This window comes from Tympanuchus pallidicinctus, unplaced genomic scaffold, assembly GCF_026119805.1.
Source record: "Tympanuchus pallidicinctus isolate F22 unplaced genomic scaffold, pur_lepc_1.0 scaffold5, whole genome shotgun sequence".
NCBI lineage: Eukaryota > Metazoa > Chordata > Aves > Galliformes > Phasianidae > Tympanuchus > Tympanuchus pallidicinctus.
Window position 1 is genome coordinate 26,971,013 of NW_026294769.1, and position 72,089 is coordinate 27,043,101.

Genomic DNA, 72,089 nt, shown 5'->3' on the forward strand with positions numbered 1-72,089 from the left:
TGGGGATGGATCAATGGTTGGGCTAGATGATTGTATGATTCTATAGGGAGAACAGATATCCCCATAAATGTCTGAGCAAGAATAGGACCCCATCTTGAAAGCTAAGTACATGCCACAGAAATCTGCACTGGGCTGGGCAAATGCCCAGTAAGGATTGCTGCTATCACATTTCACATTTATTTATATCAAATATTTTTTTTTCGTTTACTTCAGACTCTCTAATGGTTCTCACAGGAACACGCAGGCACCGACTGCCCTGCTTACTCTCATTCTCCTCTCCTATTCTTTTTATTTGCCTGTAATGTCCAATTGTTGTCTCTTATCGTAAATTAGTCATACACTCCCTGGTGGGGGAACGGTTTCATACATGCCTGTGTGGCTCTCAGCATAATAGCACGCTGGGGTGTTGGTTGAATAACACATATAATCAGACATAACACTTTTATAACAAATTTATTTTGGCAGTGCCAATACTCTTTGTCTGATTAATGCAGACATTTGATAACCAAGTCGTATTTGCACAAATAATTATGAAAAGTAGATGCTAAGCCTGACTGCCTAGATTAGGTATCACATGTTTTACAGAGTGCAAGGCACAGTTTGGCAGCACGGAGCTCCTGAGATTCCTTTCCAGGGCTGAAGCAGAAGAGAGTTTACAATTACTCTGAGAAGATCTGAAGAGGCTCAATCTAAATGTAAATGTGTCCCTCAGCCCGCCCAGCTTACAAAAAGCCAAAGCTGTCATTTTCTCCTATTTCAATTCCCATTTCAGGGTACCTCAATGACACCCTCGGAACAGCCAACTGGCTGGACTCGGAGCTGTGAGGGAATGCTGATGTTTATAGAACCAACACAAATAGGAAACAAAGACACAAACGCGTCCGTGCAGCCTGTATGTATGGATAACGCAGCATTCACCTGGCCGAGTCTGTCATTATTCCCCCTTCGTATATTGCGGATCACGAGCTGTAATTTCTTCTTGGCCACAGTGTGCTCTGTGATTATGCATCCCAGAGGAATCCTCACCAGGGCCAGCAGGTGCTACCGTAACACATTCACAACAAACCCGTGCATAGCTCTGACGTGTGACATTTAAACTTCACAATTATTATTATTATTATTTTTTTCAGTCTCTTCTCTCAACTGCTCTCTCTCCTTGGGGGATTCAAAGCCCTGAAGACTTTTTCTGAAGCTTTGTTCCTGGTCCCTAGAGTCACATTGCACTTGTGACTGCTTGTTCCCTACTTGCAGAACATCCTGCTAATAAAGGCCTTAGCTCTTTACTGTTAAAATATTACTGATTGCCAGAATTCAATGGGGAATGGAAATAGCTGCATGAGGAGCTCCTATAAGGGACTTCAGTACCAGAAAAAGGGCTTAGGCAGAATTTAAGCGCCTCCATCCAACACTGGTTCCCCTACAACCCATTGCCCAGCCCAGCTTCTAGCCTTGTTGGTCCATTTTGAACCATTTTGTTTGTAAAGCTCCAAGGACCACCACTGCTCTTCCCTCGTAGGGCCCACTCCTGGTCCCATGGATGAAGCCCTCTTACCAGGGACATCTCTGAATCGCAAGCGTGAATAAGCCCGTGTCCCATCTTACAAGAGCATATGGAGTTCAGAACTAAGGAAATGAAATGTGCACTTTTCACTCTTCACAGATGTGTGCTTTTTCCTTCTCACACACTGCCTGTGACCTCATCAAACATCCACACGGACACTTGAAAACTTGTCATCGACTCACCACTGCAGATACAAGCACCTAGGATCTGCACGGTTGGTAGCACAGCACTGCGTACCACTCATTTTCCAGCTTCTTAACTTTGAAAGAATGATTTATTGCATTTCATCAAGTGTCTTTTTAATTGGAGTCGACAGCTTCTGCTATTCCTGGTCAACCCTTAAATACTTTGCTGCTTATTGGGGTTTTTGATTTTGCTACCTGTATTAGATCAAGACTTTCAATACAGAGGAGTCATATGCTTGTTACTTACTGAAGATAAACGCTTTTCGTGGGTTCTGTTTGTTGCAACTGATACGCATTACTGCATATGCTGTTTGTTAGTTGTAGTCTGATATTGCCTCAACACCAGAAATATTTCACAGAACTATGAAACATATTTTAAAAGCTGAGTAGACAGACTAATAAGCCGACTATCGGTTGGCAATGTTATTAATTTGTATGTTCTGCAAGGAATGTGCCACCTTACAATGAGCGCATCATCATTCTTAGAAGATTATGAATTATACATCCTGACAGTACAACTGGCTAAAGAAGGCTGCAGAAAAGACCACGTTCTACACACACACACACACACACACACACACACACACACACACACACACACACACACACACACCTCTGATAACTAACCAATATCCAAATACAGCAAACATCCAATAGGATTAGCTTCCTAAGATATATCTGTGCTGAATTTAGCAATTAAAACATCAGTATTTTTCCACAGAGCTTTGCTTCCACTGTCTCATTTCCTCCTACTCCAAGCATATCATCAATTATTTCTTTTCTGAATTTCTGTTCTGTTCACAACAGAAGCAAAAAATAGATTTTTTTTCTATTGGCACTTTGATTCCTCCTAAGATGCTGTGGACAGATATGCTGCATTCTTTGTTTTGTCTCTTTGCAGTAATTCTAATTCATCCACCTACAATTGATCCTAAACCTTTAGGACCGCTGGCTGTAGTGTTAGTTCCTGCAAAGCAGTAGCCTTCTTTGGTTAATGAAATCTGCTTCCCTAGCAGGGCTTCCACACACCATTTCTATCCACCTAGTTCATCCAAGCTTGGGGCACTTCAGTGTGGGACAGCCAAGCTCTTGGCTGCATTGCACCTTTGAGGCAAGCACAAAGTTAGCTCCCACAGCTTACACTCATCTGAGCAGGCTCTGCAATGAGTTGTGCAGTCATTGAGTTTGAAAGAACATGCACACACTCATCCACCTGTCAGTGCCTAGGGATCAAAACCGAAAGGCCTGGAAGGTAGAGAAGGCAATGAGTAGGAATGCATTATCTTGATACAGAGAGAAGTATAAACAAGTTAAGCTGATTTCCACATGCCAGAGGGATGCTTGGAAGGTAGACTACTGACTGCAGGACAAGGTGGAGGCACAGTCAAAGTATAAAGACATGGAGAAGTCACCACAAGTGAATTAGAATCATAGAATTAGAATCGTAGAATGGCTTGGGTTGAAAGAGACCTCAATGATCATCTAGTTCCAGTCCCCTGCCATGGCAAGGGCTGCCAGGCCCCAAATCAGGCACTAGATCAGACTGCCCAGGGCTCCATCCAATCTGGCCTTCAACACCTCCAGAGATGGGCAAGTAGTGGTATGTTCAGAATTCCAAGCTCTTTTATCAAGTCAGCCATTTTCTTTAAATTGTGCATTTAAATAAATACTGCTAGCACCTCCTATTCAGATGTCAAAGACAAGCTTTGCTTTCCTTGTTAACACATCCCACGGTTCATTACAGTTTCTATCTGATCAGCAGCACAACCAAAGGTGTTCAGTTTTTCCTGCATCTGTAACAAACAGCTCAGCAATAATGTGTTTCACTGAAATAGGGTGTTGATATTCACTGACAATATTTTTGTACCAGCAAACACATTTTCACAGATAAATATAAATAAAATAAATAGATAATTCTTTAGATATAAGGAAAAAATCTTTTGCAGTGAAGGTGGTGAGGCACTACAACAGGTTGCCCAGAGATGTGGTGGATGCCCTGTCCCAGGAGACTTTCAAGGCAAGTCTGGATCAGGCTCTGAGCAACCTGATCTAGCTTTGGTGTCCCTGTTCACTGTAGGGGAGTTGGACTCGATGGCCTTCAGAGGTCCCTTCCAATTCTAAGGATTCTATGATTGTATAATGAAATACAAATAAACGCATTTTCAGATCAAAACCATACTTTTGGATCTGTAACATATCTGGAAAGAAGTGTCCTTAACATGGAATGATTAGAATTCAGAAAAAAGGCTTGAAAATCAGACCATGTTGTATCTCTGTTGTGGCTTCACGATGCTTTGGGGATCTTTCATTTTTTTCTGTTTTGAAGCAGTACTATATGTTGCTTAGTACAGAAACTGCCCACATTTTGTAGGTATAATCTGGTAACGAATTGAATTACTACATCTCAGTTTGGAGAGTTCAGCTCTGAATTATGCTGGAAAGTCAGTGCAGGAATAACAGGTGAGAAGAAGGAGTTTCCTGGTTGTCTCATCATATGAGAGCTTTTGGATTCTCTTCATGGCTTCTGAAGGAAGAAATACCTTTTCAATTCAATGTCTTGCTTGGTAATGGAAATAAAGCTCTAATATTCTGTGTCTAATAGCAATGCTAATATCTCAGTATCTTATGTTAAATGCATTTGAATACATTTACCTCTGTATAGTCCAATATTCATATGAAGATCTTTTTGCCTTAAAGACAAAACACGACAATACCTCAGATTCTTGGGCACGTAGCTCGGTCTGAGGGCACTTAGATGTTCATTCTCTCACCTTTCTTACACCAGCACTGCAGCTTCCTGAATTAACCCACCCTTACGCTCAGTTAGGAACAAGGACGTGTGAGGAACAGCAAGGAAATGGTGCAGGGCCATGATGGCTGTGGCAGGTGAGAGGATGATGCTCTCACCCCAGCCCCTCAGCTGGAGAAAGATGTCACCAGAATTCACTTTTCTGGCCTCTCTCCCAGCCTTATGGGGCTCTCTGACTCCAGGTTTCATGTAGCCCTGCCCACCAAGAGGCTGAGGAGCTGAGTGCTTTGCTCATACCTCCCTGCCTGGCGGTAGGAATGAGGTGGGGTGCAGGCTTGGAGCCCTGCGGTGCAGGGAGCAGAGCAGGAAGGCACATTCAGTGCCTGAGGCTGCCAGGATCAGACTGGAGGAGCAGCAGAAAGGATGAAGAGGAATATCTCTGCCAGGCAGAGACATCTGCACAGAGATGGAATCACACACCAGCTGCCATGCCTGGAGAGTGCGAAGGGTGATACAGCACTGGTGTAGGCATTCATTAAAAATAATAAAACGAATTTGGTGACACTTTCACAGAACAACCAACCTTCCTCTAAACACCAAGAGGTTATGAAATACACAGCAAACAGCAGCTGCAATTTACTGGCTATTTTCTGATGAGTTTTGATAAAATCTGTCTTTGGAGTTGTTGACAATTCACAGAATGAATCAAAGAACCACAGAATGGTTTGGGTTGGAAGGGACCTCAAAGCCCTTGGGCAGGGCTGTCCCCCACCAGTTCAACTGCCCAGGGCCCCATCCAACCTAGCCTTGAGGACCTCTAGGGCAAATTCATCTTGCAACGAGCTGAAAACTCACCACAAGGTGAGAAGTATGTGGGAATAACTGGCAAAATGGAAAGCGGTTGATTGCTGAATTTGTCAAGGCTATCACAACATAATTGGCATTTGCAAACTATTTATTAACAATTTAGAAGAGGAAGTGAATGTCCCCGTTCACCAAATTGGCTGATAGCAAAATGTTATTCTGGTGGCTCACAACTATGACAGGCTCTAGGAAGATCTTAATAAAATTAGGTAATAGACAATTTTGTGGTAAATTAAATTTAGACCCATGCAAGACTGGGGACTAGAGCTGAGTGGATAATTATCTATAAAATGTACTCAGCATATTTTGCGTCTGTATATGTTTGCAAACTGCCTTAGATCTGGTTATGATTTTCCAAAATTCATTATTTGTTTTGTTTACTCCTAACACAATGATTATAAGTAATTCTCAATTCACAAATTGCTTATGGCAAGTTCTGTCAATTTCATCTCAAAACACAAAGCCCTAACTCCTAAATCCAGGTCACTGGCATTTGGAAACAGCAACACAAACTGATTTCTATGCTCTCAACCCTAGAGCATCCTTCATTTATGCATTAATTAAATAGGATAAAGAGAGATTTGTAAAGATCCAGAGATAGTTGAATAAAGGAAAGTAAAAGAGAAATATGTGACTGAGTAGAACAAGTAATGACAAGACATAGAACATGGATCAGCCTTTCGTCTGCTGTTTTGTACAAGAGGGATCTCAACAGAATTTTTTAAATGTAAGGAAAGATCCAACCTCTGCACTGGATCTTAGCAGTTCTCAGGAAGACAAAATAACAAATACAAAACAAAGCTTAGAAAATTATACACGAGTAAATGTGGAATGGTGAGGAACTGATCCTAGCAAAAAAAGGGTGCTTTTGAAAGAAATTCATAGAAAGGCCGAAAAGAAGCCCCAAAATAGGCAGTCCTTTATCACTTCTTTAGAACTGCCATTTTATCAGGATGGCCAAGAAAGATTCCCGAAGATAAGAAGGTAACTTCAGTTTGCTTTGAAAAGGAACAATTCTGTGGGCTAAAAGAAAGGAAACAGCTGATCAGGAGCATCTTAAAAGCCGCCCATTGAGGCTAATGAGCATGTTAACTGAGAACAGTCTGAATAAGAGAACTTGCTCAACCTTTTCTCATTCCACTAGTAACATCAGTGTAGCTTTCCAGTGACTTGTATTCTCTCTCTACTTTTCCCAGTAGACTAAAAGGAGCCAGGAAGAGGGGAGGGAGGAGGAAGTAATGGCCCAAGACTTGAACATAGAAGTTCCATACAAACATGGAAGAACTTTACTGTAATGGTGACAGAGCACTGGAACAGGCTGCCCAGAGAGGTTGTGGAGTCTCCTTCTGTGCAGATAAAATTTAAGTCCCATCTGGACACCTACCTGTGTGACCTACTGTAGGGAACCAGCCTTAGCCAAGGTGTTGAACTTGATGATCTCTGGAGGTCCCTTCTAATGCCTATGATTCTGTGAGACGTGTGGCCATGTGTGATATCTGCTGCCTGCCTCAGGACAATGATCACACTGCCAAATCCACATCACATGGCCCAGGAGGCCCTTCTGCTTCCTGTGTTAACCGGTGAAGAAGCCACTCACCCCTTCAGGGGCAAGCAACATTGTTCGGAGAACTGACAGCCTCATGTGGGAGTTAATGAGCAGCACTGCAGTGCAGTTTCATTTCAACAGCAAGCTTATTCCTCTCATTTTTAATTCACTGTCACGGACACACAAATGTATCATTTGTATCATAAATAGAGCCTTCCCTGTAGTGGAACTGCAAAGGTCTGTTATTTTTATCTTCTTTTCAGTCTTAGTCACTTCTGCCTTTTCTACAGGGATCAGTGTTACTTCTCAATAAAAGCCATGTGTGATTATTCAGCCCAAGCGCTCATATTGAAAACTGGGGCCCTTCAGCAGCAGGCAGTGAACAATAATGCGTGGCACACCAGTATGACAGCCATCTCCGAGTGGAAACAATACACACCTGACTCATCCTTGCTATCCATCAGCAGCGATGTATTTGGATCTTGCAGTACTTCTGCCACACAATAGGTTGTATCTTCTTTTGGACTTTTGTTACTGGGAATATGCAGTGGCACGCTCCAGAGATGTGCATCAATTTTTATAACACGTCTCCTCTGAAGCAGGAAGAAGATCTTTAACATCTATTAAATTGGTACTTGTCACTAATTATTTTTAAGCTTATCATCATTTGTAACTTTACAGCTCTCTTTAGTTGCTTTAATTATAGATTCTGTACCCCATACTTTCTCCATTCAAGAAAAGCATTCATCACCTCAAACTAGGCACTGTTTTAACAAGTTCCAGAAGAGATTATAAAGATACGAATGGATCCTGCAGTCTAAGCAAACACCCACTGTGCTTACGTGACTGCATGGCAGAAACCTACACCCAGAGCACAGAAAGGCAGGCTCACTTCTGGCATTACATTTCTCTTTTACTACTCTTTCCCTTAAGCATACCTGTGCCTTTCTTCATCTTCTGCTCATCCAGAGCATCAAAATCATCTTTGCCCTTCGGGCGAGCTCACTGCTCTCTTGAAACAGAAAGAGAATAAGAAAGGAGGGGGGAAATGGTAATTATTGCTCGGTGCACTTGTTGCCCCATGTTGGGTGAAGCAAGGTATATGCCTTGGTATCCAGAGTGCCTGGACATGGGCTGGGCCCACCTCCTCCAGAGCAAGTCGCACCCACCTGCTGCATGATGAATATTCCGAATACAGGATAAATTCATAGCATTTAAATTGCCATTATGGGATCACAAAATCACAGAAAGGCTTGGGTTGAAAGGGACCCCCAAGGATCACCAAGTTCCAACCCCCCTGCCACCAACCTCCAGATCTGGTACCAGACCAGGCTGCCCAGGGCCCCATCCTACCTGATTATGAACACCTCCAGGGACGGAGCATTCAGAGCCTCTCTGGTCAGCCTGTTGACTTTGTTCTATATGGTTTCGTATTTTTGTGAATTTGCCCATAAAACTGTATTACTACATATTTAATCTAGTAAGATATTAAATGATGTGTTGTTTGTTTCTTTTTTCATTTTTTCTTAATCAGAGTTCTCTGTTTCTGAACTTTGTCTGGAATGAAGAAAATTATCCAAGCAAAACTGTCAAGTATAAAATCAAGAATTGAAATCTGTATTGTTATCTCAAGGCTACCACACACTTTTTAATGGATAACGCCTTTTAAAGACTGCTGTACAACACATTACAGATCTAAGCTTTTCAAAGCAGGATATACAGGATTAAGGCTACATTTAAATCTGAACATGATAAAAGGAAAAAAATAGACAAGCAAAACGTGACTGCTTTATATTGACGTTATGTAAGAACATGCACAGGAAATAATTCGTTCCTTATTTCCATCTTGTAATGATATTGGGAGGGAAAAAGATTAGAACATTAGATTTTAGAACATTAATCTCACCCTTTTATTTTTGGTGAGTCTTTATCTAATCTGATACCATAAATACTAAAACACTTTAAGCCAAACTGTATGGCTATTGTCACCACAGTGGTGAGCTCACTCCGTAAGCCTTGGTCACGTCTCTTCTGCTCTAGCATACTCACATTTCACTCTTGTATCACTTCAGCTCTAATATGCTGGGAGTTTATGGACACTGAAATACCTGCATGACGATTTTCAAGTAAACACAGCATTATCTGCACTACATTCTATGCTTAAGTTTGTGACAGACATCCTCAATACTGACTCAACCTTGAAGTTACTCATTTTCAGGCAAAAATGCTTAGGTTACATTATCCTTAGGGACTAAGTACACTGTCTACATAATATATGTCTATTTTGTAAGCAGCTTAGGATAGGGACCGTGTTTTTTATGAAACAGAGCTTATAACCAATGACCTTATTTAGCAATAAACCATGTTCTCAGCCCTTCTGCCTGCAGTGTCCAGCAGCAGACTGGGATTTATCTGAGAGAACAGCAGTGGCAGCACACTCAGTGTGGGAACAAGCACCAACCTCCTGTGCACTCAACAACTGATATCTACAAGAGGTTCCCAGGTGCTCCACTCAGTTGTCTGCCTTCCCAGGAAGAGATGCTTAGACAAAAAGGCAGCAGCATCTGTAGGAGGGTACCACTGTCCCCAGCACTTCCCAGGCTGCGAGGGAGATGTGCTGCTTTTGGAACCTACACGCCAGGATGTTGGTTTAAGATTTATGGTTCTTGATTCTTGCTGTGGTTCGCTTTGCTGCTTTGTTTACTTGGTAGGGAGAGAAAGAGAACTGGATTAGCATCCTTGACAAAAGGCAGAAAACTCCATCTTAGGCATTTAATAATCTACATATCCAGAGAATTACTATGCATGCCTGAGTTATCTCCAGAAAAGTCAGCATACTTTAAAACAGCAATTTGTAGCACTTGTGAAGCATTTTGTATCAAAATAGTTTTAAAATTAATGGGAGTTTTGTTCTGGTCTGGTGCCCACTGTGACCTACTATAAGCAAGGAGAAACCAAAACACCACCTGGATACGAAATCACTGTAACTAATAACCATGTAAAGTCCATGAAACTCTTCTTCTACCTATTTTACCTTAAACACCACAAATGTTACACAGCTAAGATCAATAATTGGATCCACTGTGACGGGAATCTTGTGAAAAAGAGAGAGACAATTCAGGATTTCAGTCAAGGGAGTCATTACCTTTCCACTTGCACAGACCCTTAAAGCAGAGAGCGCTCTGCAGTATGAATGCAGCATAAGGGAAAGCGATTGGGGTATTTTCTTGTAGCTAGTATTTCTATCAGAGAAAGTAAACCAGCTAGTCTTTTCCAATGACACTGGATAAATAGCACACAATGGATCCAAACTCTAATTTGCTTAATTGCATTAGTCCACTCCCCTCCTGTTTTGGGAATTCAAGCTTCAATGGCAAATCCAACCTCATAACGAGATTACTGTGACGCGCCCCATGTGAAGCTGTAGGACGGCCATGGGATGGGCAAGGGAGCCACTGTTCCCTTGGTGACCAGCCAAGTGGTTAACCCTGGTAAGGAAGGGTGTGGGGGGAAATCAGTTTGAGTGACAGCACTTCATCCTTTAAACTTCATCTCACTGCTGAACAAAGCAGAAATGGTGCCAAGCAACGACCATGGGGAAATTACCCTTGTTTTAATCTCCGTCTCTTCCAGCTGATGTCAGGAGAAGGGGACGAGACAAAAGGCCTCAAGCTGTGGTGAAGATCATTAAATCAGAAGAACATAAAGCCCTGGACATCACTGTGCCATCCACTACATATTCAGTTGAATGCAAACATTTTTGTTATGCAGTTTGATATTATTATTACTATTATACCATTAACCCATTTTGAGCAGCTTTATTCCTTTTCTGACCTCCTTTGTAATGCCTTGCAGTCAACTCCACCAGCTGAGCAAATCGCTTCCTCTTCGTTATTCACAGAGAGCTGCTGGAGCCCGAAGCCTAAGCTAACTGCGATATATGGTCCCTATTTAAATTCTGTGGAAGAGCTGAAATTATGCCAGAATCACAGCACAGATATATTATTTCTGCTGTCGTATCGAGAGCAGGTGATACGCTTCTGAATTAGGGATTATTTAATCACAAAGATGCCCAATTAGTAAGTAGTGATAAAACTTGCATGTGTGTTCATCATTCTTGGCCTTTACTGCAGACTGTAGTCTTTTTATGCCAATATCCAATATATCTAATATCAGCTTATGCAATAAATTGTTTTAAGAGAAATATAGGGCAACGTTAAAGACATGTCTGTGAATGGAGAATGAAAAGGGTTATTTTTATATATTTTTTTCCCACGACAAAGATATTTTGAGCCAGAGAACATTGCCCACATACACTGGAGCAGTCCATAACCCACATAACCCCCAAGGCTGCTTTAGTTCCCAGTACATCTGGAGGATTTCCACTGAAACCAGCCAAGTTAAAGCGCTGTGAAAGATGCTCGTAAAGACCAAGCAGTTCCCATTTCATAAGACCATGTAGGCAAGGAATGACAGGCCCATGGGTAAAAACAGGCCTAAAGGCTCCAGATGGTATATGAATGAAAAAGTGACAGAAAACTTACCCTGACCACCAGTGCCACAGGCAGGGAGACAGCAGCAGTGTCCTGCTGCAAGGACAAGAAGAAAAGGACACTTTGTTACTGGGTGACAAGAGAAGCAACCCCTAATTCCTCCGCGCTTTAATTTAGCTGAGAGTGTAATCAATTGCTGAAATTGTTTCACTATTTTTAAACCTAAGGGAGCAAATGGAAATCACATTGTGAAGACAGAAACTTAATTATGCTTTCTGAGAGCTAGCTATTTGCCAAAGCAGAAGCAGCCAGCACCACATTCCTTACCTCTGTCCTCATCAGAGGAGGTTTCTGATGCCTCCTGCCCACTCACCAAATGTGAGATTCCACCAGGCGATGCTTCCTTTACTACAGCTGAGGCTGCAGTGACTCCTGGAAAATGTTTTGACATAGCTGGTCATCAGGATTAAAACAGACTAATCAATGGGCTTTTCATTTTGTGTTTGTTTTTATTTTCCTCCGTGCTTTTAGGAATGCCTGTAATTTGTATAATCACATCCCGACCTCGGCTCTCGAGATCTTCTATTTTGCAAAATACCTATGCTGTAATCAAAGTTGCCATTATAGCACGGCTAGGTGTACTTGCTGGGGCTTTCATCTAGCTAGATACAGATTAAAGGTCTCTGTGACCTTTGGGTCGCTGAAGCCAGCAGCAAGGAAGCTCCATCAGCATAGGGTCCCTTACAAACCTGCTGGGAAGGGCCACAGGTGCAGCTGCTTTGCCCGTGACAGCACTGGCCTGCCTGGCTCTGCTGGAATCGTGCCTTTGCTCCATGAAATACACTGTTGGCTCCACAACCATTTAATTGCCTGTAGTTAGATCTTCAAAACCACACGTTCTTTGGTCCTTCAGCTCATTTATTAAATGCATGTATGGTTCCGTTCATAAAGGTCTCATAGTTCAGGTCAGGTGAGAGTTCAGGTCCCTTTTGGCTTTCTCAAAGTTCCTCTGTTGTTCATTGTTAGAGACCAATCAGCAGCATCAGTTTCTTTGCAGCTTAAGAAGTTGAAGACCGGGAAGAAGGAGAGATATTTGCAGCAACTTAAAAGGTATTTGATATATAATCAAATGCAAATATTATGATACATAAATTCGGAGCACAATTTCTCTTGACTTTCCTACCAGTGAAAGAGATGATGACTCCTGAGAATGATGCGGTGTAGAAACCTAATATAAGCATTCAGATTTAGATGATACAACAACTGCTTCTTACCCTTCTCATTTTTTGTCTGCTCACATACTGGAAATTTAGACATATGTTACTATTTTTTTTAACCACATGATGTGACCTCTTACTGCTAATGAGATTAACCTTTCAAAATGTGAGGAAAAAATTACAGTCTCTTCAAGACTAGAATCATGAGTGAATATAATCAGAGGTAGCTTTGGAAAGAGCTCTGGGTACACCAGAACCCTAGATCTGAAATTTGTGTCTATCACGAGAAAAAGAAAACCTTATTAAAAAGTTATGAAGCGGGTTCAAAATCACAATTCCAATCCATTCTGCTTTCGTCAAGAAGAGAGAACAGTTACCAAGGATGTGAACCTAGATCTCCACCCACAGCTTCAGTGGGTGTCAGCTGGCTCTTGGCTAATCAAGCAGCAACAAGCATTTGGATTCTCATGGAGAAGTCTAAGAACTAAAATGAGCTCTTAAAATGCAGCCCCAACACTGTTTGGAACTGAGTTTTGGGTGTGTCACATATACTCATGACAGTGTTTGGCTGTATTATGTTCTGGCCACAGCTGCAAGCACTCATGTAGTCATTCTCTTAGAAATGTCCATCTGGGCTATGGAAAGATTAACAATATTAACAAATAATAATAAAAGGGAACTTACAAACCGGAGGAAAACTGACCTTTTACATGGACAGCTAGTGATAACAAAAGGGGGAGTCGTTTTAACTAAAAGAGGGGAGATTTAGGTTAGATGTCAGGGGGAAATTGTTTACTTGGAGGGTAGTGAAGCTGTGGAAGAGGTTACCCAGGGCGGCTGAGGATCCGGTGCGTAGCAGCTCTGCTCACGATAGAGAGTTAGGATTGGATGGGCTTTAAGATCCCTTTCAACCCAAACCATTCTATGATTCTATGATTCTCTGAAAATAACTACTATTCGTTAAGAAAGAGCACCATCATCTGACTGAAGGAAAAGAATTGTGAAATATAAGCAATATTATTTGGAAATTAAGAAAGAAAAGGGGGGGGGGAAGAGCAAAGAAAAGCCAAGAGAGACCTTTTTTGTGTGTCTTGTAATACCATAACATACATATAAATGGGGTAAAATTTGAGGAATTCCTTATGTCTCTGCCAGAGATGAATGGTCAAGGACATGCCCTTCTGATTATCGTCATCATTTTCAAAGCATTTAACTTATATTTAGGTGTTTGTGTATCCAAAGGGGAGGAATAAGGACATATAATGTAATGGCATTATGCAGGTTTATCCTATGCATGAAATACTTACCTACTTTAATCCACCTCTCTTTTGGTACTACTGTGCAGTGTAGCAGATGGGAAATCAAGCCAAACACTGCAATGCTAGAATAAGAGATTTTGCTCTACGTACATAATTAAGAAATGACCAAAGTACATACAGAAGGGATTCTAGTTGAAAGATTCTTCCAGTCATACGCTAATAATTTTGTTGCCAAGACCTACAGTACGTTCTTAATATTAAGCCTGTGTGCAGCTGCTGCAGTGCTCAGCTGCCCTGCTTCTGACTCTGGTGGCTCATAGGGGCACACCAGGAGCTCAGCTCAGCTCAGCTAGTGCTGACAAGGTAGGTATCACCGCCACGCACTCTGACAGCCTGACAGCGCTGGTTTAATATTAACAAGCACAGTTTCCTCTTCCAGCAGCTCATTAACATTTGCTTCTTTAGTCTCATTTCTACTCCAGTTGCTCCCCCACTTCCATTCCCTCATCTAAATTCAATCTGTGATGTATCCAGCCTCCATTTTCTCTTTGCTTTCTCCTCAAACACTAATCCTTCTGCCTAAAGAAAAAGTAGCCTACTACCTGCCTTTTCCTTCACACAATGGATGGACCTAGATGAGAAAGGTGACATGCCAGCTCATGGCATTGGGAGAGAGGTCAAGGTGCTGGCCATAGCTGAGATGCTTTCTGATGAAGAGCTTTTACAGGAGATCAAAGATGAAGCTGTCCACATGTGCCTTGTGTGCAGCCCATTGGAGGAAGAAGGAAACAGGCCCAGGTCTGCCTTAGGTCAGCCTTAGGTCAGCCACCACTGGAGCCACCCCAAAGGAGGCTGAGAGGATGGAGAAGAGGAGCACGAGGCACTGAATGCCCCAAGAGAAACAGCACAGATGTGGCTCTTAGCAGAATTGCTACATGGTATGCACCATTTAAGACCTGAGGACTGGCTGTCCCACATCCCTACTCACATTTGCATTCTTTGCCTATTCATTTCATTTACTCTTTTGCCATACAGGAAAATGTGAATCTCAGTGCTCTATTAGAAGCTTTAACACTTTGAGCAATACACGAGAGCAGCCAAACCTCCTCCTCCTCTCACTGCTGGCATCCTGTTTCTTTCTTCATGGTAGAGCTGGAACGTTGGACTTCCTCTGGCACCACTGATTTAAGTTTTTTAAACTACTGAAACAAGTCCAGATGACCCACACTAATTTGGTTGGATGAGATGGACCCAGAGGTCCTTTCCCACCCTCAGCCATTCTGTGACTCTGTAACTGCCTTCTCACCTCTTTGGAGATGGGCAGGAACCTGGCCGCAGCTGCCTACTACCTGAGACAAAACCCTCTGATAGCCTTCTCTCTCTCAAACCAACAGTTATTCATGAAAGTTATTGGGAGTTGGGCAGTGTATGGCAAAAATTGATGTTAGTGCAGAAAACCTAAACTTCTCTTTGTGTTTCTGACTTCACTGCATGGTGTTTCCATTTACTGGGAAAATTAAGGTTTATCTGGTCAGACTCTCTCTCCTACATTGTCCTTTTATAAGCAACATTTTCTGTTTCAGCAGGCACTTAAACGTTAAGGGTGCCTATATGAGCTCCTAACACAGCCTAGCACAACTGCAATGATTTAAATCTATCCTATCCAGATACATTTTACACTCCAGGATCTTATGACCCAGGAAGATATAAAACTCAATTTACTCATTAACCTTAGCTTCCCGAAACAGTAATTACTGCCCTGTGGACAGTCAGTAATTGAACTGAATGAGAGCAGCATGCAAATGCCATCCGATGCTAGATGTTGCTATAGGGTAACACTACATACTTTTTAAAAAATGGCATTTGGACAGATAGCAGAGCAAAGCAGCAAAAAGGAATGTGAACAAAGTAGCACATGCAGGGATTAAAGAAATGCAAATGATCAGAATCATAGGAACGTGGTGGCAATAAGCACAATATATTAGCTTATGTTTACAGTTACAGCTAATAGCATGCAACTATTACTTATTATAAAATCAATAAGGTTGGAAAAGTCCTGTAAGGTCATCTAGTCCAATCATCAGCCCATCACCACCATGCCCACTCACCACATCCCTCAGTGCCACATCCACACAGTTCTTGAACACCTCCAGGGATGGAGACCTCACCACCTCCCTGCGCAGCCTGTTCCAATGTCTCACCATTCCTTCTGAGAATAATTTTTCCTAACATCCAACCTACAATACTTTTGCATTGAAAAGCATTTCCTGCTGGACCATTTCACCAGAGAATCAGCTCTTGCTTTTCTCCCCACTTACAGTTGCAACTTAAGATGTCAGGCCGCATTTTATATAGCGCAGTACACCTTGCTCTAAATTGCAGCAAGACATTAAAAACAAACACTGGAGTTAGCAATACGAGATTCAGTTTGAAGTACACTTGTCTTTCTGCACTGTTATTTTCAATTTTTCCCCCTTCCATTGAGCCATGAGTGCATATTTTTCCAGGCCCTTGGATGGAGCTTTTGCATTTTTAAGCCTAACCTAATTTAAGTGTAGATGACCCTGGTCTCTTACAGCTATGTTTCGTATCTCTTCATGGCGCTTGCAGAAATTTCTCAGTGTTCTTTCTGAGTGCACTTATTAGGCAACTTCATATTCTTCTCCCTTTTTTTTTTTTTAACTTGTTTTTGTTTATCTTTCTGGTTTCAATTTTCATGTGGTACTTTCTTCCTTTGCTACTAGAATATGCTCCTGTAAATACAAAACGCTACTTAAGAGCTTTCACTACCAGAGTTCTGATCTCTCAAAATATAATTTGGGATATGCTTTCCAGACTTTTTTTTTTTCTTAGTTTTCAAGGTCACTTTATTCACTGACCAGAGTTCCCGAGTGCTTTTGTTCTGTGAGGCTCACGACTGAGGCTGGGCAGGCTTTGCCTGAGCTTGTCTAGGCCTGAATGGAAACTTCAGTTTAGCTAGAATGGTGATCACACGGCTACTGCCCAATCTGTGTACTTTAGGTTATTTTAAGCATGTGGTATACACTTTTTTTGGGGGTCAGTAGTGATAGTTATTCTACGTAGAAGTAAGTATCTAGAACTCATGCATAATGATGGGGTAATTGTATAGGAATAGAGGCAAAGTGTGACAGCAAAAGGCTCTGAAGTGGGGGTCTTGGATGTGATTTAGACAAATATAAGACAGAGCTGATAACAGAGTGGGCATGGGACAACACTAGAAATGTAAGTATATGTACCAATAGTCAAATAAAAATATGTACAGTTTGAAACTAGGCAAAGTTTTAGGACTAACATTAGATTGACAATGATTTTGGGAAGTTGTTAGATTCTGTAACCTAAGATGATGTAATAAAATGATATTGGGAAGCTATTAGTATATGTGAAATACAGTAATCATTATCCACAGGAAAAGGGAGATCCACTTCATCAAATCCACCTGGATTTGCAAAAGCCATTCGGTCATGTCCCTCACTGAAGTCTCTCAGATACACTACAATGCCACGGGATAAAAGAAACAACCCTCTATTCGAACAGATAAATTACAGATAGAATGATAAATGTTTTGAATGCTATTGTGTAAGCTTCTGCCGAAACAACATGTTTTAATGCAACGGGTGCTTCCTTGAAAAAAGATGGTAATAAAAAAAAATGTACACGGGAGAGCTGTAAGGATGCTTAAAGGTATGAAATGGTTTCAATAACAGGAACAACTTAACATACTGGGACTTGTTGAGCCTGGAAAGGAAATGACTGATAGAAATGTTTGATAAAAGTTCTTAAAGTTATGAGTCACACAGAAAAGATATAAAGGAAACAACTGTTCCCTGTTTCTTCCACTAAGAGAATGATGGGGGATGAAATGAATTAACAGATGATAGGTTCAAAACAAAGGGAAGCACTTTTCTCCACACTGTATATTTATTCTGTAAAATTAGAGCATATGGCAGATATGGATAATCAACATGGATCTAAACAATGGTAAGCAATTGATCTGATTGATTCTTGGAAGACAAATCCATTGTGCTATTAAGATACCTCAGCTCATGAACAACACAAGTCTAACATAGCAATGCTCTAGGCAGTCGGGAAAACTTCTACTTTCTTTTAATCCCTGTCTATTATAGGATGGCAGTATGCATGTGTGTGGAGGGGGGTAGTGATGAACAACAAAACAGAAGAACCCAACATCTCTGCTTTACACTTGTCATAATCACAGAAGTCTGAGCAATCCTTTCCAATTTCCAGATCTCAAAAATCAAAACTATACTGGAGGAAATAAAGCCACTCCCTTACGCATAGGTCATCACTGGCTGCAGATGAATGTTTCCATCTCCTCCTTCTACTGATTATCAGAGCTGTCTGGATTTGTCCCCCTGCTGACAGACCACTGGAAACTCAACCATCAGCAGCTGCCACCTCTTCCAAGGAGAGGTGACTGTTGTCATCTGTAGCCTGAAGTCATTTTATAGTTTGTTAGACAATACATTTTTGTTGCTGCCTTCTGCCTTCTCTTCCAGTTTTCACCCAGGCCTGTATAATTTCATACAGCAACTACAAATCTGTGTTCATACAGCAACTACAAATTTGCATCACTGTTCCCAAGAAAGACAACTGACTGGTTGCTACAGTACTAGCTGGCTCTTAGAGACCCATTACCTCATGCCAGCTAGGAAAGGTGTCTAGAGGAGTGCAAGGACATCAAGATACACACTCAGATTTTATAACTCATAAATGCAGCACTTAGAAAAAAAAAATGTAATAAAGAACTCTGAGTTAGAGGAAAACATTAACATCTTAATCTAAAATAAAATCTTAATTCTCTCATATTAAAAATCATACCCAATACCAAACAGTATTCCACCTGAGAGACCACAGTCTTCAGTAAATGCAAACTGAAGATTATAAATAAAATAAGAACTAAATGCTTCCTAACTACCTGCTAGGACCCACAGGAAGCTGACCTCTGCTAGGGCTGGCACTTGCACAGACTGACATACAATTTTGCTTTAGTGATATTGACCCTGTGATCCGCTATGATAGAACAGCATCCTTAAGTAATAACAGTACCTCTGAAATACCTGAAAGTCAAAATTTTCCCTCTGTAATTTTAAGAAATAACAAACACCCTTAACCAGAAATAGTCATGCATATTGTGGCTGGAGTCAGAAGAGAAAATTATTTCACCCAAGAACACCTATCAAGTAATGGCATAAAGAACATGTATTAGAGGCAGAGTTAAGAATAAAATAAATAATTAATCTGTCTTAGTAGAAACACAAGTAATAAAACACATTTTGGGGAGGAAGCACATTTTGATACATTTGTTAGGAAACAAAGATCCAGTCAGGCACTTGGTTTTTAAAGAAGATACAGAATTGGGCCCTCTGGAAGTGCAACTAAACAAACTACACTTATCACACAGCTCACTAGAAGTTAGGCAGAAGTTTAGACAGAAGCATTCTTGCCATCAGAGATGACAGCTAAGCATGTATAATTTTGTAAACAAAGAAAATATTCTTTTTTATCATTCAGATAATTATTTCCTGCTATCAACATAACACACCAGTACATTTGTTCGGCCTTATTTTCAGCACCCACGGCTACTCACCACAGCTTTATACTTCAAGCGTCTGCTTTTGAAAGAGAAGTTTGGGCAAGGGGCGTTTGCTCAGCAGGAGAAAGCAAGCAGCAGGGGCCAACCCAGCAGGACAGGGCTCAGCCTTCTTCGCTGGCAGAGCTTCAGTGACCTCTAATGGACAACTTCCATCAGTGCACCTGCTCTTACAAAAAGCATCAAAGCTACTCCGTAAAAACTCACAGTACCAACAACTGCTCGTGTCAGCCTAATGTGAACTTGGCACTAGGAAATATTTAGAGCTATTATTCAAGACGACTGTACCTGTTAGGATACCGCCTTTGTAACTGATAACACCGGTCCATGGGATAACAATCAGCTTCTGGATTCACTAGAAATTCTTTACACGATTGGGCCTACTTAATTCCCAATCTCGCTTACATGTAGCACTTAAAGTAACAATCAGCTTACAACATCACTTTGACTAACAAGGATAAAATGGCAAAGCACTTAAGGCAAAGCTTTGCTGCCAGAAATTCTTGCCTCTTTAGTGCAGTGACATAAATTAAACATTTGACACAAATGAGAAAATGTGGAAGTTTCTGCATGGTCACAAACACAGTCTTAAGTTTGCTTTAGGAAATCACCATATCCTGGCTTTTGCTTTCATTCCATTATTCTGCCACCTCCTGCCCTACAAACCCTCCTCCTCCTTCTTTACAAGTAGTAAATGTTGACATCAATGTGTATCTCCATTCTGCAGGGCCAGGTCTTATGAAGGAAAGATGCAACATGCTGCTAAGCCAGTAACTTTCAGCTCCTTCTGTGTCATGACTCAGCCATACATAAAAGAGAAATTTCCAGCCTTCCCACACTGCCTCTGTTACTCTGTACAGAATATAAAGTATATAAAGTGACCTGTTAACTCAGCCCACTGTTTGAGTGCCCACTATAGGCAGATCTAAAAAGTTGATAGAAATAATCAAATACTGCATGAGTTTCTTGATAGAGATGAACTTAAGCTTTGGTAGAAGATACAATATTGACTGGAAATACTACTAAAATTGTGCCACTTCAGGAACTTACTGGATTAAATCCTAACCACACTGCCATCAGTTTCAAAACACCACCATTATATGGCCAGGATCCACTTATCACTGTTTTGTGAAAGTCAAGAAACCATCACTACTTTGGAACAGATGTTAAAATTCTTTTTTCTGCCACATTTTTTTTGTTTGTTTGTTTCTGCTTGCCATGCTTGCTTATCAAGCAAGCTTGATAAGAATAATAATGATATGCTGTATATATTCTGTAGTATGAAAAAACTATCAGGGACTAAAAGACCTAGCAGCATCTGACCAGTGCAGTGATAAGAGTGGAAAAGTGTGCTGGGCTCACTATTAGAAAGAAACAATGCACACAAACACCCCGAAGAAGGGGAATGGATTATTCCAAACCACAGCTTGTGAAGAACGATGATCTGCTACCATGAGTTAGAACAGATCTAGAACTGTACCTAGTTCTCAGCTTCCCTTCCCCCCCTCCTCCCCCCTTTTATGGTCTCCCAATGGTTGCGCAGATCATTCTAGCAGTCCATCATTAAAGATCAACAAGGGTTGGCTTGACAGCTGGAACTCCATATGAGGAAGCAGGACAGTAAGAATTGTTCTCTTTCCCACCCATCCTTCCATGCCACAGTGCAAATCTTTGTTAAGATATAAACAAACACTGACTCACGAAAAGTTGCGGAGATCAAAGTAGGAGACAAAACTCTCTTTAGGGTAATACTAAAATGAATTTGAAGGTTTACTGAACTTTTTATGATTTCCAATGAATAAGCAAATACATTCAAGCCTTCTCAAATAAATATGGCTCTCAAATGCAGTAATTTTTCTTTTTTTTTTTGTACAAGAGAATGAAATTCCGATCTACCTATATACAAACAGAACATAATTACAAGAAGAATATCTAAGTCAGATTTCTTAATTTTTATTAAATTCAAAAACTGCAGAAAAAAATCACAAGATTCTAGGTACATATAAAAACAAATCAGCTAAAATAGAATTGTTGTCAAGTTAAAACTCACTTTTCCATAATTCTTCCTTCCATGCTATTGCCCACATTATCATCAGAAATCCTACAAGTGCTTTAGAAATTGATTTTATCTTATCAATATGATAGTAAACCATAAGTTTACTACCTAAAAAAGCAAACTGTTTAGGCACAAGGTGGCAGAAGACATAAGCACAAATATCAACCATGCTTCCTTGATCTGTAAATTGAAATCAAAATGTGCTAAGACTGCATGGTATTGTATTCAGAATATCAGAGCTTGCTTACTGAAATAAGGAATTAAAAAAATATCTTTTTAAAACGTCTGCAGTTCTTTGCGTCTTTTTTCCTTCCACAAAGCAGAGAAACTGCTGCTTAATCAGTGGTACAACTTACTGTTAAGTGTCAGTGTTTCAGCTAGAGTGGCAGAAGTGACAAAATGGGTTCCAGCACCAGAGAATGAGAAGTAGAAAAGCTGTAGTGTGAAAAAGACTGGTTAATATTTGTGTTGCCAGTGTCATCAATAGCTTTGCAACCATCTGCTAAGGTAACATGACAAGCAGTCACATGCTGTTTGGAGGTATCAGCTGGGCTAGGTCATCCCAAGACAGCAAGCATCAAGGTGAGCAATTAATGTTTGCTGCTCTTCTAACAAGGTCTAGAGGAACTGTCAAACAGAAAGTTAAATAATAAGGAAATTAATACAGAAGCAGTTGTTCCATACCCTAGATTTTACCTTTTACCCATGATTTGATATACTTGCCATTCTAATAACAGGTGCAGTTCCACTGTCATTCATAAATACAAAATTTTATTTGCACTTCATTAGTTTAGAAAGACCACAATGCTTTTCAATACCACAAACATTCAGGACACACCAAGTTATTCAAATATGTAACTACCGATTTACCACAGCTAAACTAAACAGTGCATTTTAATAAAAGATATACCAAAGATATAATTCACAAATTCATTATCAGACAAAAATCTAACACAGTATTTGCTTGATGGGAATAATTTCTACTATTAGGAAAGAAAAACCTCTTTTACCTTAATTTCCCCTCCCCCCAACCCTAGAGATGTCCAGACAAATACACATATATATTCCTTAACACAGGAAAATCTTTTTGTTTTTTTTTTAAAGAATTTGTCTAGGACAGCAGCATTGCTTTTTATACCTTCTTATAGAGTTTTGAATATAATCTTCATTCTTTTATTGAAACTTATTGATTCTTGCAATTAAGTTTATGCTTATGCAGAAAATAGATGCAATTTCAGCGCAATCAAATTTGCACCAGATGTGACGTCTTAGTACAAAAAGGATGGGTTCAGCATTAAACAAAATAAATAAGGCTGCCAAAAATTAAACTTAGCTTTTCAACAAATCCAGTCAGCAGAGGATGCTACAGCCAAAAATGTTTTCACTACATTAAAATGAAACATAATGCTGATTATGGAAGCTTTGTACATAAAGTCCTCTGTTTAAAAAAAAATTGTCTTTAAAATAGTCAGCAAAGCACCATATACTTATCTTCATACCAGAAGAGCTTCTGCCTGCCTGTTTATAATAACAAGAACTATTACAACATTTATGTCAAGAATAGGTATAGATTTAACTTCTCCTTTTTCCTCGACTGGAAGTGTGGTAAATCTCAACCAACTGTACAGTATTTATAACACTGGGGCAATGAATGAAACATCATTGTGAGGGTCAAGGGCAATAATTAAATGTTATATAGTTGAATCCTACAAAGGATTGCATATTTGCATATTTACAAGTTAGTGTGTAGCTCTGACTCGAATAACAAAGTGCAACAAGAAACTGCCAAATGATTGTAGTGCAGAGTAGTACAGATACTTTCTTTATCCTCCCACTCCTATTTTTCCACTCTGTATGGAGTAACAAGTCAACAGCAACGGACATGTGGCCTTGGAGGAGGCAGTTCTGGTGGGATTTCTGGCTCTGGCTGCAGGGACAGGATACTGTTGGACAACTCATTTCTTATAACATCCAGTGGCATCTTAAAGAAAAGAAAACATCGCCTGTAAACAATCATCTGCACAGAACTCAGCACAATGAGATAGTTTCAAGAGGTCACTATCAGCCAAAGCCTCCACACCTAAGGATTTTCAGATCTTATTAATTATTGATCTACATTCAAGCAAGTTGTGCTAACAATGTATTTTCCAATGAAGTTGGGAAACGCTGTCAAAATAAGCCTCACTTTCAAAATGTGACAAAATACAAAAGAACTGCCTGCAAACAAAAGCAGGCAAGTGTATAGTCAGCTGCTGATATGAAGTTATAAGAAACAGGAATCATAGCAAATAGAAGCAGATGTCTACCAAGCTAGACAGGAATTCACTGATGCAGGCAGTAGACTGCAAACTACATCATGCCCCCTACACATCAACTTCACCTGACTGCATGCACTTACCCCTCCATGTCCTCCTGACAAACACAATCAGAGATTCAGTATTAAGCATGAACCACTTATGTGGGCAGAAACTATCACCTCAATATTTTACCTTTTTCAGAATGTCATCAACAAGCTTTAGAAATATTTCATCCACATTAAAATTGTCCTTGGCACTTGCTTCGCAGAACCGCATCCCAGTTATTTGCTGTGCAAACTGATGGAAGAAAAAGTAAAATAACTACAAAAACAACAAATATACATTCCTCATTAAACCTTTAATAAGCTTCCCTGAAATCTGTGACTGATCTCTTATGCAATTAATTACCCTGAATCTCTAAGGTACAGCAAACATTGTCAGATACAGCTAATTTTCACTTAGATTCGGTTTAATGGAGAAGCGTTCTGCACTTTTCCAGACCTAAGTTTGAAAAATTAATATCCTCAGTTGACAAGGATTACTCAGATTGCCAAGGAGTAGGAACTTTTCAGAAGAAAAATATTTGTATTTGTCCTGATCAAGAGGGTACATTCTCCTTTCATTTTCCTTACTACTTTTGTGATCAAGAAAAACACGAATATCTAACAACCGTGAAAGCAAAGTTGAGTTAAGAAATCAAGCAGGACTCTTGCCAATCCTAAGGTAGTACTGAAAGGCCAATATCTGGAAGAAGGATCACAAACACGTCCTAAATGGACATCTCTCTATTTACGACTCAAGTCTTTACTGTATCTCTTTTCATAGTTTACATGCCAAAAAGAGGGATTCACTACACTACTGTGTACTGGGGGGTTGTATAAACAGAAGCAAGCAAACTATGAATTTTGACAAAACATTCCCATTCTCAGTATGCTCCTGAGGTGCAACAGTATGACTAAGAATAGCCATGGACTCTCAACAGCAATGTCACAGCACTTTTGCTTCCATCTGTAACTTAGAATTTATTTACACCTGTTCTTACCTTCTCTCCCTGCTGTCGAGTAATCTCTCGATCAACTTCACAGTCCAGTTTATTTCCAACTAATAGAAGCTCTGCATCTTCTGAAGCATACTGCAAGTAAAACATTTTAATATACTAAACAAAAAAAAAAATGACGCTTCATACAATATTAAAAACAAAAAGTAAATTCCTTTACTGAATAATGAAACACATCTACACAGTTTAACACGTTAATGTTCTTCCTAAACATTATTTTAAGAATTTTCAACTTAAATTTTTAAACATTATTTTAAAAACTTTATTAAGAACCAGTTGTTCCAGTCCACCGAGGAGTGAACAAAATGATTTATTTCACAGACCAAAATTTCTTCTTTCCCCAGTGCACAGGCAAATGCATAATGTTACAGATTTCCACTGGCACTTCTAACTAGTTCAGTCAAAGGAAGCAGGAATGGACAATTATTTTGCAACAGAACACATAAATGTTAAATTCGTGCTAACAGAATCCCATGCAAACCAGCAGTTCCAGTTTAATAACCCTGTAATTATGCTGTTAAAAGCACACAATACTTAGTCCTTTTGGGAAAGAATTTATTCTCCCCCCTACCCTCCCCCCCCCCCCCAAAAAAAAAAACAAAGCAAAAAAAAAAAAAGCCACCAAAACCCCCCCAAAAAACTTAAGAGAGCCTACCTTATCAATCATTTTCATCCATTTTGGTAAATCATCAAATGTTTCCTTCTTGGTTATATCATACACCAAAATAATTCCCTTGGCACTTCTGTAATAAGCTGAGGTAATGCTGTTGAATCTCTCCTGACCTGCTGTGTCCCTAAGAAGCAGCAGCAAACATTGGCACAAACATTTCATGGATTCACAAAGTATACAATAACTTTGTTTCTATCTTAATAAAGACAGCCTCCCACACCTATCAGATACTTCACATTGAAAATTGAATGTCTGTGTGTATGTCAGGAAAAGAAAAAATGGAGCACTACTTTCAATTACAAAAGTTTTCATATCAGAACTACTTAGCCCATACTAACTTCACCAAGAAAGGCCACCAAATAGGTCTACATGTAGCTGAAAATGAAGCTGTTCAATGGAAATGTACCAGCAGATTAAGCTGGTTTTGTGGTGTATGGTTGTTTCTTTTTTAAACAGCCCTGAAAAAAAAATAAAAGAAAAAGAAATGGATACATGCTTAGCAAACTAAAACAGCTGGACATCCAACAATAAAATGAGCAATACACTGATTATTATGATTTGAACTTTCAGAGTCTTTTTGGATCAACCACAGAAATTCAACTATGGTTTTTAAGACTAATGCAGAGGCTACTGGCTGAATTCACTTCTAAAGAAGTGATTTCTAAATTAAGTAAACAACCCCTATATAGAACAGCTTTTGAAAGTAGATTATTGCCTTTCACATTTACATCTACTAATCTGAGGTGGTCAAATATCATTCCTATCCTCACGTTCAATGTTGCAGGCATTTCTATCACAGTGCATTTACACTGGAGATTACTTTCAAGCAATGTCAACTGTATGCCTATACTAGCTATAGTTGATATTCCAAAGCAGATAAGACAAAGTTATTTTTTACTGAGTCTTGTTATGGAAGATTTTTGGCAGTTATACTAATACAACAGCTGGTGTATACCCTAAGTCTTAAAATGTGACTGGTATCAAAAGCAAATATTAAGTTATATGGCACTTCGAAGTAAACCAAAAGATAAGTCAAAAGACTAAATAAAATTCAAAGTGCATGGGAAAAAATGTGTGCCCATGCATATGGACCCTAAAACTCAAAAGGAACTCTATTCAACAGTCACATTTTAGACAAAAGGATAAGAATGAACTTGGGAATGAGATTAACAATGGAGAACTGAAACACTCGTTACCAAAAAGAAAAAAAAATATTGTGTTCACAAAATGCCACATTGATTGTCCTGAAGAATCCTTTTTAAGGTTTATGCACAACAAGTAGCAGAATAAACTACAACAAACCTATCGTGCTCTTCACAAAATCTTTAAGGATCTAAACTAAGCAGGCTTTAAAGTAAAGTACTTTCTCCGGAAATAGCCACAAACATACTTGATAGCAACAAATTTTTGGTAGGTGATTTCATAAAGTAAACACTGTCTCCTAGAAAAAGATGTGAGATCTCTATTTCATAACCTGTGGAAAAATACTGACTAACACTTCACTAAGCCAGCAGCATCATGATATGGAACTTGGGGTAGGGAGGTGGAAGAAAACAAATTCCTACTGCATACATTTTTATTTTTATTCATATCCCGTTCTCTACTCAAAACTTCAGAACTGAATTTGCACAAACCCTTGGGACCCTACTGAAGGTGAAACAGGTAGACTGTTTCAATCAAGTTCTAGAAGTATTTCAGACTGTTTTAGATGGTCAATTTGTCGCTTTCTTATCATGAATGAAATGTTTTTTTTTAATTAAAGCAATACAAGTTCTGGCAGCTGGAGTCACATATGTAAGTATTACTTAAAAGATGCAATTCATTTTCTCTTCCCTTACTTTTTTTTGGTGATGGTTTGGTTTTGTCAGAACCTTTGGAAATTCATTCCATGAAAAATTTAAAAATTCTAGTATGAACCGTTGATTTTCCACATATGGATAGCATTGCTTCAGTACTTAGAACAGGCTTCTCAAAATTATAACCGTGTAGAGCGGCCTCTGCCGCCTGCTGCTGATCCAGCCTGCCGACCAAGTGCATTAGGGATGGGATCTCTTTAGCTCTATCACTGCACAGACACAACCAGATGGCAGTTGGCAGGGCATACCCCATATATGGAAGAATGCATCAATTCGAGTTGTGGTCTGACTGATGAAAACCACTGCTTTTTTTGCCAGTCAGTCTTCCCTCTCTTCTCTGTGCCCGTATCAGAGCAGAGAGAGGAGCCATTTCAGAGCTAACTGTGCCTACAGGTCGATGTTAAGGGCTTTTAGCAATTCCACCACAAAGGGGCCCCTTCTGAAGCACCAGATCACACAGTTCAAACGTTAGGAAAATACACAGGGAAAATAAACACACTAACATCCAACTCCTCCCTCTGAAGAGACCAACCAACACACGAGGTACACTTATGTGTAAGCACTGGAGTCAACATTACACTCAGCCACTACAGCTTCTTCCGGCCCCGCATTTCCCCAAGCCTGCTAAGTGCATTATCACCCAGTCTATCTGGCATTATCAACCTCTCCTCACCTGACAACAACCTCGGGTTCTTAAAATACCCTCAGGTCCTGCACTCCTCTTTGTGTAGATCATTCAAAAACCTCACTATATATTCTATGAACAGATGGCCACCAATTGTCACCTGCCAGTCACTCTAATCGTGGTGAATTATGGCTGACTTTCTCTGCCTTGCTTTGATAATCACAATGTCCACATGCTTTGTGTAACCAGTGCATCCCCTGCTGCAGGAAATTTAAATGAAACCAGACAGCAGGTTTCTGATTGTAAGCATGATCTGATAATACCCATTTCCTTCAAAAACTGGAAGAAAATAAGCTGAATTCATGGTCTTTAATATTACAATAGCAGTGTATTATCCTTCGAGTAGTAAGGAGGAAATTGGAAAATTATCTCTAAAATAAGCAATAATCAGCAACCTCAAACTAGCTAAATAAGCTGCCACTGAGTATCTAGTTGATCTTACATAGTGAAACTTATCTTGCACGAGGAGCTATGGTCTATTTTTATAAAAATGTGTGGCAAATTCTTCCAGCAGGAAGGAAAAAAATAACAAGCCTAAAGTAGAGCTAATGTTAAAAGCATATCCATCAAAAAATGTCTTCCTTTCATGTGCTGTACTGGAGAAATTAAGTTTGTTACACTATTGTCAACGTATTACTCTCCCACAGTGGGAACACTTAAGTGAAGACAGCTCTTGGAAGGACCACTGGAAAGCTGTGAGAGGAGCATTATTTAACTGCACTAACAGTATGCAACTTCATGGATCTCGTGTGCAATGCTAATGCTGCTAGTTCCTTATTTCTCTTGCAGGAATCAACATAAAACTATAAGGCAGTTCAACTTCATTCGAACTCCAGAAGTCCGAACAATTAACTACTACCTCATCAATGATTTTGCATCACTGAGAAAATACAACAGATGACTTCTTTTTTAAATACTAAAACAAGTTTCCTTTTACTGATTTTTCCAAGAACTTGCTTTAAGGGAAAAAGTACTGCTATTTCCAAATGCTAATTATAAACATTCAGCCTATGTCTCCTTCACCAACTACAACCTGCAATTTCCTGCCTCATTAACAGAAACTAGCCATCACTCTGAAAATACAGACAAACATTACACCAAACAAATGCAAATTAAAAAACACCACCACCACAACACAAATCCTTTATTCAGGTGTTGACTTGCTGTATTCTCAGACTGTATAATACACATACAGACTCAAAACTGTCATTGGCTCTGAAGTTAAATTCATTTTTTATGAGTGGTAGAGTGAAGTGGCAATAGGGAGGAAATGTATTTTGAAACAGAAATAAAAAAATTAACAATTGAACATTTGCACTTGCTTTGTGCTTTTATGGCACTTGGAGACATTAAAAAAAAATTAAGTCATTTTGGGATTAATTCTACTTGTTAAGCTGAGCTTTCCTTCCCATTAAAACAAAACAAAACAAAAAAATCAAAGTCATTTGCAATTTTTTATTACATGAAATAATTTATGTCAGAGGTACTAACATTTCAGAACTACATTTTGTTACGTTTCAGGACAGGTAATGCTTTCCTTACATTACTCCCTGTCTCAGTTTCCAGCACTACAGCCTATAGAAAACCTTGGGCTGGCAGCATCACAACTTCTAAAGAGAAAGCAGTTCAAACAACTTTCAGAAGCAAATCCCAGATTTTTTGCCAGGTGTCAGCAGCCTCTTTGGGCACCCAAGCAGGGCACCGGCACAGCAGCAGGGCACCACTGCCTCCAGCAGCTGGGGACCTGCAGACTGGAAGCCTGACGTGGGTGCTTTTTACTTCGGCTAAATGCTGAGATTCCTCAAGTGACAGGGCACAGTCAGATCCCACCGTCCTCCTGATACATTTATGCTCCAAAGCAAGAAAGTGGAATTCCTATCATCTGGTCTGGCTCTGAGACAGCACTAAAGCAGAGATGCTCAGATACACTCTGATCATCAGGCTAACCGCTCAGTTACTTTACCCACTGCATAACTGCAACAGACACTACAGAATATATGAGCTTGTTTCAGTCAAGAACTGCGACACAGAAGCTGACCTACTGCATCTACTACTGCCAGCTCAAGGGTCACTGCTACTGCGCTGGGGGGTGAGAGGGTGCGTGGGGAAAATAAATGCTACTGAGCATTCTCAGTGCTGCTCTACTGTGCCATCTTCCAAGGAGCAGGAGGTTGTTTCGTGACAACAAAAGTCAAGGAAACAGGTTGAAGGCAGCAGTGCTATCCTAACATCGGAAGCCTCTTTGATCCTCAAGCATACAATATCTCACTGCAAAAGCAATACGGAGAAAGTCTGATTCGTATGCTACTCTAACAACAGCAACCAGGTGAGAGATACTTTCAAAAGAAAACATCACTGACTGATACATTCAGTATACTTCTCTGCTGTTTTTTCATAAATAGAATTGGCAGAGGTCTCTGGAAAACACTGCTGGCAGAGCAGTCAGCAAAGACAGAAGTCAAGTCTCCACTGAAAGCCCAGTCTGGTATTGAAAAAAACAGAAACAAATGAACAACCATTCTTGTTTGATTTCTGAAGTAGAATTACCAATGACTGAAAAAAATAACCAAGCTTGGATGCTTCAAAATGCAACCTTAGCCATTTTCAGGAATCAAACACATTTTAGAAATGATTTGTTCCTTTAATTGCTCATTTGTTCAAAATACAGGGTTTTGTAGTAATTACTGTGATCTCTGTAAGACCACCGGGAAGCATGAGGCAATCTTGTCTCAACACCTCCACACAGGTAGAAGTAGGATCAACCACATGACTTAAGTTGGCATTTTAAAATTTTAAGTGGTTGACTTTGTAAATTGCTTTTCTGTTTTCATCTAACAACTGAAGGTATAAAAAGAATAAATAGGCCCAACAACACATACAACAATGCTTCAAAATAAATGAGTGAAAGTGATGGTCATTTAATTGCTTTTCAAAAACTTTACAAGCATGCCATGACAGTTTTCAGTGTAATCCATAAGAACAGCATTTTAACAGCAGTTTTTGAAGAGAGAGTGACACTTGAGAGCTGGATATTGTACTCCTGGTTGTTAACATATCTTTTTTATAATGTGTTTTATTCACCGTTTTAGCATGTCTTTGCACAGGATTATTGGTCACATTTTTTTAGCACTTATCAATTTTTAGTTTAAAAAGTTTCTTATGTCCTACGAGCATATTCTCAATATGTGGAAAATAATGGTTTAAACATCTCTTTTCCAGCTAAACATCTCTTAAAGAGTATTTATTCAACATGAAAAAAGTTGATTGTCAAGCTCAGCATATTTCATAGCAAAATTTTAAGTTAGGCATACGGTAGCATCTCCTTATCAAAAAAACTTCTGTTACCTCTGTCAGCTTCAGCAGACCCTGGCTAGCAACTGCTGGCTCAACTGCCAGCCTTGTGGTCATAGGTTTCCAAGCAGGGACACATGATGGATGAAGACATGCCAATAACATTCAAGTGTTAGGTGACTGATGATACCAAAGATGATGTAGCAGTTAACTCAGAGGGAGGTAAGACAGACACATGGTGTGACAAACAGCTGATGGTGACCTGCCAAGAGGAGTTAGTAAGCTGAATTCACTGCACCCATGTAGTTAAGAATGAGAAATCACCAGATTATCCCAAAAGTGTCTCAGAGTTCAGAGCTCTTTCCCCCCTCTAGAGATTGTTAGCAGCTATATCAGCTTAACTACAATGCCAATTATGCACCAAGCACTGTTAATCAACCAAAGCTAAGCTTCTACATAGTAGTACGTAAGATTAATGCATATTAACATAGCTGGTTTATTCTCTCAAAACAATGTTTATGTATTAGACAAGTCTGCAAAACAAAGGAGCACATAAACTCAGTAAGTCCTAAACAATTCAAATTCTATCATTAGCATGGGAAATCGTTATGAGGAAACATGTATCCTACTCTAGAACAGAAAAGCTTAGCTTAGACATCAAGCTTTCTGCAGCAGAACATTATTTCTAGTTAATGTATACTGTCTTGGTTGTATGAGATCATTTTCTGTCTCAGTGCTGTTGTAGGGGGTATAATTTGCTTAGTCTTGAAAGCACTTCACTTTTAAGTAATTTACCACAGTGTCAAGAAAACAGCACAGTCTACATCAAGTTTCAGAAAATAGTTCAGGAAGTATTTTATGGCTGCCTTATAATTGCTTTTGTAGCAAGTCAGTTTAGAACAGTCCAGAATATAAAAATCTAACTATGTCTATTTAACATGGTCACTTTCTTTTGTTTGTTGAACTCCTATTTCTTGTATGGATGATTTCACACTTCCAGAAAAAAGTCCTTGAGATCTCTGTGATGCATTAATATTTCAGTAATTACACTCATGCACTACTTCTAACCATCTTTCTCCTCCTTTATCCTCACGAAAACCTAAGAGCTATTTGATTTTGCTTAAGTCAGGTGGGAATGGAGGAGAGAAACAAAAGTCTAAGAGCTAAACCAGCTTATAACAGTTAATAGTATTAGACAAGCATATTGATTCATGCTATAACATAAAAATTAAAACATACTGCTGGTTGCACATTTGTTTTACTTACCAGATTTGTAATCTAATTTTCTTTCCTCTTAGCTCTACTGTTTTGATTTTAAAATCAACACCTATAAATAAAATACAGTAAACAGAAAAGTAGAAATAAGAAGCAAAAGTAATGAGGGTGTAAATTATTACTATCATTTTTGGATAGGTTTTTTTTTTTTTTTTTTTTAATAAACTTTTAACAGGTTTGCAACAGGCAAGATCATCACATGGATTTATCTACAGCTATATAGTTTGTGAGCCACCTGATTTGGTATCATCACAACATAAACTTTCCACTTTGTGCAATAGTTCCAGCAGCAGGTGAACCCAACACAACAGTAAAACAACAGGCACGGTTGGTTGTTTCTCCCTTATTCACATTGACTGTCAAGGACAAGCCTGCTCTACTTTCAAATGGCACAGCTGCCTCGGAGGCATGAAGCAAACCCCGTCCCTCCACACCAGTCTGTGAAGTGGAGCAGTACACAACTACACCCAAGCCAGATGCTCAGTGTTTGTAAGGTGCCAGAGTGGAAGTGCTGGAATTGCAGTTGGTTTATGCAGTTTGTCAGCACCATCATTCTTCATTCAGGCAAATGTTTATGATCAAATTGCTTCAATTTTGAACAACTTTAAAAATTCCTTTTATACCCGTATAGTACTTTCAACCATCATCTCCAAATTTCAACCAGAATTTGAATGCAAGCTAAACAGCAAAGATAGACCCACGAAGACCTTGTTATACAAAAAGACTTCAAGTCCATGAAAATAATGCTGGCAATCAACACAGAGACACAGTATGGCCAAACAATATCTAGACACAAAAGAATACCACCTCAAACACAAAAATATTTTAGGGTACAAGTGTCCTAGGATGATATCACAGTACTCATAAACTGTACACTAAAATGAGCAGGTTAATGTTTGTATAAATCTTTTTGCTTCACTTCTTCCTTCTGAACACCATCCCTTCCGACAGTACCAAATCAAAAAGCAGGGAAATAAAAAGACAAGAGAACATCATTCAGACTGGCACACTTACACCCACACAGAAGTGCAGAAGCATGCTGTGTTGGAAAGACTTTTGCCTTTTCACATACAAGTGAATACCAAGGATAGATACAAGAGTGAACACAAAGAGAAGATTTACATTTCCTCTCACAACAACTAACCATTTCCCTAATGTCTGTCGTTGGTAAAAACCTTGCAATATTCTTAGAATCTATACCAGACTGTAGTTTCGATAGAAGGAACTGAATTTGCCCCTTACATCATCTGCACCAAAGTCTCATGGAACCAAAAGAACATTTCACACTGGAAATCTAGTCTAAATATGTGGAAGGATTATTGACCTTGACTCCCCTCGACAAAAATGCCTTCAAACCACCGGCTCACAGTTGTGCACTGCATAGTGATAAAAGTGCTGGTTATCACCACAACAATCCTGCTTCTCCAGGTCCCAGTCACATCTCAGCAGGGTTCATGGGCAATACAGCAACCAAAGCAACACACGTTGCAGTCTATAATTTTAACAGCTATTTTAACGTATTCATACGCAAATTGAGAAAAAGTATAAGGATTATTAAAGTTTCAGAACATCTATTCATCTATTTAAGAAATACCTTTAGCACTTTTGAAAAAACAGCATCTCTGTTGTTGGTGTAAAAGTCAAAGAAAGTGAAACGGACATGCTACTGTTCCTCTATCCAAAATGTGGGAAATAACAGTTCTTGTCATTACTACGTCATTAATGTTTTAATGGTTGCTTTAAAACACCAACTGTATCTACTGCTAAATGCCTTTTCTCCAAATAGTTACATTTGAAGTATAGCATACACTTGCCTTAATGGTCATAACTTGTCTACAACACAATAGAAACTTTATTCACAAAGGAGATCATCAATATCAATATAGTTTCAAATCTCTGCCTTCCTTAGTTTCAATATAATTGCCCCACCACCTCAAGTTCCCAGTCCTACTACTGTATGAATACAACACGCTATATCATTCATTACTCATCTGAGAACTCAGGTTTAAAAAAAAAAAAAAAAGAAAATCTACCTTGTCCCTCTCACTGAAATATTAATAGAATACATTATGTATGGTGCTGGCACAAGTGGCATGCTGGCTTTGGTTGACCACTGCACTTGCGGAGGAGCTTGACCTGAGTATGAAGCCAGAGAGAATGCAGCTTCTGCTAAAGAAGTTGTTTTGCTGTCACACAAAAACAAGTCTATATCACCTCTGACCCAAAGCCGTGCATTGCAAACCACATGGGAATTTCATGCAAATTTCACCAAGTCCATTAGCAAAACCTTTTAGTTTTTAAGGAAGGGATTTACATACTATCATTTCAGAAAACCAAGGAACAAAAAAGTAGGTGTGTTTTATTTTAAATACAAATAATGCACTACAGAGAAAATCCAATTGCTATAATACAGGAAATTTTCAGCTCAGGACTGGCAGACCATATGTTAATGAAATCAAGTGGAAAAATGCCTACGAATTTAAAAGGATTGTTTCAGAATAAATACTACATCCCTATTATTCTTGGAATCGCAGAATCATTAAGGTTGGAAAAGACCACCAAGACCATCCAGTCCAGCCATCAGCCATCCCCACCATACCCCCAAACCACGTCCTTCAGTGCCACATCCATATGGCTCTTCAACACCTCCAGGGTCGGTGACCCCCCCCCCCCCACCTCTCTGAGCAGCCTGTGCCACTGCCCACCGCTCCTTCTGACAGGATTTTTTTCCTAATATCCAACCTTCTTATTCCAAAGGCAAATTGCTCTGTTAATAATCTTAAAGTCAGAGCCTGAAACATTTATTTGCTGTTATACTTCGCAATAAACTATGCAAAATGGTAAGTTTCGGAGAGGTGGACTGCTCTATAAAACACTTTGAATCACCTAACACTTCGATCAGATAGCTTGCCAGAGCTAAAAGATTGCTCAACCAATTTTTATAATTAGTAATGCTCTGCAAGCAACAACACAATTCCAAAAGTTTAGTGTCTGCCAACAGTGGAGGAAAAATACTGGCAACTGTTCTCTTGCAAACGAAGAAACAAATTCCAAAGCCTGTCAGGTTTCATTACTGTGTATCACCACTGACCAGTCAAAGGTTATACTTTGATTTTACATACAAATTAGTAAACCAACATTTCTTTTCCACTTCAATTTCAAACACCACCTTAAGAAAAAGTTCAATGAAATAAATACCCTGACTAAAGTCAACAAACCAAGTTTTGCCATCCATATAATTTCTCCAGGTAGTAAAAACATGAGGAAAGCCTATCAAGAAGTCTCAGGAAGCAAATTAGGAAGCAAATGCTTCCAACTACTGCAGATAACAAGTACTTGTTAGTCACACATGACAAGAGGTAGACAAGTGGATCTATCCATTCACGTAAACTGAGCATGAAGAGCAGTCTTATGTGTTCTTATAGCTATAGTTGCAGAACACTTGATTTGGACCAACTGCTGGAGTCTCCCATTCCAACTCTGAGTTTAACAAACGTGGGCATTTGTTCCATTTGTGTTCAGTCCTGCCAGAGGCTGCTGCAGTCTTGAAGCTGTGTGCTGTTCAGTGCTGTGCCTGAACACGATCAGTGACAGAAAGGCCTGGCGTAACACCCTACCAGCACAGCCATACAGCACATAGCCCAGCGATGGCAGACAGTCCCTACAAAGATGTCAACAACAGTTAATACAAACAAGCCACCCAGGACCTTCTGTCCCTAATTACACGAACAGCATCCAGTATGTGGCTTTATTCATTCATAGTTCAATAAAACCGAGGAATCAATAATTGCTGTTGACAACTACATTAAATCTGAACAACACACCTTATAAAAATAAAGGATTGTAAAAGGCTCTTTCCAATGGCAAACCAAGGCTGATTTTCACATTAAATAGTTTGCATTTAAACGACTACTATGATTTTATTGACAGCAAGTTATCAAAAGCACCCAGCAGAGCCAGCAGGTACATGTTTATGGTTACTCTCAAGTGTTGTGTCCTTTGCCAGGACACAGCAACAGGAGGGGAACCAGAAGGCTGGCCACCACCTTCCCTCCCTCCATGGTAATCTTACACACACCACTGGCAAGCCATGCATTCAGTTCTTCCACTATGACTACATTCAGGGCACATGTGAATCCTAGCAGTCTCCTCTGCCTGAATTAAAACTGCTCATTTTGGATGTCAGATTCTGCCACAATTGTTTTTTCTCTGACACAGCCTTTCTCAGGAATCCTAACACAATCTCACACGTCTTTAAGAGTTAATTAAAAAAAAGCACACAAACATAGATCCCAAACTCAACTTTGAGTTTATGATTTGGTATCTATGAAGCATTTTGAAATACCCTGATACAGCTTGCTCTACCACCAAACTGCAGGTAAGCCTGCTTCCCCTCCCCTAGCTGGAGGGATGTTGAGCAAGGCATTAAGTACAGCAGCAATTATATGGCATGCTGAAGATAGTATTATTAATTCAGTACTTCTATAAGTTCTACAAAGCACACTGCTTTTGTTGTGAAAGCGCGAGAGCTTTAGATTAAAAATATACTTCACGCAAACAAGAGCAGCTACTTCAACGTGTACTCAACTGAAACAATAGTTTTCCAGGAAAAATAAAGGGCTACTGGACTACAAGGCAATTAGAGAGGTTTGTTTCCTTTATTTTGAAGAAGTCTATGCAACAAACAGCTAAGCAAACTGTCTGCACTCCTTGCCAAAACAAACAGCCCTAAAAGAAAGGGAACAGGCACTCAAAATAGAAGCGCACTAATGAAGTTCTAGATAAGGGCAAGTCAGCGTGAGCGAAGTATCTTGTCACTGCTCTAACCTGGAGTCTGTTCCAGACTGAAAACAAATCCAGTGCAAATGAAGTGTAGCCCAAAATAGGTTATAATATATAAATTACTTCTAACTTCTGTTTGCAGGAAGAAATCTACTAAAGCATACATTGAAACACATACAGCTGTGTCTGTTTTCTTTCTGAAAAACAATTTGTCTAGAAATAAAATGCATTGGGAAGAAGCTTCTTACTCCTCATTCTGCATCACTGCTTTCAATTTTTTTCTCCTCTAAGTGGCAAAAAAAGGAAGTGGAAGCTGTTTTGTTCACAAGGAGTGACCTTAAGAGGCCAAGACTTCCCAATTACAAAGTTCAGGCAGGAGCTGGGAAAACAGATGCAAATAGAGCACACAGAACCCCTACAGCTAAAATCAATTCCAATAGATTGAATTTTCAGAGGTCTATTAGCTATTCCCAGCAAAGCAATGCAATCAGTGAAAAATAATCAGACTGTATTTGAAGAGACACAGTTTAAAAATTCAGAGTTTGCATACTAATTGATCATTAGAATGGACTTAAAATTCAAAAGCTGGGATCATTTGTTTACTTTGGACATCAACAGCATTACAGAGAAGTTTTCTTCCTTCCGCAACAGTTGATGACTGTGTTTCTAGAGGTAAGATCCAGCTCTGCTACCAGCTTGCACAGCATCTGCTATAAGACAGTCCTCATCTGTAACTAAATATTGATTGCAATACGGGAATTAATAGAAACCACAGTAATACAGAACTGCTGAAGTCAAGGAAAAGATGCACACTGGCTTTGCTATCAATCTCTACCATTTATCTGTGGGGAAAAAATATACAAAGAAGAGTACAGTACATGGGCATGGAGGTAGAATAAGGTTACCAAAGTTATTTGAAGGAAAAAGTAAAGCAGCTTTTAATTGAAGTTTCAAGACACACAGGTAATTTTAAGAACCACCAAAGCGGAAATACTTCTTTCAAACCTCACATTATACATGTAGAGATTAAAAAGAGATTTGGAAGCATTACGTGTTAGTCACCTATGAGCCAGTTTGGGGATTATTTTGGGGGCAGGTAAAGCACGTTGCTCACATGGCTCTGAAGTGTAATTCTAGAACAATTAACATGCAGAAACTTGAGACCGCTCGCCTAAAATAAAAGCACACACGTAACTCTGCTGGCAACTGTGCCACAGACCAAAGCAAAACAGACACACCAACATCAGAAAAAAAGAATTGGTTACGTATATGCAGTGGCTAAACTTCAAAGGTGCAATTATACGAATTTTTAGAAAGTCAACAGTGATCTTTGAATGCCTGATGCACGCTTAAGAAAGTCTGAGTTACTCAGCATTTCCAAACAATGAAAATGGAGGAAGTTATTTCCTTATAATTTTACCATCTGCGAGAATGAGAAGTCTTTCAGAGAGTTTCAGAGCGAAACCTCTAATCTATTTACAGAGCTGACTTCAAAGCATGGACCAAATTTTTGATAAACAGAATGAGGTGGAAGGCAGAATGGAATGAATAAGATACTCTGGGCCTTCTTGAAGAAGAGGCATTTGCAACACTGCCTACCGAACTGACAAACACGGTGGGCTAGTGGTCTACAATGACCTGACCTGAAAGGAAAACTGAATGCCAAAGAAAATTAATGACAGAATCCTACTATTATGAAGGCAGAAACTATTCCAAAATGAGACTGAACACAGCATTTTGATTCGAGTACCAAGTTTTTCATTCCTTGGATTAGAAGAAATAAATGGTAGAAGTGTTGCTACGTGTTGTTACATAGTTGCAGTCTTAACAAGTGGGAATATTAATCCTCCCTCCTGTTCAAGGGCAGCCAGGTGAACAAGCTTCATAGAGATTTAAGGTTTTTGCAATGAAGGGCACTCTATGGATTCTGTTCTATTTTACAGTTCAGCTAAAAACACAAGCATTCTGCAAAGGGTACATGTCATCAAATGAACGTCTATCTAAGTGCACAACTTTCAGAAAGAAATACTGAAGTCTACAACTGAGAATCATATGCCCCCTATTTTTATTTTTTGCTTCTGACACTCTCAGCTGTTCACGGCCCAGACTGAGTTTGACAGCTGCATTCCACTCTCCTTACAAATGAAACTCCACATCTGACACCATTCAAGTGGGCTCTTCATGCTGTCTGTTGGTGTACTTGCATATATTCTCATGCGTGCACTGACAACACACTGTAAGATATTCGGATAGCTCTACTGTCTTGACAGAACCCAAATACTTCCCTCACTCTAGGCTAGCAGTTGGTTTATAAATGAGGAAAACAAAGTCAATTTCAAATTTACGCATCTTCACAAGCTCTTGGCAATTCAAAAATAAAAAGTAAAAACAGCCCTCCCCAAAGCCCTGTTCCCAAACCCTGGCCATTTACAGCATCGCCCCACTACATTTTCCTATACTAAAACACAGATTTGTTACCCTATGAGGGCTCAAATAATTATGCATGGAAAATACTTGCTGACTACACCAAAGCTGTACAATATGCTTACTTGACAAATACTGAGCCAACAGCTATTGATAGATTCTTTTGGTTGTGGTCTCCAGTGTCAATTACAAGTGACAACACTACTAATGGTAAAAGGCAGTCTCCAAAGAGCACAAGCTTCTGCTCAAAGCTGTGTTGCCTGAACTCATGGTTTCAGAACTGACAACAAACAATGCAAGTTCCTACATGCTCCCCAGTTATCTCAAGGTTTTGTGTAAGGTCAAACTGCTTTCTAAGCAAAGCTCAGCCTCCTGCTCTACACTGTTTGTACTTTCAAACTACCGCAGCACGGCATCACCAAAATATTTGTTAAGCTTTATTTGTGCTAATCTACAGTAGTCAAAAAGCCAATAAATAAAAATAAGTATGTATTAATATCTTGAACAAATGAAGACGAGGGCTATTTCTCACATAAATACCTAGTACTGTTGGCCGGAACTTCCTTCCTTCCTTCCTTTTTTTTATGTGCAGCAAAGATTTCTCAGTCTGAGTACAGAGCCGATTTTGAGTATAAAGCCAACAGAAAGCTGACTGCTACTTTTATTATGACATGGAAAAGCCAAAGATATTCACTTCTACCCTTTTCTCCTCTCCACCACAAATAAGTTTTTAGTGCCATCTTATGGAAGGCAAAACAAAACTTCACAGAAAAACTGAAATGAGTTACATTTGTCAGAAAGAGTGTAAGACAAATATAATTAGTATTATAGGAAAAGCTTATGGGAATGAAACCTAACATTTATATTGTTAGTCCAAAGACGATGAAGAAAGAGGTTGAATTGTGACAGGAAACTGAAACATAAATACATACATATATGCACATATCTACATATCACATACACATATTAAAAAAACCAGAAGTTGCCTTATTTAAAGTTGGTCTGATGAAGTTAAATCCAAAGTTTTCACTATTACTATTGCCTATTTGTTGGAAGTTAAGTACTTTACATGCATATTTTAGAAAGAATTAACAGGAAATGGACTACTTGGAAGAAAAAGCTATGGAGCTCTGTAAATCTAGTGAGCTCCCAATACAGGCCAACATTCCATTTCACAGTATATTAAAACAAAGGGAATCAACACCAAAGAGCGTTTGTGAAGCCAAAGGGATCTTTCCCCACAGCACATTTGCTTGCCCACAGGCTACAAATAGTCCAAAAGGGATCACAGTGCTCCCATCCTGATCCACAACAACACATCCTATTACCAACTCAGCTGAGTAGCTCCACCTATGATTTTCCTTGTAAATCAGGCCTGAAGGAGGCTTTGGCATTTGCTTCAAATGGTGGTGTAGTGTCCCAAGAACAGCTGGCCACGAGCCTGCAGACCCACCTCAGCTCTAGCACTATGGTAGGCAAGGCCTCTTTCCTGGGATGCCTTCATGATGGAAAAAGAGCTGCAGGATGGATGATACTGGGCCTCAGAAATCTTACATAGACCAGGACGTGAAAGACGAGCGGAGGAGCTCAGCTTGAGGTGGAGGAGCAGGAGAGGTGGCTGGCTGAGCAGTGAGTCAGTGCAGGGCCTTCTCTTTGGATGAGCAGGAACCTCAGGTCCTGAGATGAAAAGCACGAAGGAAGCATAACGCTTCGCTGGCTAGGAACCAATGCTGAGCACATGAGTTTAGTAGATCTGTCACAGAAACAGCAGAAGGACTGGCAAAGAACAGACTGAGATACGGATGGGACAGCAGCTGGAGTACAGAGGCCTTTGAAAAATAAAGAGGACCCTTTATTATAACTTTTAAATGTTAATAACTATAATAACATCACTATGGAGATCTGGATGCACAGATTAATTTCTTCAGGAATAAGAACTACTTTTGGGATGATATGGCAGGAGGAAAAAGGAAAGCCAAGGACTCCTCCTCTCCTGACCACTTTAAAGCCTTCTCGCAACCACAGCAATGAATATTTGTGCACTACTTTTGGAAAGATCACTCTCATTCATTTGAAATACTTGTTTTGCTTTGTTAGGAGTCTGAAAAACACCCCAGCAACAGTTCTAATCCTGCTCTTCTGTGAAAAATACAGGTGTGTGGAGGCCACGAACAGCATCACAATCAAAAAGCAATTTTTATTTTAAAATAAAATGTATATAAACGTTTGTTGACAAAATTAATTAACGATGTCAACATTACCCTCACATAAGAATTCTACCATCATGGAAAAGGAATTACCTTAACTACCTTGGATTTAACACCGGTGTAAATGAGTAATTTTATGTCACTGTAGCTACACGGGGAACATTTCTAAAGAAAACGCCCATGTCCAAACCAGTAATAAAAAGAAGTTATAACCTAATAATAAGAACAAACACCCAAACTTAGCACATAAAACCAAGAACAGCAAAATCTATTTCTCATGTGACACCAGTATGCAAAAATCAGTAAATATTTGAGTGCACTGAGTATTCTCAGTGCGATGTAAACAGCAGATTAAGGAGACACAATATTCTGTGCAACTTAATGCCCAAAATAAATACATCAAAAGAATTTTAGATCAACAGCACATTGTGTGCAGTTATGAATAATGTGCTGAAATCTGCCAAGCTATTTTTGAACACTTTCAAAGAACTTCAGTGTTTTGAGATGAGACAGAAGACACGTTGGTGTGCTTGTTAAATTCTGTAATAAAATCTGGCAATGTAGTATTTGTAAATTAACATTACAATGCTGAATATTTCTTAATTGAATCCACATCTCTCTGTTTATGTAGAAACACTCAGTGACATCCCACTAATAACCTAAACAGCAGCTGGGGACAGAAGTCAGCCAGGCTCTTGCAATAAGCTTTGGGCATGCAAAGTTTTGAACATTTGCAATTCTTCCACTGTGAGAGAAGACCTCTGAGCAGCCTGTACATTTCCATACAAGAGGTTAAGGTGCCATATGTTGTTCTATTTGGCCTACACTTTCACAGGTTTATTATAAAAAGAAGGTAGAGGCTGCCAGTATCCAGATAAGATAATCATATGCATTCCCAGCTGCATCTCCCTAATATAAGCAGATACAGCAATTTTTAATTGTTGTTGTATTCTTTTACTGTCTTTTCAAATTTAATTTCAAGGTATATTAGCTTCATATTGCTTCCTCTGAAATTGCATTAGTCACACTGTTTCAAATCATGTTTCAAAACACTCTTCACTTATAACTCTCAAAAAAAAATCACTTCAGAAAGCAGTTATGTGGGAAGAGTGTATTATTTGAACTGTGTAAACTCTGACCACTGATCATTTTTGATTGCAGGTTATTTTCCTTCTACATAACATGTAAATAGCAGAGGTGCAAGCTTTCAGTCACAACAGTGAGAAGATCTTTCACTTAGCAGCTGAAGGATCTGTGGGAATCTCAACAGCTATCAACTTCAGTCAGAAGACCTTGAAAGAATGCCATTACTGTCAAGTTTCTACATGTATTTTGGCACAAGCTGATTCCCCTATGCTGCTTTATGTTGGCACACTTCATACATCAAACATTACGTAATCCTCTGTCTAGCAGCATACCACCATTTATTTCCTGTCTTTTGTGAAATAAGGAAGCTTTCTTTCTTGGTTATCTAGGAAATCAGTGTGCTTGCAAGGCACCAGACTGGAAGTTTGGACTGGGGCCTAGGGCACCTCCTCTTCTCAGGATTCACATCAGGAAACTAACCCTAGCTAAAGGAGAGCAGCCCAGCCTGAAAGGAATGCTAAATGTAGGTCATCCCAAAGATGCATGAGTTCAAAGCAACCCAGTCACAGAGAATTTGTAAAGGGACATTTCACTGCCAATTCTACTTCTCTAGCTTACTGTATGTTAAATCAAATTGGTCCATCTACAAAAGTCATCAGCATTTCTTCACTACAACAACATATCACTTCAGGATTATGTTTCTGACTTTTTGGAAGTAAAAAAGAAGTTAAGTTACCAACTTAAAAATATCAGCACTAACAGGATGCTCAGAGGAAAAGCCACAGCACTATCAGAGCGGGATTTTTAGAAGACCTGGGGAAAAAATAGGTATAAAAACTCACAAAACACCAACTAAAACAAACAATAGTAACTCTATTGTTCTGTCACAGAAAGATGGGCTTGGAGAATAGCGTCTTAGTTTCCAAAAGACAACACCACCCTTTTCCATCAGATGCTATAGGTTTCTTCACATTTCAAGCTACAACTTAGCTACACGCGCTCATTTTACAATGACACAGATTTAACAACCGCTTTGCTGCAGGACCTAAGCATTCAGAACAGGTCTGTAATAACGCACCAGCTCGTTTTTCTCCCCTTATGCATCCACACATCAAAGCACAGCAGGCATTAAGCCACCTCAAAGCACCGCTGACTAACCCGTGAACAAGATGCTGCTGTACAAAGCTGGGGAGCAGCCCCCCAGTTTGTCGAAAGAGGTACAAAACACGCTCAGGAGGTGCTCTTCACCAAACAAAACATCAGCTTCCTCACATGTAACACTGAGGAGGGTTTCCGGGCAGCAGGGATCTGGTGTTAGTTGGGCTGGGGTGTGGAGCAGCACTTGGAAGTCCCATCAGTGATGTTCAGCACACACCGCAGAACTCTTCAGCTGCTGGAATAATTCTGTACCACCTCAGGCTTCAGCACAACGACCTGTTTTACCAGCCACCCCTAACACTTTAAAAAATATCACAAAATCACAGGGGCTGGAAGGGACCTTTAGAGATCATCGAGTCCAACCCCCCAACAAAACAGACTCTCTACAGCAGGCTGCACAGGCAGGCGTCCAGGTGGGTCCTGAATATCCCCAGAGAAGGAGACTCCACAACCTCCCTGGGCAGCCTGTTCCAGTGCTCCGTCACCCTCACTGTGAAGAAGTTCCTTCGCATGTTGGTGCGGAACTTCCTACGCTCAAGTTTATGGCCGTTTCACTGTTCAAACACGTAAGAACGAAAGAGGACACCAAAGCCCCCCCCCCGCCAGACCCGGGTCAAACTATGCCCTCCGCCCCCATCCCGCGGCGCGCTGGGAAGTTGCGCACAAGGGCTGTCCTCACAACTCCACGCTGTACCACCCGCCCCACGGACAGGCCTCGGGACCCCGGGCACCCGCCGCGCACGGCAGGAGGAATTACAACTCTGCAGTGGACGGCCCGGGCAGCACACGGGGAGGGGGGCCCGGCCGGGCCGCGTTTACACCGCGAGAGCCCGGCAAGGACAACGCGGCGCGGTCGGAGGGCTGCCTTACCCACGGTGGACTTGCAGGCCTCGCAGAAGGTGTCGTCGGTGAAGCGCTCCATCAGGCTGGTCTTGCCCACCCCTCGCGAGCCGATGATGATCACCTGCAGCTTGAAGTCGGCGGGCCGCGGCGGCTGCTTCCTGCGGCGGGCCTGCCCCCCGGACAGAGCCGGCGACCCCCCCGCCGAGCCCGCCCCGAGCTCCAGCCCGCCGCCCCCCGCCCTACGCTGCGCCAGCCCCGAGCCCGGCTCCATCAGCGCCGCATGCGGCGCCGCGCCGGCGCCGCGCTCCCCGCCCGCCTCCGCCGCGCCCCGCGCCGCCGCCCTGCCCGCCGCCGGCGCCCACCGCTGCGAGGCAACGGGAGGAGGGGACCGCGAGGACGAGGCGCGGCCGCCACCCGGCCCGGCCCGACGGGAACGGCGACGGGAACGGGAACTCAGCTAACCAGCGCCGCCGCCACGAGCGGCGCGCCCGGTCCGGGCCTCGCCGCACAGCGCCCTCTACAGCACCGGAGCCGCGGTCCCGCGCCGCAGTGCCGGGGGCGGGCAGTGCCGGTGCCCCGCCCAGCGGGACGGCTTGGGATGGGGACCCGGAGGGGCTGACGTACGTCGCCGAGCCACCCCGCCGTTTTTGAGGGAGTTTCGGCTTCGCCGAGTGTTTGGGTGGCAGAGCTCATAGAGTCACGGAACCATTTCGGTTGGAAGGGACCTCTAAAAGTCACCTAGCCCGACTCCCGCGCAGCGAACAGAGACGCCTGCAGCTAGGTCAGGTGCTTAGAGCCCCGTCCGGCCTGACCTTGAGTGTCTCTAGGGATGGGGCATCCACCGCCTTTCTGGGCAACCTGTTCCAGTGCCTCACCACCCTTATTGTAAAAAAGTTCCTTATATCCAATCTAAACCTCCTCTCTTTTAGCTTGAAACCGTTTTCCCTTGTCCCGAGTCTGTCCCTTTCCTTCTTTTTTTGGGGAGGAGTTGGACTAGGTGGCATTTATAGATCCCTTCAACTCCAAGGATTTTACCTGTCTGTGATTCTATGACATTCCTGGTCAGTCAACAGCTGCAGTGTATCCTCATGCTGAGTGCCTGTCTTTGTGCCACCAATCAATGTGTATTCCAGTGCGGGTTTTATTCATCTCTGGCTATTTCCAGGGACAGACTCTACAAGCATGTATAGATTTTTTCCACTAACTAGTTTGTGGCACCAAAACTTTTCCTTCTGCATCTGTTTTTAGCTTTCCCAGCCAGAGATACAGCAATAAATCCTTTTCAAGATCAAATGACAAACTTCAGTCAGAAAAACAAGCACGTGGGCCCTGTGCAGTATTGCAGAAATTCAACTAGTTTACTATTTTTCATTGTAGGATTTTTGTTGCTTGTTTTTGACAGAAAGATGGTCTTCTGAATTTGGTGCTGTATGTCACACATCATTCACTGCTTGGAATGTAATTCCTTATTCAAGGAACTGGATATTCAGTAATACTGGTTTATTATGGAGTTGCTTGCCAGCTTTGGGTGACCTGAGCTGCATTTCAGTATCTGGCTGTGAGAACTAAGAGTCATGCATTCATCCCCATCCTCTTCTCCCCTGCTTACACCAGAAAGCAATAATTAGAGGAAGAATCACTACTAAAAAACACAGAACACAGGTTATTTGTCTGAGTCAAAAATAGATAGTACTTTTGGGGTTGGAAAGGACATTTAGGGACTCTGAAGTAAGCTCTATGACAGACTCATCATAGGCAAATTTGTTCAACTTCTTAACTTCTTTTAAGTTTTAAAAATGTATTTGATTTCTGGGGGATAGAGGGGTGCAGAAAGCATATGTGCATCAACTGAGTCATATCTGCACCAGAAGAATGTACCAATATTACTGTACAAATCATGTTTAGTAAAGGTGAACAACTTTTATGGATACCTTGACCAATACTTCCGCTAATTTATGTACGTAAGTAAAATATCAACATGGAAAATGAAAACAATCAAAAACGAGTTTGAAAGGCAGAGAAAGAGTCGTAATTTTTATTTCCTCATAATTGGTGAAAAACAATCAATATGCCAGCAGGTAGTGCAGTCTCAGCTGCAATGTTTTCATTACAAATGAGTGTGGTATTGGCTAGCAGAAAAAAACTTGGGGCAAAACTCACAGAATCTGTACACTACATGGTTGAAAGAGAACAAGAGCTCTCGATCTCTTCAAAGGCAAAAGAATAAAACAAAAAAGAAAAGAAAAAGAAAGACTAATTTTTTTTTTTTTTTTAATAAGTAAATGGGTGGGAAAGAAAAAAAAGAAAAAGTTGTTTCAATATATTTTTAGCTGTGTTCCTAGGGCAAATTTCATTTAATCATCCCATTCCTTCTGTACATCCCAGACAGTCTTAGTGCAGCTCGTACACGTTTAGGATTATAAATGTGACAGAACAGTTGCTGCAATCTGATAAGTGGTTTGGAGATGGCTATTTGGAAAGGGTCCAGAGGAGAGCCACAGAGATGATCCAAGGGCTGGAGCCCCTCTCCTATGAAGACAGGGTGAAGGAACTGGGTTTGTTCAGCCTGGAAAAGAGAAGGCTGTGGGGAGACCTCATTGTGGCCTTCCACTGTTTAGAAAGAGTTTATAAACATGAGGGAAATCAACTTTTGACATGGGTAGATAGTGGTAGGACAAGGAGAAATGATTTTAAACTCAAGGAGGGGAGATTCAGATTGGATGTCAGAGGGAAGTGTTTAGTGAATGAGTGGTGAAGTGCAGGAACACATTGCCCAGAGAGACTGTGGGTGTCCCATCCCTGATGGTGTTTAAGGCCAGATTGGATGGGGCTCTAGATAATCTGATCTAGTACTTGATCTAGCAGCTGATAACCCTGCCTGTGGCAGAGGGGTTGAAACTTGATGATCCTTGAGGTCCCTTCCAACCCAAGCTGTTCTATGATTCTGTGATTTTGTGTTTGTACAGTTAGTTTCTGCAGTGCATCCTTTAGTGGATCTTTCCTATATGTCATCTGTCATCCTCCAAGCCTAAGCTATTCCTGCTATGTAGTTTTATTGCATGCAGTTTGTTTTGCCTTCCACTGTGTCTTATATGTTTTCAGGTTTAGTCCAGGTTGAATTTATTTTAAAAAAATATGTTTAAAAGTATTCCTTTGGAAAGTAGGAAGAGAATAGGGTTGATTGACTAGAACAGCCTATGTGGCTGTTAAAACCAGTGTCTCTCAGTGTGAAGGATATTGATAGAATATTGACAGGCTGGTCACCTTTTCAGTGGAAGGAGCTCTTGCAAGTCAGTTAAGTACATCACCACAGTTAATTTATATGTCTCTTTAATCATTCTTTTCCATAGTCTTTTCTGAGATACATACGTGAACTATGTTACTATTATAATTCACAAATCTTTTCAATACCCATTTAAGTTTTTATTATACCTATGTTATAGATGGGAGACTGAGGCCCTGTTATTTTTGGCTATGTAGTATTTTACAATGATTTGAAAAATTTTAGATGATTATTTGATGTGTTAAGCTTTGAGCCTGTTGCAAACTGGTTTAATATTGCTTTTTTGTAAAGGGTGGCAAAATGGTTTTTAGGACTATGGTAGTCAAAATCATAGAATCATAGAATAGGATTATAGAATAAACCAGCTTGCAAGGGACTCCCAAAGATCATTGTGTTCAACTTCTGGTTCCACACAGGACCACCCAAAAATCAGACCATATGCCTGAGACCATTGTCCAGAGGCTTCTTGAACTCAGCAACTTGGTGCCCCACTTTCTTAGGGAAGCTGTTCCAATGTTAGAGCAGGCCTCTTAGCAAAGAACCTTTTCCTAATAACCAACCTGAACACTGAATGAATACAAGATGGGGGCTTATCTGCACGTAATACCAGAGTGGAGTTCAAAACCAAGATTTCAAATCTTGTAGTGTAGCACATGGGAAAAGTTATGTCAACTCAGGAGAGTAATTCCAGAAACAGTAGTCATGAGCTATCCAGTAAGAATGGGTCAGTACAGAAATATAGCTATTATGTCTCTCCCAGGCAGCCTGCAAAGTTTTAAATAGCTTCTTCAGAATCTAAAGCAGAACCCTGATCCTCCCTCCAAAGCAATCTCATAAGTGTTCTGCTGGGGAAGGAAAAACAATGTGTGTTAACAAACACAGTGTGCTTTACAGACAATCCTTTCTCAAATGCAAATGAACTCAATGACTTCTATATTGCAAGACTGAATTTTAGCTTCTGTTAACCTCATTGCTCCTTTTTCTATTCTGTAAATTTGTGGAAAGATATCAATGTTCTGTATCTTTTAGCAACTTTTTTTTTTTCTGGAAAAAAATCAGTTACCTTTTTTTTGCCTGTATTTGGAAAATTCATCAGCATTTCCCTCTTTTTCCAGGATGATCAACTGTGATTCCCATGTGAATTTGAGATATGCTTTCTAAATTATTTTTTATTCTGAGCAGTAAAACCCTTTTTAAATGCATTTGTTTCTGGACTTAAATTTTTTTACTTGCTGTTTGAGTGAACTTGAAAAACATTTTTCCTAGGCTACCAGAACACATTCTTAGATTTGAAATGTTAGCAGTTCTTAGTGATACTGCAGTGATACCTATTCCAGTTCCTTAATGTCTTTCCCTCCCTGAAAATTCAATATTAGCATCATTGCATCCATATTGTTCTCATTTTTTTTACAAATTCTATACACACACGGGATATTTATTATCCAGTATCAACACGTCAGATTGAGTATGATTAAATCAAAGTAGAAACCAAACAAAAATTAGAAGCTACAAACAGCTCTGCATGGTCTTTATTGCACTATTGATTTTAAGCAGATCTCCTCATTGATTTTGGTGGGGAGTTTGGCTAGAAATCAATAGTATGAGATGGCTGTTGATTGCACCTCAAAATCTGTATGAAGACAATAAAAAGATTTTATGGGAAGGGGGACTTTACTAGCATTAGTGTAAGAGTGGGGTGTGTTCTCATCACTGTCACTTCTGAACGACTTTTCCTTTAACGGATGTTGCATCCTGTGCACACAAGCTGTGTACATGTAGTTCAAACCTTTCTTTATGCATGAGTAAACAGGCAACACCATGGATTTCCACATAGTCCTGGAATAGGATTGATTTCTACACACATGGGAGTTCTTAGGAGAGATGGATGGAAAGAAGTCTCTTTAATGGTTAAGTACTTTACCAAGAGAGTGGTGATGTGCTGGTACAGGCTGCTCAGCAAGGTCGTGGATGTCCCATCCCTAGAAATGTTCAAGGCCAGGTTGGATGGGGCCCTGAACAGCCTGGTCTAGTATTAGATATGGAGGTTTGTGGCCCTGCATGTGGCAGGGGGGAGTTGGAGATTCATGACTCTTGAGGTCTCTTCCAACCCAAGCCATTCCACAGGCTGAGGATAAGAGGCATGAAGGCACTCCCGTGGAAAGGAATCTGAGGGTTGTAGCTGACAGCAAAGTCAGCAGTGACTCTGACAAGAGTCAGCAGTGTGCCCAGGCATCTAGAAGAGCCAAGCACACTTTGGGGTGTATCAGGGCCAGCACTGCCACTGGGGGAGCTCTGTGTAGCCTCACCTCGAGCCTGCTGCAGTTCAAGAGGTGTTTGGCCAATACTCTCAGAAATATAGATTGATTTTTAGGTGGTCCTGTGTGGAGCCAGGAGCTGGACTCAATGATCCTTGTGAGTCACTTCCAACTTGGGGCATTGTACAGTTTTAAGATTCTAATAATTCTAAGTAAGACATAGTTTAGGTAAGACTGGGGAAAGAGGCACTCAAGTCCCTGCTTTTAACAAATACGGAAATGTAGAGCACCTACACATTTCAGCTATGGATTTGTGTAGTCTTCCACAAGAACAAGTCTGTTTTTTGAAGGCAACAAGCTCCTCATCTCCTATGAAAAGATGTCTTAGAAAGTTATTTTGCTGAATTCCTTGGTTCACAAAGAATTATTATCAAAGGAACAATGCCTTTCTTTTCATTAGTTTCAGTGGAGCAGCTTTGTAGTTGTACAGTGGCTTCAGATTTAATTTTGTAGGCACGCTTTACATTCAGTTTTACAGTATTTTATTTGTTTTGAATGTAACAAGATTCATTTTAAAAGAAGACAGCAGTTTTGAAAGCTTCAGTACACGTCTAAGAACTATGAAACTCTATCCATCCATGGCGATCAAGAGGCTTTACTACTGTTTTGTTGGTCATTCCATGTTATGACCTTTCATGGCACCCAAAAATAGAAATACAGACTGTCTTCTTGATGGAATCAGATTGGATTTTTACTGGTGCATTATTTATTTTTTTCTGAATCAAAGTTTGCAATAAACTACAGAAGAGCACTGAAAAATGCAAGGAGTATTTTTGCTGATGCAAGCCTGTTTATCTCACTCCTATTTCTAGCAATACTTCACATAGACTCAGATATAATATACTTGCTATTGAAGTGAGAAACTCAGTAGAAGGCAAAAAAAAATCCTGCGTGATGGATCTGTAAACAAATTATTGGGAAAAAACCTAAAGTTAATGATCCAACTATTGTAACATGATTAAAGATGAAACATATCTTTGAGGTATGCAATCTTACGGATATCAGTTTGTTATAATAAGCTTAACTGACCAACTTTCCTCCTTTTAATTTGTTCTTTTCTTAGCAATTACAGAGAGCTGTTTTTTAGATAGCTTTTTCTTTTAAATTCATTTTAGTTAAAATCATCTCTGAAGTTTGATCATCAGTACTGCCAGGTACCATGATTGTAAGCCTGGAGTTTAAAATTGAAGAGTCTCAATTGGATTAATATATTAAAGTATATTAAAAATATATTAAAAAATATATTCATTACAAAGAATGGCAGATATTGTTTTTCTTCTTAAATGCAAAGTCATTATATAGATCAGCTCTATTGTAACAAGTGACTTTTAAAAACCTCAAGATTTTTCTTATCTTATATAAATCTCTGAATTAATACAGAAAAAATTCCCTATACATGAAGATCTAGACCTCAGAAAGAGTCAGAAATTGAATATTTTCTTTCCCCTGCAAACATATATACAAGCACACATACACATATGAAACCTAATTATTGCTTTTAGTTCATGAAGTGCTTATTTTGAGATGTTGAACTGCTAAGAACTTGAAAAGTGTATGCATTTCAAGACCACTAGGTGCTGCCTATTGACTACAGTATATTAAACCTAGGCAGTTTCTTAGAAGCGAGTACGAGGAAATAAGTGAATTATTCATGATATCAAACTGAATTTGAGACCTTTTGCTTCTAAACGTAGCCTGAGAAACTCAGAATAAAGCTACAAAATACAGTAGACAGTTTATGATGTGTAATTAGAGGAGGCATATCCTCGGCCACTTAGTTTTGAACCCTTAATTAGTGACATGGTGAATAAAAGATAACAGGAAAATCCTGCAGAAAGCCCTTGCAGTATTTTAAGAAAGGAAAACACAAAGAGCCCTCTCGTATTCTGCTCTGAATGGCGTAGTAGGGATTTACTGTCAGGCGATTACTGAGAATTGAGAAACGTAATTAAGGCTCACTTAAAAGTTTCTAATCTCACTTCAGCTCTGATGCTCATTATCATCTTAAATGTGACACTCATTGTTTTTAAAATAACAAGTGGAGCGCTGGGTTCTTACAGTTAACACTCAATCCTTCCTAATATATTTCATTACCTGCTAATTCTGCTCATGTTAAGGACAGGCAGGAATAAAAGAAGAAAGTTTTTCTACGTTGTTCTAGCAGAAAGTAGTAGCACAAATTTCTGGCTTTAAATGAACTTGTCTGTAATAATTATAAATATGCTTAGGAATAGAAGTAAATGACGATGTGTCAATATTCATATATTATGATAAATGAAACCGTTACAGAGGTAAAACATGTAGTATTAAGAAAGTAGAGTTATTTCTGTTTCATTTGTTTGATTTTACTGTTCTCTAGTGAAGAAGGAAAGACATGTCATTGTTCCTCCGATTCAGATAGACCATTTCTTCAGTTAGCAAGGGTAACAGAGATGTGAAACTGATGTTGAAAGACAGACCAAGCATTATCCACAGTTCATGCAAAGATCTGGTTAAAAATTTTAAAGATTTCTCTCCACGTCAAGAAAATGAAGGTAAGAATGACGCTGTACCTGAATTGCTTTCAAAGTCTGGAAAAGAAATGCTTGAGTAAACAATAAAATATAGTGGATTAGTAGCCTAGGAAAAAGATTTATCACCTCTGTAAAAATTCTGTCAATGTCTCATGTAAAGATTGTCTTAAGGGAATATGTAAGCAAGTGAGAGTGCCCAAGAGAGCAGGCTAACAATGAAAGCACAGGTAAGATTCTGAAGCAAAGTTTAGAAACCATACAATCCTGCGTGTTCAGCTTTCAGTTTCCCCTCTTTTTAATAGCACAGTGGAAATTATACAACCCAGAATGATGTTATGATCCAGAAATTGGAACGTGAATCAGAAAACACTCCGCATTATATACCTCTGCTAGGAATCCCAACACCATTTAAGCTAATTGGAAATTTGTTCTCTTTTTTTCTCCTCTGATTTCAGTATAGCAAGGCCCTATCCATCACTGCTTTGGTTGTTCTTTCATATTAAGCACTGTTGAAGAAGCGGAGGCTGCTACTGGTCCTGAAGACATTCCCAACAACAATTCCAAAATCCTTTTTTTACAGCTACAGTCAGGTTTGGAGCCATACACTCACTTCTCTGCTGCAGTTGTTCTCTTCTTCAGCAGAGAAAGAGACTTGGCATCGACTATTCATATTAGCAGCACTGCGTGACATTTATACAAATGTGGACAAAAGAAAAATGATGTATACTGTAGGCAGCAGCAGTCAAGCTCATCAGTTTCATGTCACTACTTTTTTTGCAGTGCATATTCTGTTTTCCAGCTCTAGAGATGAGCATCGTTTGGGGAAGACTAGTTGTTTGTACCATATATTTCTCCAGTCCATTTGCCAGGAAAAACAGCTTTACATCATGGTTAGGGTACTGAAGAGGCCCTGGTGCCAGAACCTGCCCCAAAGAACAGTGACTAGCTTTATGGTATCAGTGCTTTAAATTCCAGATTCCTCAAAACTCTTAAGTTAAAGCATGTTATTTTCAGTTGCAAGGGACAATCTTGACCAAAGGACACGCTTAGTATGCATCACTCACTGCTCAGAGATTATCATATAAATGCCAGGTCTTTGTCTGATCACACTGTTACAAGGTGTAGACCTTTACTTGTAATGAAACTGGCTTCTTCATGACAGTGTTGATGAGACCACAGTAACAAACTTCCCATTTTGTGGATCAAGCATTTGCTGTAAGTGAGGAAGGAAAATACCTGGTTACGTTTTCTAAAATTTATATCAACGATTTATGTGCTAAAATTCAGAGAATCATACATCTGGGTTGGAAGGGACCTCAAAGCCCACCCAGTCCCACCCTGTGCCATGGGCAGGGCTGCCCCCCCTCAGCTCAGCTGCCCAAGGCCCCATCCAACCTGGCCTTGAGCATCTCCAGGGATGGGGCACCACAGCTTACATGGGCAGCTGTGCAAATGCCTCACTGCCCTCTGAATGAAGAATTTATTTGTAATACCTTATCCGTATCTACCCCCTTTTAGTTTAAAGCTGTTACCCATTGTCCTATTACTACAGTCCCTGATAAAGCATCTCTCCTCATCTTGAGATTGAGGCCCCTTTCGAATACTGGAAGGCCACTATACAGTCTCCCCAGAGACTCCTTACCCAGAGCCTCAACACTCTTAGCCTACCTTTATACGTGCTCCACCCCTCTGATCATCTTTTTGGCCTTCTTCAGGGCTCACTGCAACAACTTCGTGTCCTCACGTTGGTGCCTCCAGAGCTGAATGCAGTACTGCAAATGAAGTGTCACAAGGGAAGAATAGAGGTGAACAGCCACTCACTTTGCCCTGCTGGTCACGCTTCGTTTGACACTGAAGCTGCATTTCCAGCACTGTGCTAGAGAGCCTGAAGTAAACTCTGGGACCCATTTACTTGCTTAAAACTCATACAAAGTAGCAAGACTGTTGAACTTGTTACCATTATAAAATTAAACTGTCAATCAAAGCATTTTCATGGAAGACAGATTTTAAGCAAGATTGCTCCAAGGATCACATCTGTCTGTTCTCCAACTTGTGTCCCACAGGTACTTTCTGGAATTCACCTCAGTGTTGCTTCCTTATTAAATTCTTAAACAGTCTTCATTCTTTGACTTTTTGTTGTTGTTGTTACACCCAGTGGAAGCCTGTTATCCACCTAGAACAACCAACAGGAAAGATGAGCAAAGGAGAGTAATTAAACAACTCCTGCAGAGGCTCTTGTGTAATACCATGCTTTTTAAATTTTAAACCTGAAGTTTTAAGAGGTAGTGTTAATTATTGCATACTAGTGTAAGAACCCTCTGTAATTACTTCTTCATCATTGGCTACACAGTGCTTTTCTCCTTTCAATGAGAGGACAAAGGATAATTATAGGTTATTAATGGACAAGGGAGCAGTTATATACATACAGAAAAAAATTGTAAGTTTCTTATACAAAGCTACAGAGGGAAAACAGTCAATGTGTTAATGCATTCCATTTTATGGATAGACTTTTTTTTTTAATTTTGTTTTTCCTCTGAATGTTGTCTTTTTCAGAAGCATGGTAACTTTTTGCATGCAACACTTTTATTTGGCACCATATGTGCATTTCTGTCTTACAGAAGGGGAAACCCACCAAAATTGAGAGCTTTTAGAATGGTTTTATTGGTTCTACTTCATATGATTCCATCTTTTAGTTAGCCACAGATTTGAAAAACAGGAATTCAGAGCATAATGCAAAATTTTCATGATGGCAAATAAGTCTTGTGATCTGCAAGCATCCCAATGACAAACAGTTTTTCATAGAACTCTAGGCAACAGGTAATGTTAGAATTTTAAGAGATTCTGGAATACTTAATAAGTCTTTTGGCTGAAAAAAAAAAAAAAAAACCCACAAAAAACCAACCAACCAAACAAACAAAAAAACCAAAAAACCCTAAAAAAGCCCCCGTACATATTACATTAATAAAACTAGGCCATCTGCTTCCTTCCATAATCAGTACATTATCTGTTAGGGAATGGATAAATCTGTATTGTAAGTTGTAGCTTTTTGTTAGCACTCCAAATCCTTTCAATTTAGTTCTTTAAAAGACAGTAAAGAGAAACATGCCCTCCTCCCCAGGCCCTAACAAATATTACTATGACTCAGAAATGTAATTTGAGATTAGATTATTTTCATTTCAAAAGGAGCTTTGAGAAGTGCAGGTATGTGAAAGATGCAAAGCCACCACCAGAATCTTCGCAGAGCGTAATTTCTGAACTGATGGCTTCTATTTTATTTGTTCAAGATCCACCACAAGATGGCTCTCTAGCAACAAAAATAGTAAAAACAAAATAAATCTGGAGCTAATTTTAAAAATATTTGCTGAGCTCTGACTGGGAAAAAGTCCACAAGCACAGACCTTTGTGCGGTGCTGTTGAAGTTCAGAAAAAACAGCTTAGCTACCTCCTTATAATTCCAGATATATCAGGTGTGTTTTTGTTTTCTCCCTCCACCCCACCACCACAATGTTATTTTCCTATAGGAAGCCACTAGGATATGAGACAGCGCTCACTCAGTGATTCAGTGGTAGATAGCCACATCCATCTGTGACAAGTTAATAGCGTATTATGTGGATGCTGAGTGTAACAGCACAAGAACTCATTGGTGTTATTACCTGAAGAAAAATTAAGAAGAATTTATTCCCAATAAAGAGGAAACAAAATGAAGCATTTGTACTTATTTTATACAACTTTGTTCTCTACTATAACATTGAAAGGAAGACAAACATGCTCCAAACATCTGGTTATTTACTAAGGTTATATACATAGTTATTAGTTGACTAGCATACAGATTTGCTTTGTGGAAACAAAAGTTTGCACTTGTGCAAAGGTGCAGAGAAAGAATATGAATGTTGAAAATACACACCCAGTAAAAGTATTATCCATAGCTGCGTGCAGTGATAATCTTAAGCACGTACGGTCTGAAGTAGCTGCTAGGAAAGGCCACCTCCCAAGAGCATGCACTGATTCTGCTAGAGATGAGAGCACTTTATATTTTTATCCTTCAGCTCATAAGTTATTGTCAAAAAGCAGAATTTCTCTACCCACAACAAGAACTGAATCAAACTTGAGCTCTTTTAAAGGGAGCAGCCATTTTCATTCATCTCTGGACATCTAAAAGGCAAAAAGTCTAATCTAACTTTGCTAACCTAGTTTAGTTGAATTTACCTTAGAGTTTATGCAAAGTTAACACAGCAACAGAATAAACAAATTCAGCATTTTTCCCCTTCTAGTTTGAGTATGGCAAACAAAACTGAAAAGAAAAAATTAGAAATTGTCCTTAGCTGCTTTTCATCTGTGAGTCATGGCTGCTGGCTGTAGTTCAGTAATTGCCCACCTGAGAACTTCTGTTCCTATGAAGACAAAAATCAAACAGATTAAATTCACCTGTTTGAATTTTCTCCCTAGATGGAGCAGAAGAGCCCTTGTAGTCAGTTAACAGCTCTCAGCTAAGACTTACACCCATTCAGTTCAAAGCAAGGCAAAATTAGATTAGTTTGAACTATCTTCAGCAGCTTGTTGAGATAACACGTCCTGAAATGATGTACTCCCATAGTCAAGAATAGAAAAGATGTGATACTAGAATCTGGTTTTCCTTCCTTCTCAGTTGCTAGTGCTACCTGGGACTTACTGGCTGTCAGCAGCTGTGTGGAAAGGCTTAGTGAGTACCAGTAAATCAAAGGCTGGCAAAGATTTAATGTATTAGTGAGTCTGTTGTGAACTTAAGATGGAGAGCATAGTCACAACCCATTGTTATTATTATTCTGATAGAGACCACTTCACAGAGGCTTGTGGTGCTCATAATGAAATATAAGAAGATTACTGTTTTGGACAAAGATTTATATCTAGACTTCCCAGTTCTAGTAAGAAATGGTCTTGAGCCATGTGAAATGGGATCTAGACTTTCCTTAAGTTTAGTTGTGTTCTGAATGAAGGCTTTGGTTCAGGAAAAAACTTAAAAGCATCGACAGATCCATGGAAGTGAAGGGTCTGTTCTTGGAGGCTTCCTGGCTGTCTGTATGGCTCCCTGTGGAGCAGTCCTGCAATATTCATAGGATGGATTGGATTGAAAGGGACCTTAAGGACCATCTAGTTCCAACCCTTCTGCCCCCTGTGATTAAAGCTCTGTCTTGCAATTCTTCAGTCCCAACCCCATCCTAATTTCTCATAAGCAGTTCTTACTGCCCTGGTGAACTCTTTTTTTTACTGTCTTTCAGATAAATCATCTTTGACTGGGATACCTGTGCTCTCTTGAGCTAAGTTTACAGACAATGCTAGACTTGTCCTATTTGGCAATAAAATAATGTAAGCATTTGGTTATCTGTGAGAAACTGTGGGATAGAATATGTCTGATGATCGATGCTGAGACATGGAAACAGCTGTATTGTACTGGAAGTCATAGCTGTACTTTCCCACACAATATTTCTACCCTACTGCTCTTTACTGGAAAGGTAACATCCACTTACAATCTGCTGCAAACTTAGTCTGATGAAAATGGCTCACTTCAGGTGTCCTTAGATCTGTGCAGTGGACCAGGCAGATTATATCCGTTATTACAGAATCACCGAGTGAGAAGGGACCTCTGGAAGTCATCCAGTCCAGCTGCTGACTTACATACATGCTGATTGCTTAAACAGTCCTTAACCTGGTCCTCCACCAGGTTATACCTTTCTTTTCTCTTCCAGACTTTCCCACCGATCTCAGTGGGATTTTTGAAGAATGTTTTTCTAGGTAGAGGGAGGCACAGAAATCATCAAGTTTGCCCTTCACATCCCTTATTAGATTCTACTCTAGGTGAGCCTTGTCTTTTCTAACCCTCTTACCTGCAAAGTCAGATAGATTTTATATTCCTTTTGGGATGCTCGATCCTTCATCAAGCTTCCTGTACACTTGTCTGTCATGCCTGCTGAATGTACTTCAGCAAACATGGAAAAGAGCAATGAGATTCTTTGCCCATCACCAACCATCTGTCAAGACAGATCAGGCTGAGTTTGTCAGTTTCTCCTTTCATCTAGAGACTTAGCATAGTTTTACTCCTAGCCACTGGAAGAAGCTAAGGCCAGAAAGGATGCAACATCACCTGTACATCAGTGGGTAACATCAACTCAGAAGTGAAGCTGTTGGCATGGAGTTTTAAAGCCTGCTGCACCAATTCCAGCCCTCCCAGAAGGACTAGAGAGAATGCTGCCAGTTTGTAAATATTAAAAATAATAATAATTAAAAAAAATTATTGGGGATAAAACAAAAGAAAATGTACACTTAGTTCCATAGAGAATCCAGCAGAGCACTTTGTCCCCAGCTGGATCATCTACACAATGTGCAGCACAAGCTGCACAAGGACTACCGGGCCCAGAATTCACTGCAATGTGAACAGAAGGAAGCACAGTGGATGCAGCAGTGTCTTGTGATCTGAAGCAGACCTCTTGCACTGAGCAGTGCCTTTGAGATGTGACAGCTCGCTTCTGTGTTTATATTCAGTATATCCAAACAGACTTCTCTTGTCTACTACTCTACGTTTACAGGAACAGTGGATTTTTTTTTTTGTTATCCCAAGGACAAAGAACATGATAAATATGTTACATGTATTGTTTACTTTTTAGCAATTTTATGTTGAAACAATGAGAAAGGTAGCTTGGTCATTCGGAACATGGTCTATTGGTGTTTGGCAAGTGAAGTTTTGGGATGCACAGGACAATTTGTAATCATAGTTGGTGTGTCATTGAGACAAATGGAAAAAAGATACAATGTAGTAGAAATCTCATGATCTTGCACAAGGTTAAAATTAACAAATACTTGTAGATTTAAATGGAGAAAAAATGCATTTTCAAATTATTTATGACTATATAGTAAAATACTAGTAATGAAGACAGTAACAATACTTTGTAAATAGAAATGCATAATATACTCTGTACATACTCAGAAGTCATCTGAATGAAATAAGAATCAATGAAAATAAAACAATACATTTCATCAGTGAGGTTCAAAGGTAACCATGATAGTATACTGCAAAATTTGCAGTTCATGACTCACGTAATGATGGCAGTCTTAAGTGACAAAGCATAAAGCAGTGGTTTGTGCAGAATGTAGAAATGGAGTCAACATAGACTCAACACGTAAAGCAACCGTATGGAACAAGAAGAAACAAAGCTGTGGAAATGCCCTCATTGTTTGCAGTTTGAGACAAACATTTCCTCCTTAAAAAAAATAAAACAATAATGTATTGAGTTAGTCAGCAGTGAATAACACTCTCAGGGTATTAAAGCATTAGCTTAGTATTTTATCCTGTGAGATTTGTATCATCAATCTATATTTGCCCTCAGCACCACACTGGGTTGTGTAGGCGCATGTGGTTTATCAAAGTGTATAATATTTTGTTAGATCTGGCAATCTCTAGGATTCTGTCACAGCACTAATCAGAATTAGAAGAGGCAACTTTTTTCTCCTGCTCTGTGTAGGGTGCTTATGCTCCTAGACAGCTGAAAGCACCAGAGATCCTTCTTTTCTCATCATTACAGCTTAGGAGTACCACAAGCACATGACCAATCTTCAACCAAAAGATGTAATTCAAAGCTAATATTGTTAAAGATCTTCACTCAAGGAGTGAATGAACACTGAATGGACAGTTTCCCAGTGAGCCATAATGGAACCTGGAGCGCATGTATCTTCTCATATGATTAAGTCTGATTAGGCATCAGAACTGCTAATTTTCATTTGGTAAATAAAATATTAAATGTTGTACTGCCTACATACCGCTGGTCCATCAAGTTGCACTTTCAAGAAGGCACACATTACTGCCAGGATGGCCTTGAGTAACTAGGACTGGAGTGAGCAGTGCTCTTCTAGTTTTCTCTCTCAGTCATCCAGCTAGAAGAAACAAAACATTAGCCTTGATTGGGATTGTCTATATATCACTCTGAAAGATATGTATGAAAACCCAAGAGCTGTAGCACCAAATCCCAAACTGTACCTCTCAAGAACAAGCATGTATTGTGGAAGAATTGCAGGTGTGAGAGGTGAGGAGTTCAGCATTCCCAGGCTATATCCTGCTTTAGTGTACAACATTTTATGCATTGAATACAGGCATTGAATGTTTTCATATAAGCAGTAACAGAGTCAGGCAAATACTATGTTTCAGAGTTACCCTGAATATCTTAAAGCAACTCCTGACACCTGGTACTGGGTATGTTGGGAATTACCAGGTTTTGCCCAGTTCTCTGTTGTTGTGACTAAGTTATCAAATTTTCTTGTTAAATCAGTGCTCAGTCAAAATAAATTCAGTATAGTTGATATATTGAAGGTGTTTTCCGTTGAGGATATAGCTATTATCAGAGACAGCAATAAGTGGACTAAAATGTATTTGAAAAATCTTCTCATCTAGGAACATTGTCTTTCAGGCTTGTATGCTGCCAAGTAAACTCTTACAGGGTCTTCCAGGATCAGCCTCTAAACATGGTTCCTTCAAGTTCCTTCACACAGATAAATAACCTGCAGCAGAACGAATCCTCTGGAAACAGTTACTCACACGCCTTAGTGCTCACAGGAGTCAGCAGTTCTATATTTGCATCAGGCAGTTAAAATTGCCAAGAGTAATAGTGTATAAGTAGTTAAATTATCACATGAAAAAGATACCACAGCACTGTTGTTGACATCTGTGCACTGGTCCAAGAAAGTGTTTTCTACAAAATTCTGTACTGAATTACAATAATAATACTTTATTTGCTTAATGTCAAGCTATCATCAGTCCCATGCAAATTGTTAACTTAGCAACAAAACACCATGTAATTGTCACTACAATCTTAAGCCTCAGCAGTCTTGATTTTCAAAATAGTAGTTCATCAATAAACCATTGTAAAGCCTTTAAGCTCCAACAGGAATGCAGTAAGGAAGCTCTTTTCATCTGCGATGTCAATAAGCTGAGATGAGACAAGAAACTAGATTTATCAAAGTGACAAGTGAATATATATATTTTAAATGTAATGAATAAATGACATCCTTATTAATGATTTATCTACTTTCAACTTTAACAAATAGTTCTAGTGATAATGACTAGATTTTTTTTTTTTTTTTGGCATTAGGAAAGTAAACTGACACATACCTAGCATAGTTAAATAAAGCCTAGTTCAATATTCATAAATGATAGCTTTGTATGTAGAACCCTAGTTGGTAATTACAACCAGAACTATTCATTTCATTTTTAAAAAGTAGATACCTGTGAGTGCCATTTAGTCATTACTCAGAATTACCTGTTATCTTTGATGAACTTAGCTGTGCTTGCATCTGGTACAAGACTTGCATGCTAATGCCAATCGAGAGTGCAAATATGTAAAGAAAAAATATTTGGGATGTGAATTTTAAATACTCTTGGTATCATTTTCATTCCAGTTCCCATTGGATCAGGGACTGTAATGGTGTAACTATGTGGATCCCCTTGCCACACATTTACTTCCTGTAACCATGTTCAAGTGATAGCTGCCAGAGGTGATTATGATGGCTGCATTCAACTTAAGCAGATAACCAAATATGGCAGTCATGATGGATATGATTGGTTGTGATGACTGCATCTGGATCAAAGAAGATTTGTGAATAACAGACAACACCACAATAGCCAAGGGCTTAAACAATATGTCTGCTAAGGCACTGGTCAATATTCAAGAGAACATTGAAAATTTGGAAGTTTGTTTGAAGAAAAGTTTGGAAGAATGTCCAACTCAAGCCAAATTTGAATGAAGCATGTATGTAAGTATGACTATGAAGTTGTATGCAAATATGACTATGAATCATTCTCCTTACCAGTACCTCTTATACAACAGCAGGCTGCACGACAGGATCCCCCCTTGACTAGAGACATCTCTCAAAGCTACACCTATTGAAGAAATCCCTCGTGCCTTGACAACAAAAGATTCTTTGACATTACAGATCCTCAGGAAGTGACTAACAGCTTGCTAAACATTTCAAGCTGCACTAAGACCATATCGTTAATTGACTGTGCGCATATAATCCCTTAAATATTAGACACTGATGAAGTGTGGGACTCAGAGTGGAAGTAGGCTCCTTATCTTTGTGGTTCAAGGAGTTTAGAAAGCAAGGAAGTCTACACTCTGAGCCTGGGAGGGTCCAGATCTCTTAAACGAGTGGGCTTAACCCTATCTTCTATGCAATAGGTCATGAAACACACCTTGCCACCTCAGATTGTTTAATTGCTGTCTTACTTATGATTAAAATTTGTTAGATCACTACATATCAGTAAATATATTGCTGCTTTGCTCTTATGTATAAAGTGCGTTTCTCTTTCCATGGCAACACCCTCTTTAAAAATGCTACCACTGGGGCAAGAAGAAATATCACTATACTTAGAGAAATCTATCTCTATTCTTGTGACAAGAAATGCACTGTAAATGGGCATTTTTCCTATCCCTCAGTCCATTCCATTTGTTCTTATTCTCATACCAATTTCAAGTCACTCACCCATATCCTGCACATTAGGGGTGGTTAGGACGTACTATTCATTTATCACAGGAAACAGGCTGCTTCAGTAGTCAGAGGATTTTCAGGAAGGCATCAGTTTTGGTGAAGCTTTTTCTGCAGGTCTGAAAAGTAGGAGAGAGCGAACACTTCAGGACAGCATTGTGATCACCAGGAATCACAGCTGCACATGTGCCAATTCAGAAATTTTGATTCTGAAAACATGCACTTTGACACACTTCCATTTTGTGCAGACAACAGAAACAATTTGTTTTTATCATAGTAAAGAATAAAAAAACAGCAGCAACAATAAGTGTCACAACCTGAAGAGCCGCCACAAAGCAGAAATGTCATCCCGTGGTCAAGATTTGGAGACGTTTAGTTTGGAGCTGTAACACAGCTTCTGAGACGAAGAGAAAAAAAGATGATGTTGCTGATTTTCTGCAATCAGCTTCTATTTTCTCGTTTCCTTTTAGTTAAAATATCTATTTTAAAGTTTCCTGTAGCATCTGTTATCATCCCCTCTAGGTAACACAGAGGAAATTTTGAAAAGCAAATACTCAATAGTAATAATAATAAAAACAATAGTAACGAACAAGAATGTCAGGGAAGCAATTACTTCAATTTTGGCTTTGAAAAGCTCTCCCACTGAATCATTGAACAATCCCGGTTTTCTCTAATCTCAGTACATTTATCTGTAGGGAGATTAATGCTCTTTTGTTTTGGGTCATTTTTCAAAATGTTTTCCTTTATTTTCCGTTCATTTTTCTCAAGATGACTCTACTGTGATGTGATACCTGTTAGGACACTGGCTCCTCACCTCTGAAGAGATGGATGAGAAGACTTCAGCCTTTCGTATTTGCCTCTTACATTTATTCAGTCATAAACCACTGCACAGGAGGAAACAAAACACAGGAGGAGATGCAGAACTGGAGCAGAGACACAGCGCAAGTAGTACAACTGCAAGGGAAACACTTTTTTTTATCTATCAAGCCTATTTAAACCTGCATTAGGTCGTCAGCACTCTGGTGGATGCTTTGCATCAGCTGCACTGAGGGGAAGTTGGTACTTGGCCCCACTTCTGCTGCTGTGGGCAGGTTTGGCATCTCACTCTGGCAACAGCTTTCTCCCTGCTTTGGAGGATGACAGACCAGACAGTAAAAGAGAGCTATTTGCATAAAATGTGTTGCAAAAACTGGATTTTCAAACAAAGACTTCTCTTAATGTATTTCTTCTATTTCAATAAAAGCACATTAAAAAAAAGATGGCTATTTGGAATTGTTACACATTACAGTGAATACAAATACACTCTTATAAATGAATAAAATGCTAAAGCTTCTTATGTTAAGATCTGTCACTCAGTCTCAGCTAAAGTTTATCCTCTTCAGAAAGGTTTAAATTTTCTACTGAAATAAATATAAATCAGCACCTCATTCTAAGTCACTGAATTGGTGGTTTGCTTTGTTTCTCTTGACAAAAATCAGATGGGATCCAGTTGGCAAGCTTGCAGTGAATGCCTTAGTGGTCAGAATAATCACCTTTAATCATTTCAAGCTCGGAGCCATTCTGATACAGAAGGGGAAAATCCAGGCATTGCTGTCTCCACCTTCATGAGAAAAACTCCATCTCTGGGTGCAGTGCCATGATCATGACCCAAGAAAGTGGAGTCAGAGGGAGTGATGAAGTAAGTCCAGCCCAGCCTGGAAATGTTCCTTGTCATGGTGGGGAACTCTTTTCAGGATCAGGAGAGTGACTGCTGCCTTTCAGACAGCTTTAACCTGACTGGGGAGGTACAGGGGAAGAAGAATAGTAAATATGACTTAATGCCTTGCTCCATACTGTGTGATGGGTTGTGCAATTAATTGGAGAAGAGTTAGTTCTGTGAAGCTGGCTGACAGGAAAAACTGAATGTGTTGTTTGTGATGGCTTACGCCCAGGAAGATAGCCTCAATCTCTTTCCCAATGGGAATCTTTTACAGAAAGTCATAGCAAACATCGGGCCAGGCACTAGGCAGTTCTGAGGGCGCACTGTCCTCGCATTTCAGAAATGCTGTGTGTAGGGCATTTTGTTATTTACACTGGAAATCACAGCTTCCTACCAAAGGCTGAGGAGGGTAAATGAGATTTGTTAACACCTCAGGATTTCCTGCAGGGCTGAGGTCCATGCCCTGTGTGTGGGTGTTGATAGTGTCGCTGTATGACAAGGGAACGGCATATAGAAATCGAAATGATTGTTCAGCATGAATGTGATTTTTTACCATGGACTTTGCAGCATATATGAACCAACTATGGTCTTGTCATAAGAAAATGGGAAGAAAATCTATCAGCAAAAAGAACATGCTAACTGATCTTTTCAAGTTTAGTTTCTACACTTTTGCTCAGCTTATTTTCAGTTATTGTAAGAGCTGAGAACTGCCTCTATTTGCTTCTTCCCCCTGCTCTATCTCTCAGCTCTCTCTGCTGCTCAAACGCTGCCAGGCTGAAGCTGCTATGCTGAAGGTGTTTTTGGATCTGACTGCTTCCCAACAACATCTAGGGAAAAGGAATCTGGACTTGGACCAGAAAATAGCAAATGGAAATGGGGAGATAAGCTACGTATTACAGACCAGTTGTTCTTAACCTCTTCTGTCCCCAACGGCACCATGCAATCAGTTCTTCATTACCCCTGCTCAGAGATGTAGGTTGGCTTGTGTAAAATGTAACTAATGAAAACCATATGGTAATTAAATGATGAAAATATTCAGTAAAAATTATATTGGGGAAACAGCCAGTGAAACTCCTGAGAGCAGAGCAAGATGGTCTCCAAGCTGACTCTGATTTGAGCTGTTAGGTCTACACTATTCTGTGCCATCAGCTTCTGGATGAAAGGAGCTGTAGGAATCTCTTTGAGCAGGCTGATCATCTGCACCTCAGACAGCCTGCTTGAAAACAACACAAAGGCAGTGCCAAACAAAATGCAGGACCTCCTTTCTTCCTGCCTTTAAAGACAAATGATGATCACGGGCTTCTGAAATCTATCCTGGTCCTTATTATCCTCCCCTAGATGGTGGATAAACCAGGCACTTGGCACAGAGCTATTCTAGTCTTCTTATTGACACAGCTAAAAACTTCAATTTTCTAATCTCTTACCCAGCAGAGTTCAGAGCAAGATCCAAGCCCTAGGCTTATTTGTTCCCATCAATGCTGTGATCAGCTTTTCTTTACTAGGAACATAAACCTCTTCTTCCAACAATTATATTTCAAATCTGCCACAAGAATAATCGGGCTTGAAAAATTTTTAATCTCACCTCATAGTTTCCCTGTGGGCTCCCAAAAGAAAACAGCTCAGCTGCTATCCACTGCAGGTGAAGTTGCTCAGTGATCAGCACTGAGTGACAGTACTTGCAATCATAACAGGTGAGCACCACTGAGAGCTTTGTTGTGAAACAGCCCAGCTGCTGAAATGAAGAACTCAGTACCACGAAGGAGTCAAAATACTGCAGTCTGATGAAAGGAAAAGGACAGGCTGTTAGCAGTTCATTGCTGCACCACCATGTTTCATAGTGTATTGCTCACCTAGAAGATAAAACGAAAGATGTTGCTCAACTAATATGCACAAGATTATCAAATACGTCTGCATGTTTATCGTCTTTATCCTGGCCTGGTACATTTCAGCTCTCAGTAGAAGGAAATGAGAAATACTACCTTTTCAAACTGTTCCTCTTAGAAACTGCTGTCTGCTGGTAGCTTGATGAAAATACAAGACTTTGTGTAGGGATCTGAGTGTTACCCTATGGGATTACAAGTCTCTGTAGCGCATGGTGAAATCAGTGCTTAGCTTTTGGGAGCCTACAGAAAATCTCAGGAGGATCTTAGATATAAAATTGTTGGGAACTTAAACAATAGTCAGGACTCTTGCAATGATAGTCTGAAGACATCAGATTCCCTATGGAATGGCTATAGGACATCACTTGTGTTGAAATCAGAAGTCTTCTGATTCCCACCATACCACAGTAAAATTGTTGGAAGAACATTGTTTCTCTTCCTACTTGTTACAAACTATCAGAGTACGCTTTTTGGTGACATCTGGTCTGACATTTAATAAAGCACTAGTAGGGGGAAAAGAGCTCCATAAATGTCAGAAATATAAAACCCCAAGGAATAATTTGTGTGGGTTTACCAAGAATAAGTAGTACCACCCATGCTAGATTGTTTTTTGATAAAATTACTAAATTAATGGATGGTAGAAATGAAATCTATTAAACAATTCTGAGCATTCAGTAAGTTATTTGATATAGTGCGTCACAAAATCTTGTGTGAAAAAATGAGTAACCATCTGACCTGCAAAGTAAGCATCGTGAGAGTTGAGGATTGAATCAAAGACTTAAGAAGAGGGAAAGAAAGTTTAAAAATAAATGACAAACTAGAAGGAGGAATTCACTTTGGGCTCTTCAACATCCAGTGCTAATTTCAGCCCCATTTTATGCCTTAGGGAACTGTCAATGAGATGTGGAGGTGACAATGATTAGAAGATTCAGCTGAAATAGAAATCTAAGCAGGAATTGGTAGGAAGATGAGTTTCCTTTTGGCCTCAACTTGTAGCCATCCCTGTAGCCATCCCAGAAAAACAAAGAAAACCTTATGTGCAAGGGAAGGAAAGATGAAGGGGAAGGCAGCATGCTAGATCACAGCGTTTAATGAAGGCCTGGATTGGCAGGCCTTGGTGCAGAGACCAAAAGGAGACCTGGTGACCAGCTGGCCCCCAGCTTGGCTTCTCTCATTGTCCTTTGGGGCACCCTCCAGGCATTGGTTTTCTTTTGCTTTCTCATTTCTCTGACAGCCTGCAAGGCTGAGAAGCCAGCAGAGACTTATGGAGGTGGGAATTGAAGAGAAATTAGCAACCCAACTCACATACTGCACAAAAAGGGTATTTTAAGGAGTATGCAGGAATGTTTTATATCATGTCACAGGAAAGTCCTGTCCGCAGAGTGCAGATGAAACTAGACTTCAAATACAGCTTTGCTCTGCTGATTTTTGCTCACATTTCTGTGTGTCTTCAATAATAAATAGCATCCTCTTCCCACCACCTCTCAGGTAAGCTCCATCTTGTAAAAAAAGCGTGTCTCAGAAATGATCCCACAGGTGCCCACATCCTCAGATACCCGTGTGGTGGCAGTGCCCTGTCTTCAGCCTGCCCAGGGAAGGGGAGAGGAACAAGCCCCATGCCTGACCAGAGAAGGTGTGAGAAGTAGCCCTGGCCACACCACACCGGAGGCCACTTGGTTTTGTGCTTTCCTGCAGTCACAACTGCCAAATTAAAAATATCTCCTGTATGTGTAGATGACATCAGCACTACCAGCTTCTTCCAAACAATTTTTTAATGTCCTATGCCTGGAGAAAAGAGGTGGAACAAGTGAAGAAGCAGAGCAAGCCTGTAGCACAGCCCTGGAGAGCCCCCTGAGCCCTTGGAGCCTCACACTGAGTGCCAACACAAGCTTCTCCAACTTCTTATAAGCACTTATTTCCTTCCCTACTCCATAATAATATCACTCAATCTGGAGTGTGGTTGGCTACAGCCACTCGTACATCTGGAAAGTGCGTTTTATTCCTTTATAAGTGATGTAGCAATTTATATTCTGAAGGTCCTGGACCTCCTGTTACTCATTTTTTCAGGTGTTTTAGATTTTTTAGTAAGTATAGTAGCAATCATGAGTGACAGTAAAACCTCGCCTTACAGAGAGACTAATTTTCTTCTGTTACGGAGATTAGTGTTATTCTTTATGAATAAAAAAAGAAATTTCTTGGCTGATGAACTTTGCTATGACACCGGGAGGGAATGGCTCCAGACGGTTGTTCCCTTTCTTCCTCCAGAATCACTTCACTCAGCAGCTATTTGTTGGATACTGAATAAGCCAAGGAGCAGTGCCAGTTCTTGCTGAGACCCAGTGATCAGCTCTTGTGCTGGGGGAGCAGGCTGCAGGTGCTGAGCCCTGCTGAGGACAGCTGCCTGGAGCCCTGATCCAATAGGCAGGCAGCCCTCATGGGCAGCTCAGGCTCCTGGGGTCAGCACTGGCATAGTCACTGGATGCAAACACCTGGGTTTGGAAGGAGCTGGTGGTCCCTTTTGGCTAGCATCCCCTACAAAACACATTTTCATCTAATTTACCTCTCCTGGTTTGCAAATAAGCAGGCAATGTCATACCCGCTAAACAGCTACAATTATGCAGCATCATAAATTAAACTTTTTAATTTGCCAAAATTTCTGGCTTATATCGTTTATCATGCTGAGCCCTCATTCTGAGAGGCAGAAATGCTTCCTGTGCAGCTGTATACAAGAGGGGAATCTCTTCCCCTTGCCCTGCAGTGCAGGATGAGAGCGTGGATGCTGAGGGATGATGTTGGCAGCAGGAGAAACTGACCAGTGGGATGAATGTATCCTTGGTGAGGCATTAGCTCTAGGACACTACACTGTGGTTTGTGTCACAGATCCACCACAGCTGCTTCAGGCTGTGGAAATGAGTGTCTTGCTGTCTGGGTCACCACAACACAAAATGGAGCCTTCAGCAGCACTGAGGAGCAAGCTACTTCACTGCTGTCAGGGCAGTTCCTATGAACAGGAGCACAATGCTCAGATTAGCAATGCTGTTCCCCAGTGAGCAGGCTGGCATCAGCTACAAACACTTTGCAACACGGGAGGTGAATTCTCCCTCCAAAGCTGGATGGTTTTGACCTCTGTCCTCCCTCAGCTTGCAGCTCAAAATTTCTTAACCCGTGAGAGGGGAATCATTGAGGTTATTTCTGTAAATGCATTCCACCGATGAAGTCTAGGTTTTGAAGATTGATGTGTCTCTAAGACTCTTTAATACTGTGAATATCTCTAGGAAAGTTATTAATGACTCTGGTTTTTATGTACAACAGCAAGGTTGTGTTGATGCTTCCTAGAAACTAAAGTGGAAGTATGAGCTTGTTTCAAATATAGTAATTCTGGACTGTGGGGTGCTTGTGGTGCTCTTATCTGTGGAAATTTTTGAAGGATTTTCCCTGATGCCTTTCCTTAAAACTAATCTCTAGACACTATTCTCTGTTTGGAAGGAGGTGGTAGGTTCTCCTTGCAAACAAGAAACAAAAATTTATTTATGGACTTGAAAAGATTGGGGTAAGGGATGTGAAAGGAAAATACTATAGTGAAAAAAAAAAAAAAATCCTGTGAAAGAAATACCAGAGGTCACAGCAATTTGAGTTTTTTTTTTTTTTTTTTTTTTTTTTTAACAAATCTATGAAGATTTATCTTGGCAGCAAGTAATACAAATAAGTTAAACTAGTCATATGCAGTTGCCCTTTTCCATAAGCAACAAATCTATGTCAGACCAGATGTAGATATATGTGGATGTGCTTAGGTAAGTAAGCTGCATTTAAGGAACTTAACCCCCAAAAGGTAGCAATGCGCAGTCTTGTTGAGGTCTCTTCTGAGGGAATATAATCTCTTGATCAATTTAAATATACACATTTCCCATTTGTTGTTAAAGAAATTTCAGGTCCAGTGGTGGAGGAAGCCCATGCCGTTAGGCTGGTACCATTAAGTCTTATGGAAGCTGAATCAAATTGCTTCAACATGCCTCATCATCATGCAAAATGTATTTTGAGCTTCGCACCTGTGAGCTGGAATAAAAAATATGCTAACTTATACAGCAATAAGGGATGATTTGTGATGTTAATGGCTTTCCCATCTATACATTACCAGACAAAATACATTGCATAATTTATGGAATTGCTTCAGCGCTCACAGCACAAATGGTGCCTCCCAATTGGCTAAATTCAGTGCCATATGTTCTATATAAAGTATATTTATACTCAACCAAGATATAAATTGTAAGGAAGCCTTGAGTACAATGATAAAATTATAAACACATTTTCTGCCTGTTGAACATAGAATTTATATCTGTAATCTTATCTTAGTTGTGTTGCAACAGTCATCTTGGCTTCTATTTTCACCCCCAAAGGCTTTCTTCAAATATTCCCTTACTAAAAGTATTTTTTGAAGCTCTACAACCAGACAATTAAGTGAGTACAAAGAGCTCAATAATTACTTTATGCAGCCAGTATCATGTCATGTGTGGTAATGTCTTTCTTCCTTTTAGTTTATTTGATCAAGCGATATGCTACTCTGATAGACTGCCTTCCAATTCTGCATTCAGACTAAAACTGCATTACCAGCAGTTTTAAGAGAAAATATCACTTAGATTTTTCATTCTCATCAACTGATCACAGCATTTCAAATGTTACCTATTATACATATATGTTTATGT

At 40.0% G+C, this 72,089-nt stretch overlaps 1 protein-coding gene and 2 long non-coding RNA genes across 4 annotated transcripts; all 3 read right to left on the minus strand.

Annotated features, from left to right (window-relative positions):
• Positions 1 to 1,114: 1,114 nt before the first annotated feature.
• Positions 1,115 to 4,973, minus strand: LOC128090942 (uncharacterized). The gene is made up of 2 exons (XR_008211157.1): positions 2,334 to 4,973; positions 1,115 to 2,297 (listed from the first exon to the last, which is right to left on the minus strand). It is a non-coding gene; the product is annotated as an uncharacterized LOC128090942 (long non-coding RNA).
• Positions 4,974 to 21,437: 16,464 nt separating this feature from the next.
• RAB12 (RAB12, member RAS oncogene family) lies at positions 21,438 to 45,479 on the minus strand. The gene is made up of 6 exons (XM_052703758.1): positions 45,221 to 45,479; positions 32,685 to 32,745; positions 25,572 to 25,710; positions 24,902 to 24,991; positions 24,052 to 24,156; positions 21,438 to 23,543 (listed from the first exon to the last, which is right to left on the minus strand). Exons 1-6 carry the CDS (start codon positions 45,462 to 45,464, stop codon positions 23,430 to 23,432), a joined length of 753 nt encoding a protein of 250 aa, XP_052559718.1. The 5' UTR covers positions 45,465 to 45,479; the 3' UTR covers positions 21,438 to 23,429.
• A 6,602-nt stretch (positions 45,480 to 52,081) lies between these two features.
• Positions 52,082 to 57,644, minus strand: LOC128090943 (uncharacterized). Of its 2 annotated transcripts, none has more exons than XR_008211158.1 (3): positions 57,511 to 57,644; positions 57,209 to 57,314; positions 52,082 to 55,477 (listed from the first exon to the last, which is right to left on the minus strand). It is a non-coding gene; the product is annotated as an uncharacterized LOC128090943 (long non-coding RNA). The 2 variants fall into 2 exon arrangements; XR_008211159.1 differs by having other exon boundaries at positions 52,082 to 54,517; positions 54,973 to 55,477; positions 57,209 to 57,644.
• Between the last annotated feature and the right edge of the window lie 14,445 nt (positions 57,645 to 72,089).

Excerpts from the sequence above, each read along its gene's own strand:
- RAB12 (XM_052703758.1), bottom strand. The coding sequence starts at position 45,464 with ATGGAGCCGGGCTCGGGGCTGGCGCAGCGTAGGGCGGGGGGCGGCGGG. Across the intron at positions 24,992-25,571 it reads GGATGAAAATGATTGATAAG|TATGCTTCAGAAGATGCAGA; the intron begins GTAGGCTCTCTT and ends TTTTACTTGCAG. Across the intron at positions 23,544-24,051 it reads TTGATGACATTCTGAAAAAG|ATGCCACTGGATGTTATAAG; the intron begins GTAAAATATTGA and ends CTTTTCTTTAAG.